This window comes from Callorhinus ursinus, unplaced genomic scaffold (assembly GCF_003265705.2).
Source record: "Callorhinus ursinus isolate GAN/ISIS: 27379988/994484 unplaced genomic scaffold, GSC_fseal_2.0 scaffold21, whole genome shotgun sequence".
NCBI lineage: Eukaryota > Metazoa > Chordata > Mammalia > Carnivora > Otariidae > Callorhinus > Callorhinus ursinus.
In genome coordinates, this window is record NW_027397083.1 from 2,684,982 (window position 1) to 2,746,985 (window position 62,004).

The 62,004-nt window shown below is 38.1% G+C and overlaps 2 protein-coding genes and 2 pseudogenes across 2 annotated transcripts; all 4 read left to right on the forward strand.

Annotated features, from left to right (window-relative positions):
- The first annotated feature begins 17,453 nt into the window (after nt 1-17,453).
- On the forward strand, nt 17,454-18,032 carry LOC112829726 (olfactory receptor-like protein OLF1). The gene has a single exon (XM_025879443.2). It carries the CDS (start codon nt 17,454-17,456, stop codon nt 18,030-18,032), a length of 579 nt encoding a protein of 192 aa, XP_025735228.2.
- A 4,028-nt stretch (nt 18,033-22,060) lies between these two features.
- LOC112828959 (olfactory receptor 5W2-like) lies at nt 22,061-22,870 on the forward strand. The gene has a single exon (XM_025878196.2). It carries the CDS (start codon nt 22,061-22,063, stop codon nt 22,868-22,870), a length of 810 nt encoding a protein of 269 aa, XP_025733981.2.
- A 12,475-nt stretch (nt 22,871-35,345) lies between these two features.
- Nucleotides 35,346-36,277, forward strand: LOC112828957 (olfactory receptor-like protein OLF2; annotated as a pseudogene).
- An 8,757-nt stretch (nt 36,278-45,034) lies between these two features.
- LOC112829727 (olfactory receptor-like protein OLF2) lies at nt 45,035-54,588 on the forward strand (annotated as a pseudogene).
- The last annotated feature ends 7,416 nt before the right edge of the window (nt 54,589-62,004 follow it).

Consider the following 62,004-nt stretch of genomic DNA (forward strand, 5'->3'; position numbering starts at 1 on the left):
GTTAAATTGTTCAATAAGTTGCTCATTATAGAAATATTTTCCAATTAATTTAGTTCTTTTCTATAGATTCCAATTCCTCGGTGAATTATTCCACTCTTTAGTCATTTTTCCAATTAATTTTTTTAAACCTACTTTTACAATTATTTTAAAGTCCTTACTTGCCAGCTCCAAAAAGTGGTTCAATCTTCATTTGCTTTTAGCCCTTTCCCCCTTCTTTATTGCTCATAAGTCTTGCCCACCCTCTGTGTAGTAATATGTTTACTTATTTCATGCCATATAGTGACTACAAAGAAAAATGTTCCAGATGATTTCACCTACCAAAGACAGTTCAATCATTCCTCCGATGAAGTTAAGGCTGATAATCTCAATTCAATCTGAAATTGATCTGAGTTGAATCTTCCTTACAGTTTTGGCAAGATGGAGTGTACCTCCAGTTCACCCCTATTTCTAAGGAATGACATTCCAGGCTTTCACTTAAGAACTTGGACTCTGTTTGTCTCTTCAGCAAGAAGAGAATGAAAGAATTTCCTGCGTTTCAGAGGTTTCTGGTTTGCATTTACTCCCACCCCGACCAACTTTAGAATTTTGGAAAAACGCCATGAAAGGAAGATCACTATGTGTTTGAGGCCACACAAATGTCCAGTTTTGCACTATTCCCGTGTGTGCAATTACCAAAAGTTCGGCAAGTTTTTCTGAGTCCAGCGGAAGCCCTGTTCCAGGGACCATACCTCCTATTCTCAGATTAGATTCTCAGGGAAATGTGGTTTCTGATTGTGAGGTCAAATGAGAAATCCCTCTAAGGTTTTACACTTTTTTTAAATTCTCAGAACCCAAACTCATAGCAGGTCTTTGTATCCTAAACATTAAGAAATTGGGAGAAATTCCATTTTGTTTTTTGAAAAGTTTTAGTGCTCTTTGTCATTATATGCTGAAGTTTTGAATTTAGAAAAATGTCTTGAATAGAAAATCTACTGTTTGTTTGAGTTTCCTCACATCTTCAGTTTTGATATTCCAGCACTATGTAACTGTCAAAAGTTCTAGAAAAGCCTATATTCTCAGTTTCTTGCCCATACTCATACTTGATAAATTCCTACAGGGACATCTGTAAATTTTCAGCTCACCTCTAAATAGGTATAACTTTTCTTGAAGGTTCTCTAGTCCATAATGATGTTTATATATATGATGCAAAAGGTGGATTTCCTCATATATCACCAAAGTAAACAGTTGATAAGACAAAGATGAGTTTACTACTTGCCTTAATAAGGGAGAACACCACCTCACAGAGCTTTCACAGTTTCAATGGAGAAGGGGGAAGCAAGGAAAGAATGGTTTAAGGTAGATCTTTCAAAGCAAGATTTTGATAGGATTGGCTAGAGATCAAGAGACAATGGTTCAAAATCTTGCCATTTGCAACGACGTGGTTGGAGCTGGAGGGTATTATGCTGAGCGAAATAAGTCAATCAGAAAAAGACATGTATCATATGATCTCACTGATATGAGGAATCTCAGGAAACAAACTTGAGTGTTGCTGGAGTGGTGGGGGGTGGGAGGGTTGGGGTGGCTGGGTGATAAACACTGGGGAGGGTATGTGTTATGGTGAGCGCTGTGAATTGTGCAAGACTGTCGAATCACAGACCTGTACCTCTGAAACAAATAATATGATATATGTTAAAAAAAAAAAGAGATAGTAGGAAGGGAAAAGAGAGGGGGGGGGAATCGGAGGGGGAGAGGAACCATGAGAGACTATGGACCCTGAGAAACAAACTGAGGGTTCTAGAGGGGAGGAGGGTGGGGGAATGGGTTAGCCTGGTGATGGGTATTAAAGAGGGCACATATTGAATGGAGCACTGGGTGTTATACACAAACAATGAATCATGGAATGCTACATCAAAAACTAGTGATGTAATGTATGGTGATTAACATAACATAATAAAATAAAATTAAAAAAAGAGAGAGACAATGGTTCAGATTGGTGGAAACAAAGAAAGGGTTTTGTGGCAAGAAATCCAAAAATTTGAGCAGTAAACTGTTGATGTTTTCCATTAAAGAGTTTATGGGTTGCGGAAATTTTTGTAATGAGCAATCAAAATATTTGCCTGGGCAAAAACTCTTGAATAACTTTAGTCATGCTATTAAAAACAGAGGAATAGCTAAGTCATCTTAATGTAGATGTTAAGGTATGGTTTATGGGGCACCTGGGTGGCTCAGATGGTTAGCGTCAGCCTTCAGCTCAGGTCACGATCCCAAGGTCCTGGGCTGGAGCCCCATGTCAGGCTCCCAGCTTGGCGGGGAGTCAGCTTCTCCCTCTGCCTCTCTCCCCTGCTCATGCTCTCTCTCTGTCTGTCTGTCTCTCTCTCAAAGGAATAAATAAAATCTTTTAAAAAAAAGGTATGGTTTTAGTTCTTCATTTCCAGGTTAAGTATGATGATAGACAATGTCTATTCTATATGTTACTTTTAATTTACCTTTTTTTTCCCCCAAGAATTTATCAGTGGGAACAAAAAACTACCATGAGTGATCACATCCTACCTCAAATGGAAGGCTGTTTTTTTTTAATTTTTAATGGAAATAACAGATTATTGAGTTATGTAAATACTATATCTCTTTCTTCTCTCAATAATTCCTACATGGGTGATATCTGATCAGTGGCTTATGAAGTCCTGTGAAATTTCCTGATATCAGATAACATAAAATCAGAAGTAGCAAAGTAATATCACCTGCAGTGCCTTCTTTGTAAACTAAAATCTAAAACTAAGAGCCAATATCATCCTTGCTATATACCAGCCGATCTGCTGTTACAAAGTTAAGTTTCATCTGTATCTATTTGCCTAACAACTGTGTTTTTCTAGAACCCTTGAATAATGAGTACAGTTAGCTTATCTTTATAAGAAAGGTTCCCTTCATCCCACCTTGCCTTCTGGCTCTCCTGAATACTATGGCAGTGACATTTAGAATCATCATAAAGAATGGTGCAAAATCCCAGGAATTATGCAGAGATTCCAAACGTTTTGCTACGGAGGAATGCTACTGCTACATTTTACAACAATCTTAAAGGTTTGGACATCTGCCTATGGGTTCAAATAGATCACTCGATTGATGTTGGGTTATCACTCTCGTCTTTGAAGAGTAGGATAGGGAAAGGGAATGGGTATTTTTTTAACTTTTAATGGATGAAATTCTAAATAATTGCATTTCAAAATGTAAATTTGTATAGAAAATTAGTTTCATTAAAATTATTTATTAAATTTTAAAACATTTTTAAATTTTTTTCATTACCATCATTATTACTGTAACTTTTTAATTTATTTTTTATTTTTTACAGCAAATCTTTCTAAAGATTTTATTTATTTATTTGACAGAGAGAGAGAGAGTGCTAGCAGGAGGATCAGCAGGCAGAGGGAGAGGGAGAAGCAGGGCTTCTGTGGGGGTCGATCCCAAGACCCTGAGATCATGACCTGAGCCGAAGACAGATGCTTAACCGACTGAGCTACCCAGGCACTCTTACAGTAATTTTTTTTTAATTGTTAAATTCTCAATATGGCCATGTTATGCAAAAATGATTTTCATTTTTGCTTAAATTCTTAACTTACAGTTCATCAACCCTGTCACTAAACAAAATAATTTCAATACGTTTGCAGATAGATGGGAGGGTCACCCCACAAATAAAGAAGAAAACTAAATTCAGATCTTGGTCTACTATAATGGGGAATTTTTCAATGGTTAGAACATCCACAGTGAACTGAAGTTGTGAAAGTCTTCTCCTTAAAAACAATTGAACTGAAGTTGTCTGGCATTTTTCAGTCCTGAATTAGGTTTTTACACTGGATATTAGTTTTAACAGGATTCCCTCTAAGATTCTGCAAATATGAGTCATTGATAAACCCATTTTATGCCGTGAAAAAAAATTTGGAGCTTATAATATAATTAGTGGAGTTCCACTAATTACCACTAGCCCTTAAATATCATTGTTGTAGTACAATGGTCAGATACTGTGTATGTAAAACTAATTAGTTGATGAGAGCTTGTACTTACAAACTGGGATGGTTCTGCCATCACTTTGATGGTGTCTGGCAAAAGATACTCCTCAGTATGTCCTTCCATCTTCTCAGAAAGCACCTGCTGGAATCAAGTACTACAGAAACCTCTACTGTGCTCAGCTTTTGAGGACATGAGAAAAAATTAACAATTTTCGGTACTGATAATAATAAATAACAATTTTTGAGCTTCCATGGAGTTTTGGGGGAAAAAAAAGCTGATATATTTTCAAATATTTGAACTATTTCCAAAGAGCCTCCACAATAAAGAGTGTCCTTTGGGATTCCAGGTGCCATTACAAAGAACCCCAATATTACTAAGAATGAAAATTGCCTACTCAAGTTAATACTACCAGAATTTCTATTATAATTACCAATGTTTTGTTTTGTTTTGTTTTAGAAAAATAATTCACAATAGCAATAGCCTGTTAATTATTCTCTAGGTGCCCCTTGGAAATGAGCATGTTTGGAATCCTTCATTTATTAGGTCCTCAATGACATGAGAAAGCATGTAAAAGTCCTTGGTTCTGCTGATGAAATGATTTGTGCAGGTTATTGAAAAACAGCTCCTTCCTTTGTAAGTGGCTTCTGTGGTTTCTAGATTGGCTTTAATTGTACAAAAACAGGCTTTTGTGGATTTGAGAGCAAGAACCACTGAATTGTGTCTAAATGGTTCAGAATCACATTCATCAGTTAGTATTGTACTCACAGTGTAATCTAACTTGGGTCATTCTTTCTTATGTAACTTCTACTGCGGTCTAACATACTTTTGATTTAAATAAGCTTTTTTGTTACAGATAAGAGAACTGAAGCATGACGGGCTACCTGAGAGCTTGAATTAATTTATTTTCTATATTGTTTTTTTATAGATTTGGGAAGAATTTATTGAATTATAGTTTTTTTATTTTTCTTTAAATTTTAGTTAACATACAGGGCAATATTGGTTTCAGGGGTAGAATTTAGTGATTCATCACTTACATACAACACCCAGTGCTCATCACAAGCGCCCTCCTTAGTGCCCATCCCTATTTACCCATGCCTCTGCTCACCTCCCCACCTCCAGCAACGCTGTTTGTTCTCTATCCTTAAGAATCTCTTATGGTAAAAGGAATGAGATCTTGCCATTTGCAACGACGTGGATGGAACTGGAGGGTGTTATGCTGAGTGAAATAAGTCAATCAGAGAAAGACATGTATCATATGACCTCACTGATATGAGGAATTCTTAATCTCAGGAAACAAACTGAGGGTTGCTGGAGTGGTGGGGGGTGGGAGGGATGGGGTGGCTGGGTGATAGACATTGGGGAGGGTATGTGCTACGGTGAGCGCTGTGAATTGTGCAAGACTGTTGAATCACAGATCTGTATCTCTGAAACAAATAATGCAATATATGTTAAGAAAAAAAGAAGGAGAAGAAGATAGCAGGAGGGGAAGAATGAAGGGGAGTAAGTCGGAGGGGGAGATGAACCATGAGAGACGATGGACTCTGAAAAACAAACTGAGGGTTCTAGAGGGGAGGGGGGTGGGGGGATGGGTTGACCTGGTGATGGGTATTAAAGAGGGCACATTCTGCGTGGAGCACTGGGTGTTATGAACAAACAATGAATCATGGAACACTACATCAAAAAAAAAGTCTCTTATGGTTTGCTTCCCTCTCTCTCTCTTTCTCTTTTTTCTTTGTCCCCCTTCCCATATGTTCATCTGTTTATTTTTTTTCTTTTTTGTCTCTTGTCTTTTTTTCTTTTCTCTTTTTTCCCTTTCCCGTATGTTCATTTGTTTTGTTTCTTAAACTCCACATATGAGTAAAATCATATGGTATTTGTCTTTCTCTGACTGACTTATTTTACTTAGTATAATACTCTTTAGCTCTACCCATGTCTTTCCAAATGGCAAGATTTTATTCTTTCTGATGGCTGAGTAATAGCCATATATATATATATATGGATATATATCCTCTTCTTTATCCATTCATCAGTTGATGGACATTTGGGCTCTCTCCAAAGTTTGGTTATTGTTGATAATGTTGCTATAAACATCAGGGTTCGTGTACCCCTTGAAATCTGTATTTTTGTGTCCTTTGGGAAATACCTAGTAGTGCGATTGCTGGATTGTAGAATAGTTCTAATTTTAACTTTTTGAGGAAATTCCATACAGTTTTCCAGTTTGCATTCCCACCCACAATTGAATCATTGTATTTTGATTCAGTCTTTTTGTTCATTACTATTTGAAGCAAGAATCTAAGATAAACTATCTTCTCGGCTACCTTGACTTTCACTCGTCTCTCATTTCTCTGAATGGAAAAGATGACCAATCAGAAATTCTCAAGAACACATGCCCTGCTTTTTCTGTCAACATGTGAGCATTTTTTTTTTAATTCTCCCAAGGTATTCTATTTTAATTTTTTTTAAGTTCTTTATTTTAATTCCAGTATAGTTAACATAGAGTGTTATATTAGGTACAGGGATACAATATAGGGATTCAACAGTTCTATACAATACCCAGTGCTCATCGTGACAGGTGCACTCTGGGTCCCCATCAGCTGCTCCCCCCATCCTCCACCATCCTCCCCTCTGTTAACCATCAGTTTGTTCTCTTTAGTTAAGAGTCTGTCTTTTACTTTGTGTCCTCCTCTTTTTTTTTTTTTTTTTCTCCATTGCTCATTTGTTCTGTTTCTTAAATTCCACATATGGATGAAATCATATGGTATTTGTCGTTGTCTGACTGGCACATGTGCCTTGCTGTTATACACTGTAGCCCCATTCATGTCTTTGCAGAAGGCAAGATTTCATTCTTTCTAATGGCTGAGTAATATTCCATTGATTATATATACTACATCTTCTTTATCCATTGATGGACAGGTGGGCAGCTTCTCTAATTTGGCTTTTGGAAGTAATGCTGCAATAAACATAGAGATGCATGCGCACCTTTGAACTGTTGTTTTTGTATTTGGTGGGTAAATACCCAGTAGCAGGATTACTGGGTTGTAGGGTAGTTCTACTTTTAACTTATTGAGAAACTTCAAAAGCTATTTTCCACATTGACGGTACCAGTGTGCTTCCCCACCAACCGTGCAAGAGGATTCATTTTCCTCCACATCTTCACTAACACTTTTGTTCCTTGTGTTTTCAATTTTAGCTTTTCACAGGCATGAGGTGATATCTCACTGTGGTTTTGATCCGCATTTCCCTGATGATAAGTGGTGTCAAGCATCTTTTCTTGTGTCGTTGGCCATCTGGATATCTGCTTTGGAGAAATGGCTGTTTAGGTCTTCTGCCCATTTTTTGTAATTGGATTATTTTTTTTAATGGTTTTACTTGTATTAGTTCCTTATATATTTTTGACACTCTTTTTTTTGCATGTTTTTTGCATTTTATTAGGTTATGTTAATCACCATACATCATTAGTTTTTAATGTGGTGTTCCATGATTCATTGTTTGCGTATAACACCCAGTACTCCATTCGATATGTGCCCTCTTTAATACCCATCATCAGGCTAACCCATCCCCCTAACGCCCTCCCCTCTAAAACCCTCAGTTTGATTCTCAGAGTCCATCGTCTCTCATGGTTCATCTCCCCCTCCGATTCCCTCCCTTCATTCTTCCCTTCCTACTATCTTCTTCTTCTTCTTCTTCTTCTTCTTCTTCTTCTTCTTCTTCTTCTTCCTCTTCTTCTTCTTCTTCTTTTAATGTATAATGTATTATTTGTTTCAGAGGTACAGGTCTGTGATTCAACAGTCTTACACAATTCACAGCTTTCACCATATTACATACCCTCCCCAATGTCTATCACCCAGCCACCCCATCCTTCCCAACCCCCACCACTCCAGCAACCCTCAGTTTGTTTCCTGAGATTAAGAATTCTTCATATCAGTGAGGTCATATGATACATGTCTTTCTCTGATTGACTTATTTCGCTCAGCATAATACCCTCCAGTTCCATCCACGTCTGTTGCAAATGGCAAGATTTCATTCCTTTTGATGGCTGCATAATATTCCATTGTATAATATTCCACTCCTTCTTTATCCATTCATCTGTCGATGGGCATCTTGGCTCTTTCCATAGTTTGGCTATTGTGGACATTGCTGCTGTAAACATCAGGGTGCACATACCCCTTCGGGTCCCTACATTTGTATCTTTGGGGTAAATACCCAGTAGTGCATTTGCTGGATAGTATGGTAGCTCTATTTTCAACTTTTTGAGGAACATCCATACAATATTCCAGAGTGGTTGCACCAGCTTGCATTCCCACCAACAGTATACGAGGGTTCCCCTTTCTCCGCATCCCCGCCAATATCTGTCGTTTCCTGACTTGTTAATTTTAGCCATTCTGAAGGGTGTGAGGTGGTATCTCATTGAGGTTTTGATTTGGATTTCCCTGATGCCAAGCGATGTTGAGCACTTTTTCCTGTGTCTGTTGGCCATTTGGATGTCTTCTTTGGAAAAATGTCTGCTCATATCTTCTGCCCATTTCTTGACTGGATCATTTGTTCTTTGGGTGTTGAGTTTGATAAGTTGTTTATAGATTTTGGATACTAGCCCTTTATCTGATATGTCACTTGCAAATATCTTCTCCCATTCTGTTGGTTGTCTTTTGGTTTTGTGGACTGTTTCTTTTGCTGTGCAAAAACTTTTTATCTTGATGAAATCCCAGTAGTTCATTTTTGCCCTTGTTTCCCTTGCCTTGGCGATGTTTCTAGGAAGAAGTTGCTGCGGCTGAGGTCGAAGAGGTTGCTGCCTGTGTTCTTCTTTAGGATGCTGATGGACTCCTGTCTCACATTTAGGTCTTTCAACCATTTGGAGTCTATTTTTGTGTGTGGTGTAAGGAAATGGTCCAGTTTCGTGCATGTGGCTGCCCAATTTTCCCAACACCATTTGTTGAAGAGACGGTCTTTTTTCCATTGGACATTCTTTCCTGCTTTGTCAAAGATTAGTTGACCATAGAGTTGAGGGTCCATTTCTGGGCTCTCGATTCTGTTCCATTGATCTATGTGTCTGTTTTGGTGCCAGTATCATACTGTCTTGATGATTGTGGCTTTGTAATAGAGCTTGAAGTCCAGAATTGTGATGCCGCCAGTTTTGCTTTTCTTTTTCAACATTCCTCTGGCTATTCGGGGTCTTTTCTGGTTCCATACATATTTTAGGATTATTTGTTCCATTTCTTTGAGAAAAGTTGATGGTATTTTGATAAGAATTGCATTAAATGTGTAGATTGCTCTAGGTAGCATTGCCATCTTCACAATATTTGATCTTCCAATCCATGAGCATGGAACATTTATCCATTTCTTTGTGTCTTCCTCAATTTTTTTCATGAGTATTTTATAGTTTTCTGAGTACAGATTCTTTGCCTCTTTTATTAGATTTATTCCTAGGTATCTTAGGGTTTTGGGTGCAATTGTAAATGGGATTGACTCCTTAATTTCTCTTTCTTCTGTCTTGTTGGTGTATAGAAATGCAACTGATTTCTGTGCATTGATTTTATATCCTGCCACTTTACTGAATTCCTGTATGAGCTCTAGCAGTTTTGGGGTGGAGTCTTTTGGGTTTTCCACAAAAAGTATCATATCTTCTGCAAAGAATGAGAGTTTGACTTCTTTGCTGATTTGGAGCCTTTTGTTTCTTTTTGTTGTCTGATTGCTGTGGCTAGGATTTCTAGTACTATGTTGAATAGCAGTGGTGATAGTGGACATCCCTGCCGTGTTCCTGACTTTGGGGGGAAAGCTGTCAGTTTTACCCCATTGAGAATAATATTCGCTGTAGGTTTTTCATAGATGGATTTATGATATTGAGGTATATACCCTCTATCCCTATACTCTGAAGAGTTTTGATCAAGAAAGGATGTTGTACTTTGTCAAATGCTTTTTCTGCATCTATTGAGAGGATCATATGGTTCTTATTCTTTTATTAATATATTGTATCACATTGATTGATTTGCAGATGTTGAACCAATCTTGCAGCCCACGAATAAATCCCACTTGGTCGTGGTGAATAATCCTTTTAATGTACTGTTGGATCCTATTGGCTAGTATTTTGGTGAGAATTTTTGCATCCATGTTCATCAGGGATATTGGTTTGTAATTCTCCTTTTTGAGGGGGTCTTTGTCTGGTTTGGGGATCAAGGTAATGGTGGCTTCATAAAACGAGTTTGGAAGTTTTCCTTCCATTTCTATTTTTTTTAGAACAGTTTCAGAAGAATAGGTATTAATTCTTCTTGAAATGTTTGGTAGAATTCCCCTGGGAAGCCATCTGGCCCTGGGCTCTTGTTTGTTGGGAGATTTTTGATGACTGCTTCAATTTCCTTAGTGGTAATAGGTCTGTTCAGGTTTTCTATTTCTTCCTGGTTCAATTTTGGTAGTTGATACATCTCTAGGAATGCATCCATTTCTTCCAGATTATCTAATTTGCTGGCATATAGTTGCTCATAATATGTTCTTATAATTGTTTGTATTTCTTTGGTGTTGGTTGTGATCTCTCCTCTTTCATTCATGATTTTATTTATTTGGGACATTTCTCTTTTCTTTTTGATAAGTCTGGCCAGGGGGTTATCAATCATTACTTCTTTCAAAGAACCAGGTCCTAGTTTCGTTGATCTGTTCTACTGTTCTTTTGGTTTCTAGTTCATTGATTTCTACTCTGATCTTTATTATTTCTCTTCTCCTGCTGGGTTTAGGCTTTATTTGCTGTTCTTTCTCCAGCTCCTTTAGGTGTAGGGTTAGGTTGTGTATTTGAGACCTTTCTTGTTTCTTGAGAAAGCCTTGTATTGCTATATACTTTCCTCTTAGGACTGCCTTTGCTGCATCCCAAAGATTTTGAACAGTTGTGTTTTCATTTTCATTTGTTTCCATGAATTTTTTAAATTCTTCTTTAATTTCCTGGTTGACCCATTCATTCTTTAGTAGGATGCTCTTTAGCCTCCATGTATTTGAGTTCTTTCCGACTTTCCTCTTGTGATTGAGTTCTAGTTTCAAAACACTGTGGTCCGAAAATAGGCAGGACATGATCCCAATCTTTTGTTACCGGTTGAGACCTGATTTGTGACCTAGGATGTGATCTATTCTGGAGAATGTTCCGTGGGCACTAGAGGAGAATGTGTATTCTGTTGCTTTGGGATGGAATGTTCTGAATATATCTGTGAAGTCCCTTGGTCCAGTGTGTCATTTAAAGTCTTCATTTCCTTCTTCATCTTTTGCTTAGATGATCTGTCCATTTCAGTCAGGTGGGTGTTAACATCCCCTACTATCATTGTATTGTCAATGTGTTTCTTTGCTTTTGTTATTAATTGGCTTATATATTTGGCTGCTCCCATGTTAGGGGCATAAATATTTACAATTGTTAGATCTCCTTGTTGGATAGACCCTTTTAGTAGGATATAGTGTCCTTCCTCTTCTCTTATTATAGTCTTTGGTTTAAAATCTAATTTGTCTGATATAAGCATTGCCACCCAGCATTTTTTAGTGTCCATTAACATGGTAAATGGTTTTCCACCCCCTCACTTTCAATCTGGGGGTGTCTTTGGGTCTAAAATGAGTCTCTTGCAGACAGCATATGGATGGGTCTTGTTTTTTTATCCAATCTGATGGCCTGTGTCTTTTAATTGGGGACATTTAGCCCATTTACATTCAGGGTAACTCTCGAAAGATTTGTATTTAGTGCCATTGTATTGCCTGTAAGTTGACTGTTACTGTGTATTGTCTGTGTTCCTTTCTGGTCTATGTTACTTTTAGGCTCTCTCTTTGCTTAGAGGACCCCTTTCAATATTTCTTGGAGGGCTGGTTTCGTGTTTGCAAATTCCTTTAGTTTTTGTTTGTTCTGGAAGCTTTTTATCTCTCCTTCAATTTTCAATGAGAGCCTAGCTGGATATAGTATTCTTGGCTGCATATTTTTCTCATTTAGTGCTCTGAATATATCATGCCAGTCTTTTCTGCCCTGCCAGGTCCTGTGTAGAAGTCTGTTGCCAATCTAATATTTCTACCATTGTAGGTTACATATCTCTTCTCCCGAGCTGCTTTCAGGATTTTGTCTTTTTCTCTGAGACTCGTAAGTTTTACTATTAGATGTCAGGGTGTTGACCTATTTTTATTGATTTTGAGGGGGGTTCTGTGTGCTTCCTGGATTTTGATGCCTGTTTCCTTCCCCAAATTAGGGAAGTTCTCTGCTATAATTTTCTCCAGTATGTCTTCTGCACCTCTCTCTTTTTCTTTTTCTTCTGGAATCCCAATTATACTAATATTGTTTCATCTTATGGTATCACTTATCTCTTAAATTCTGCTCTCATGATCCAGTAGTTGTTTATCTCTCTTTTTCTCAGCTTCTTTATTTTCCATCATTTGGTCTTCTATATTGCTAATTCTCTCTTCTGCCTTATTTATCCTAGCAGTTAGAGCTTCCATTTTTGATTGCACCTCATTAATAGCCTTTTTGATTTTGACTTGGTTAGATTTTAGTTCTTTTCTTTCTCCAGAAAGGGTTTCTCTAATATCTTCCATGCTATTTTCAAGCCCAGCTAGTATCTTTATAATCGTCATTCTGAACTCTAGTTCTGACATCTTACTAAGGTCCATATTGAGTAGGTCCTTGGCAGTCGGTACTGCATCTTGTTCTTTTTTTTGAGGTGATTTTTTCTGTCTTGTCATTTTGTCCAGAGGAGAATAGAGGAATGAGAGATCAAAATGCTAATAGGGTAACAATGATCCCCCCAAAATATACACTAAACAAATTGGAATAGACCTGAAATTGGGGGAAAGGAAAAGGAAAGAAAGAAAAAAGAAAAAAAAGAAGATAAAAAAAGGAATATGATCAAATATGATCAGGCCTGTGAATAGATCAGTACCACACATTAGATTTTGGGCGTATTTTGGTCTGTTAGAAGAAACTGCCTCCTGAAATTTTAAAGAAAGAAAAGCTTATATATGTACAAAAATAAGGGTAAATATAATAAAGGGATGGAATATGACTGTAAAGATGAAAATTATAAAAATTTTATAAAAGGAATTGATAAGAAGTTCGTTGAAAAAAGAAAGAAGAGGAATTAAAAAAAAGGGGGGGAGGAGAATGTGATTAGGCAGGAAACTAGAACAAAGCCATACACTAGAGATTTAGGGTATATTTTGTTCTGTTAGAAGAAACTATCTCCTAAAAATTTAAATGAGAACAACTTATATATATACCAAAAATAACGTTAACTACTATGGAGGGATAGAATATGACTCTAAAAATGAAAAATAAAATGATTTTTAAAATAAGGATTGGTAAGATGTTGGTTGAAAAAGGGAAAAAGAAAAAGAAAAAGAAATGAAAAAAAAAGAAAATTAAAAAAATTTACTTTGAGGGTGCCTGAGTGGCTCAGTTGGTTGAGCGACTGCCTTCGTCTCAGGTCATGGTCCTGGAGTCCCCGGATCGAGTCCCGCATCAGACTCCCTGCTCAGCAGGGAGTCTGCTTCTCCCTCGGACCCTCCCCCCTCTCATGCTCTCTCTCTATCTCTCAAATAAATAAATAAAATCCTAAAAAAACTTAAAAAAAATTAACTTTGAAAGACTAAAGAATCATGGTAAAAAGCCATGAATTCTATGTGCTGTATTCCCCTAGTGCTGGAGTTCTGTGGTTCTCCTTGATCGGTAAAGGATCTTGGCTGGCTGTTCTTGCTGATCTTCTGGGGGAACGGCCTGTTGCTGCAGTTCCCAAATGTCTTTGCCGGAGGCGGAATTGTCCCGCCCTTGCCTGGTCTGGGCTAAGTAATCTGGTTGGGTTTGCTCTCAGGAGCTTTTGTTCCCTGCAAGCTCTCGGTACAGCTTTGGAGGACGAGAGTGAAATGGCGGCCTCCCAATCTCTGCCCCGGAGGAGCTGAGAACTCGGGGCCCCGCTCCTCAGTGCGCCCCAGAGAAAAGCAGTCACTCCCGTCTCCCCGGTCTCCGGGCGCACTCCGTGCCCACCCGGCCTGTGACCGAGCGTTTCTATCTCTGGCACCCGACCCTGTGTGGAGTCTCCAAACCCAGCAGATCCCTGCGGTGCGCTCCCGCGCCGCTCTCCCCGGGGGAGGAAGGGGGGTCTCCCCGGATCTGCTGCTTGTTGGGTCCCTGCTGGAGGAGCAGTGGCCCGACTGGGCCGCGGATCACAGTTTATGGCCACCCCGAGCTGAGAGCCCACGCCTCGGCTCCGTCTCTGCAGCCGGCTTCCCCGCTCCGATACTCGGGAGCTCTGTCGCACTCAGGCTCCCCTGGTCTTTCTGTGACCCCGAGGGTCCTGAGACCACACTGTCCCGCGAGGGTTCCACCCCCCGCTTAGTCACTGGAGCGACGTCCCTCAGCGGAGCCGACTTCTAAAATTTCCGATTTTGTGCTCCGCGGCTCTATCACTTGCCAGAAGTGGCCGACGGAGGCCCCCTCCCCCGCCGTCTATCCTCCCGAATATCGCCTCGGATGCACTTCTCCGCACGTCCTACCTTCCAGAAAGTGGTCGCTTTTCTGTTCAGAGAGTTGCTGCTATTCTTTTCTTCAATCTCCTATTGAGTTCCTAACATGTAAGCATTTCTCCCCCCTTTCAGCAACTCAGCCTGTCTCGTGGTGGTCACCCCCTTAATGTTCAAACCACCTTCATGGTCACTCTCATGAGCTTTGGCTTGGACACACCTGGACTTGGATTATGCCCATCAATGAGTAGCTTAATGACATGACATATTACTCTCAATATTCTTATCCAAAATATGAAATTAGTAATAAGAGTGCAGCTTTATAGAGAGCCAATCTTTGGAATCAGGAGCTTGGGTTTCGATCTTTTTCTATCACATCTTACCTCTCAAACTCTTGGTGCCTTAGTTTCTTCATCTGTAAAAGAAAGAGGACAGTGAGGAAAACTGCATTGTAATTTTGTTAGTTTGTGTGTGTGTGAGACAAATTATATACAATGTGTTTAGAATATTGCATTGCATGTAGTAATCATTGTATAAGTGACAGCCATGATTAATAAAGCCTTGCTGCCTAGCACTGCTCATAAGCTAAGGATGGAAGAGAACAAGGGAGTAATTGAAACTAATCTTTGCTATTTACATACCATGTGTCAGTTTCTCTAAAGTGTGACCACATAGAAGGATAGATAAATAAATGATAGATGATAGATGGATAGATAGAGATAGATGATGGCTAGATAGAGACAGACATAATTTTTTCTAACCCATGAAGCAACTGTCTGAGATACCTGTCATTTTTACAGTACAAAGATATATACATTAAATTGCACAAGGTCACACATCTCACATGTGGCCAGGATGAGATTCTAACCAAATTCTTACTAACTCTAAAGTAAAATCTTATCTTTTCCAAATATCTTGATGACTTTGGAAACAGACAAAGAATGAATGAACCACTATCTTATTGTAGTCCTGCATCTCGTTCACCCTCTGAAGAAATAGCATGACAATATATTAATCCTTCTGGTTCCCTTAGGCTTCTCTGTGCCTGTGCCTTAGGGTGTTTGAATGATTATATGACACAAACAAATGAAGTTCATACCACTGTCACTGAAAGAATAGGTTTTACATAAATGAGAGAACAACCCAAAACAATTTTGTTCCTTTCCTGTCAATATTACCATGGATCACTGAATACTTTCCTTGTTTGTTTTATGTATTTCCAAGTACATCTTTTAAGGTTAAGAGAAAGGTTTTTGTATTCAAGCTCAAGCTCCATTTTTTTTCTACTCCTGGAAAAATTCTGAGATCCCTAAAGCGAGCACTGACAGAATTTTTAGACTCAACACCCTGAATTATACTAGCATAAAAATAAATGGGAGCTATTTTTGTTTGCACAGAACATATAATCAGTGAGGAGGCCACACACAGTAATATTTTTGAATTAGAAGCCAACTTATTACTAAATTTTTTACCCACTTTTTTCAGTCAGTCAACTAATATTCATCAGGCACTCACTAGAAGCCAAGAATTTTAATAAATGCCAAAGATAGAGAAATGATTAATTTAATCATTTTGGTTTAGTCTCTCTTTTTTTTTTTTTGAAGATTTTATTTTTTTCATTTGAGAAAGAGAGAGAGACAGAGACAGACAGAACACAAGCAGGGAAAGAGGCAGAGGGGGAGGGAGAAGCAGACTCCCTGCTGAGCTGGGACACCCATGTGGGGCTTGATCCCAGGACCCTGGGATCATGACCTAAGCCGAAGGCAGACGCTTAACCATCTGAGCCACCCAGGTGCCCCATTTTGGCTTATTATCTTGATAGGATTTGTGGAGTCACCCTAAACACTTTCCTATCAAAAATATACTCATAGCTGATTTTAATGGCATTTGTTTTCACTTCATTAATATCACCTTTACTTCATATTAACAAAATAACCAGCACTGCTCTGCCTAGAGTATAGCATACTACTATCTATTAAATCCTGGAAAGAAAAAGCAAATTGCTCTACAGTTATCATTCCAAGGCAGATTCTAAAGTCAATTTATGTTTTTGGGCGCCTGGGTGGCTCAGTTGGTTAAGCGACTGCCTTCGGCTCAGGTCATGATCCTGGAGTCCCGGGATCGAGTCCCGCGTCGGGCTCCCTGCTCAGCGGGGAGTCTGCTTCTCCCTCTGACCCTCCCCCCCTCATGCTCTCTCTCTCTATCTCATTCTCTCTCTCAAATAAATAAATAAAATCTTAAAAAAATAAAATCAATTTATGTTTAATAGTGTTTTTTTCTTCTCTTCATATCATTATTAGTCCATCTATGAATCCATCACTTTAATCCCTTGAACCAGCTATTGTGCTATATCTGGGTACAAAAAAGTAAGCAAAATCAGATCCCTACATGCAGCAACCAACCAACCAATGGAAGGCAGAGTCATTCATCAAATAAGATAAAACTATTGAACATGGGATCTGATGGTTACTAAATTCTGAAATACATCTCTCAGGGTTTATATTTGACAGGAAGTTTGGGCTTGGAGTGTTTATTTGCTTGTTTGTTTGTTCACTGCAACAGTAAAATAACCATGTAATTATATCTGTTTTTCTCTTTCCCTCAATGTACCATTTTAGGATGTTAGAATTCTCATAGAAAGAAAACAACATGGAATATGGAATTGATGGATGGAAACTAGAGTTTGGTGACTGAGTTTATTCTTTTAGGGTTTCCGACCCATCCTGAACTGCAGATTGTCCTGTTCCTTACGTTTCTGACATTGTATGGTATGATTTTAACAGGGAACATTGGGCTGATGCTGTTAATCAGGATCGATCCTCACCGTCACACCCCTATGTATTTTTTCCTTAGCAACCTCTCATTTGCAGACCTCTGTTACTCCTCAGTCGTTGTTCCCAAAATGCTGTTCAATTTCCTCAGAAATTGAAAACAAAGCTATCTCCTGTTATGGCTGTGCCCTACAGTTTTATTTTTTCTGCACTTTTGCAGATACAGAATCTTTTATTTTGGCTGCCATGGCATATGATTGTTATGTCGCCATCTGTAACCCTTTACTCTTTACAGCTGTGATGTCTCGGAGCATCTGTACATGGTTGATTGTCTTGTCCTACATTGGAGGTAACATGAGTTCCCTGGTTTACACATCCTTTGCCTTTATTCTGAAGTACTATGATAAAAATGTCATTAATCATTTTTTCTGTGACCTCCCTCCCCCCTTGAGCTATCCTGCACAGACACATCCGTTAATGAGTGGCTTCTCTCCACTTACAGCAGCTCAGTGGAAATTACCTGTTTCACTGTCATCATCATCTCCTACTTTTTTCATCCTTCGTTCAGTTTCTTCTTCCAGTGGGAAGAAGAAAACCTTCTCCACATGTGCTTCTCACCTGACTTCTGTGGCCATCTATCAAGGAACACTTCTCTTCATTTACTCACCGCCCAGCTACCTGTATTCTCCCAACACTGATAAAATTATCTCCGGGTTCTACACCATTATCATCCCAGTGCTGAATCTGTTGATTTATAGTTTGAGAAATAAAGATGTAAAAGATGTTACTAAGAGAGCTATAAGGTTAAAGGTGGATTCTTTATGAACTATAATGTTCTGCGATTCATCTAAATCCCCAGTTACAAACTGTAATTGGGAACATGCAACATGCCTACCAGCAGACACACAAGGGATATTATAAAGCACCTGGTTTTCATACAGCCAAATTTGAGTCATAACCCCGTGACATAAGACAGCATTTAAAAGTTTCAAAATTGCTGCTAAATAATAGACTACCATTCAATGATTACTCACTTGGAGTCAATGCTAAAAGGTGTTTTATCAGATTGTCTTAAGGATATAATAAATAAGTCAGAAAAGTGTGTGTGTGTGTGCATGTGTCTGTTCATGTGAAATATATCTCAGTTACATGGTAGATTAGTGGATGAGGGAGGAGGCCAGATTCCCTTGGTTCTTATGCCAGCTCCGTATCTGGCTAGAGAGTGGCATTTTGAACAAGTGACTTCATTTTTCTATGCCTCAATTAACTTATCTGTAAAATGGGGAGAATATAGTACACATGTCATCAATTGTTGGATGATTAACTGAACACATGCTGTGAATAGTACCTGTACCACTTTAAGCCCTTGATAGATGTTAATTATATATATATATATTTATAATAGTTCACATTAATTAAAATGTATATTTTACAGTGAGATGGTAAGAGGCAGGGATGTCATGGGAGCAATAATACAAAATCAAATCCATTTTCTTAAGTTCAGTTCAGTAATATGATGCTAACCTTCTATACCCAATCTACTCCAAAGGAATTTGGAAACTTGTTCTAAATAGCACCTTGAAGAATATAGGTTAATTGCAAGGCAAATTATTTGATTTGTTTCCCTGTCTATCTTTTATATTTTATACACCGAAGTATTATTAGATGGAACATCTTTCTCTGGCATCTCAGAAACAAAATCAGCTCTCCAATATATCACCTGTATCTCCACGCAGAGATCAACCCACATGCCCTGATGGGACATCTGAAGACTGAAATTAGAGGCATGTATCAGCAAAATGTATTTCAGTAACTGATATTTTATACTGTACATTGTTTTTTGTTATTATATTATTTTTGTCTCTATGATAATAAATATTTACAAGCTTTGACCCGGAAATATCAAAGTTTAAAAAGTATGTTTAAATCCATGTAATCTTTGTTGCAAAAATCCCCGCAAGATACAGCCCAAATCATTGTCAGTTTTAAATTCCCCTAGGAATCTTTGGATTTCAGACCAACAAGGCTTCTCCTGAGCATTTCTGTTGTTTCATTCGCTAAGAAGAGAGCGCAGTCACTCACAACTACACACCCACCAATATACTCTAATATTAAATTTATATTTACTTAGCCAAGATTTGCTTGGCCAAGATTATAGAGACTCACACAGAGCCATACAGATGAGTATCTATCAACAGCTTTTCATGTTCGCTAAGCTCTTAACATATGCAAGCATCTTTTGGTGAGAGGGTTCACAGTGCAATATTACATACCCAGCTGCCTACGAAAATCTTAGTTTTGCAACACCATTGCCTTTTCATGCTCAATAATTATATCACTAAATATTACACCACTTAGGAGAAAATATAGCTGTTTCCAAGTGAAGGAATAACTAAAAATACAGGGTATCAGAATTGTTTCAAGGTCAGAAGGGCTGTTGTTATTTGTTGAGCTTTCTAGATGGCCCACACTGCTTCTCCCACTGGGAGCATCCTATATTTCATCCCCGGGTTAAGGGGGGCGGTGGTTTCCAGACACCTGCTAAATTTCCAAGACTGCGTGGTAGCCAGCAAGGCCTGAATTTGTACTTTAGGTCCAACACAGTCAGAACTTTCTGAGGCCACCCACTTAGCTAGGCCTTCCTCTGCGGTTTTTGCTGAAGCCTGTGTGGCCCCCGTATTCCTGAAGCTGCTGAATCATCATTTAGGTAATAAAAGCAGAACCACTATAAACATTATGGAAATAGGAGGTTTATGCCTGAACTTCATGCAAATTTCTTTTTACTAATTCTAACCTGAAACCACACTGGAAAGATTTGGGAAATGCAGATCCCAGCCATAACCACACTGGCAGCAGGATCCCAAATAATCCATCCCTTTTCAACATGCTCTTCAGAGACACATCTCGTAATCACAATCAACTTTCAAATAAAACAGCAAAAGGATGCTTATTTTTAACAGATGCATGCATACAACTGACAGAAAAAGGGGCTACACAAAGTTTTATATGCCATTTTATCCTTATGGGGTGGTCTAGGGTCCTTCTAGCTAAGTCACACGCCTTTGATATCCTATAACTTACAAAAAAATTTAAGATAGAAGTTTAAACCTCCTTCCCATATTTTGTGTTAAGAGGCAGGGGGATGGGAGAGGTGGAAATATTGGTTAATATATTTATATCAAAACAAGGAAAATCACGACCATAGCTCCTACAGTCTTGCTCTCACTACTGGCCACATGATCATAGCTGGCACATAGAATTTCCTTTCCTCCACAACCTCTTCCATAGTCCCTTTCATTTCAATGAGCATCCCAGTTGCCTTGTCTTCTTGTCTTGTGAAGTGGCCCAAACCTTTATCCCTCAAGTATAGGCATCATTATTAGTTCTTTCTATCTGGGACTGTTACAGTTTTCTGTCAACTTTTTAATCCTAGATATGGAATACTAAAAGGTGCTCCTAGAGGCTCTCTAGGAACAAGTCCATTGTCCACTCCCTATTCTCATGTACAACAGAGACAGATGTACATGTAAACACATGACACACATACATAAACACACACACAAGGAAGAGAAGCTTGTATCTCTCAGAAGCATTTATAGTTCCTCATCTTATTTCCTTTTTTTTTCTTAAGAGAGAGAGAAAGCAGGGTTGGTGGGGACAGAGGGAGAGGGAGAGAGAGAATCTCAAGCAGACTCCGTGCTTAACGTGGGAGCCCTACTAGGGGCTCAACCTCATGACCCTGAGATAATGACCTGAGCCAAAATCAAGAATCAGATGCTTACCCAACTGCGCCACCCAGGCTCCCCATCTTATTTCCATTTTTTCATATACAGGTCCATTCAAAATCCAAAGAGATGCAAATGTATGTGTTAAATTCTGTTGTTTTTACCTTTTTTTTTTTTTTAGAACTTTTCTTTGGTTAAAGACTCCTCCTTCGGCACCAAACCACTCCACAAATAGGTCATGAGTACTGTGGCAAAGCAATAATACATTTCTAGAGAAAGGTGAATAATGCTTACTTCATGTCTCAGCAAACAATAAAGACAACTCAGACCAGGATCATTAACATAATTATTTTCATTATTATTAATGTGGGACATGATCATTGTTTCTAAAACGAATACAAAAAATCTTTTAACCTAATCGTGTTTTTTGAAGATATAATATACTCTTTTTTGTGTGTTCATGGAATATTTTCAAGCATACAAAATTGCTTAGTCCTACATTTTACAGCCCGGTTTCTCTAACGTTGGTGTTTCTCCCATATAATTTTTTTTAAAGATTTATTTATTTATTTATTTATTTATTTATTTATTTGACAGAGAGAGAGATAGCAAGAGCAGGAACACAAGCACGGGGAGTGGGAGAGGGAGAAGCAGGCTTCCCGCAAAGCAGGGAGCCCGATGCGGGGCTCGATCCCAGGACCCTGGGATCATGACCTGAGCCGAAGGCAGCCTCTTAACAACTGAGCCACCCAGGAACCCCCTTCCATATAATTTTTGAAGATGTAATGAGATATCAATTCATCCAAATATCTTCCTTGATACAAGGGAGGAAATGCTTGGAGAAATTAAAGAGCTTGTAGAAAGTCTCATACCTTATAAATGTCATCTAGATTTAGATCAGAGTTCCTCAACCTACCTACCATAAATATTTTTTATTACTGTCACATTATATAGTAATGTGTCTTTAAAGAGTGACTATTGACCAAGTAATTTTATGAGTTTACAAGACAATTGCAGAAAGAAATTGTGTTCTGCTTTATAGATATTGTGTGGTTGTCAGAAGAGTTGTATGTGCATCTATCATTTTCTTGATCATTTTCTCAAAAGTTTAGACAAGAATATAGAAGAATGGATGAAGGAAATTGCACATCCTTGGCAGAATTCATTTTCTTGGGCATTACCAATAACCCTGGGATGAAAGTGACCTTATTTACAATGTTTCTTGTTGTTTATCTCATTAATCTTGTTGCAGATCTTGGAATGATCATTTTAATTAGAATGGATTCCCAGCTTCACACACCTATGTACTTCTTCCTCAGCCCCCTCTCCTTCTGTGACCTCTGCTATTCTACAGCAGTTGGGCCCAAAATGTTGGTAGACCTTTTAGCCAAAAACAAATCAATCCCCTTCTTTGGCTGTGCTCTTCAATTTTTGATCTTCTGTATATTTGCTGATTCCAAGTGTCTACTTCTGGCAGTGATGGCCTTTGATCGGTACAAAGCCATTGGCAACCCCTTACTCTACACAGCCAACATGTCCAACAGAGTGTGCTCCCTGCTCATGGCTGGAGTTGACATGCTGGGAACGGCAGATGCTTTGATACACGCGACTTTAACATTCCACTTATGTTTCTGTGGATTGAATGAGATCAATCATTTCTTCTGTGATTTACCCCCACTCTACCTCCTTTCCTGCTCAGATACAGAGATCAATGAGTTGGCATTATTCATCTTTTTTGGATTCATTGAACTGAGTATCATTTCTGGAGTTCTCATCTCTTATTGTTATATAACCCTATCAGTCATGAAGATCCACTCTGCTGAAGGGAGGTTCAAAGCTTTCTCCACCTGCACCTCCCACTTAACTGCTGTTGCAATTTTCCAGGGAACCATGCTCTTCATGTATTTCCGGCCGAGTGCTTCCTACTCTCTTGATTAAGATAAAATGACCTCATTGTTTTATACCCTTGTGATTCCCACATTAAACCCACTGATTTATAGCCTACAGAGCAAAGATGTGAAAGAGGACTTGAAAAAACTGAAAATTAAAAAGTGGTTTTAAGTATTTGTATCACATACACAGGCATTGTGGTTGTTGTTTTTGTAAAATTATATTGCATAACACAAGAGAAACAAAGTTGTCTCAAAAACTTTAATTTAACAAAATGAGTTCGTTTTAAAGCCCTATCACTATAATTTCGCATTTCCCTAAATATATCATACTTTATTATGTGTCTACATTTTATATATAGTATTCCCACTTTGTGGAAAGCTTTCCTGACCTTTCTAATTTTGTCAGATATTTATTTGTTCATTCTTTCTTTCAAACATCAATTTATTACACTTAGATGTATTGTGTGTTTACTAAGCGAACTTGAGTATGTAACTGCTTTATATCTTATGGTACATCTAGTAGTGTTCATCCTAATGAATCTTATAATTTATTCAAAGTAATCAACATTACTTACTTAAGCACCAAGTAATTCGCAAGTCTCAAACTCATTATGAAGTAAAAACATGGGGCTTTTATCCAAAGAAAACGTCTAAATCTAGAGTAAAAGAAAGGCTTCATTGGCTAGAGATACTGAGTCTCAGATCTCAAAAAATGCAAGTTGGGAGAAGTAAAGATAATAGGCAGACTATCTGACAATTAGAGACATCTTGAAGTGGACAAGTGGTGACATTTTAGAAGTAAAGAAGTGTGGTTGCCAAAACATGGATGGACCTTGAGGACGGAAGTTATGCTAAGTGAAATAAGTCAGACAGAGAAAGACAAATACTGTATGATCTCACTTGTACGTGGAATCTAAACAAGTTGAACTCATAAAAAGCAAGAGTGGAATGGTGATTACCAGGGGCTTGGGGAGCGGGGGAAATGGGAAGATGTTGGTCAAATAATACAACCATCCTGTTATAAGATGAGTAAGTTTGGGGGAATGTACTGTACAACATGGTGACTTTAGTTAGCAATACTGTATTGTGTAACTGAAATTTGCTAAGAATTTGCTCTTAAATGTCCTCAACACTACAAAAAATTGGTAACTAAGTAAGGTAATGAATTTGTTTATTAACCTTATCAGCAGTGATGATTTCACAAATTATACATATATCAAAACACGCATTGTACACCTTAAAAAGGCCCAATGCCATATGTAAATTTTATCCTAAGAATGCTGGGGGAAAAAAGAAGAAAATAAGTCAAATGGTTAGGTTATAAAGAGTAGTGGAAGGGGCTTTGGTAGAATATTTCATTGTCCTATAATTATCAAAAATCGATTCCTCTATCATCGCTCCAGGGAAATTTCCTTCTCTCCTGGTCCCTTCTCAGTCCTGGATAAATGTCCATTTTTGTAATGCACAGTAAAACCTCTCCTTTAAACACTGTTTTAATATCATTCTGTTTATTAAATCACTGCTTCTAATATGAGACTGGAAGCATTCTTGATCAAGGATTGAACATTTCATCCCCATTATCCAAAACACCTGCATACACCCCAGGACACAAAATGGAAAAGCAAATAAATAATAAATTAAAAACACCAGATAATATTTTTGAGTATTTATTATAAGTTAGTAACACAATTATATGATTGTAAGTCATGGGGCCAGAATATATATATTATATATTATATTATGTTATATATATTATAACTTTTAAGAAAGTACATAAAGTCATAAAATGGTTGTGGATACTAAAGTAATGGATCAATAAAGACCTACATATTAATTACACAAGAAGTAAAGAGCATTCGTCTGTGTATGTTCTTGATATTGGTCTATTTCATCTTTCTCTGCTCTAGTTTCTAATGGTTAAAGCAAAAGGCAGCTTGTTGAAATAACATGGAAATATCCTTATGTTTAAAAAACTGTATCAGACCCAAGGACACTCTTAATTATCTATTAAAATTGTAGAAGCTAAAAGCCATTGAATTTCTTAGATTTTGTAGCTGCTATTTTTAAATATTTTGTGCAGAAACACTTCAGAGTGGATGAAACAGCTCCTCTGCTTTTTAAGGGGACGTTTGTGGAAGACTGGTCAGTCTTCCACTAGGTATCATGCTGGGGGAAAAAAACAAAACAAAACTGCAAAGAAATGTATTCTTTTTAATAAAGGCTTTAAAGATTTCCATCTGCACCATATTTTCTCAATGAACACATACACTTTTGAAATTGTTACTTATGAGCAGCGGAATGGAAGAAAAAATTGTTTTAAATACACAAGTCCAAGAAAAATAGAGTGTGGGTGGGTTGTTGTTTAAACTTAGAGGATTTCAATATGTAATCTGATTAACCAGCCTTGTTCCCTTATGACAACCATATTTTACAGCCTCTAAAGATTGATTTGATCTACATGTTGACTGCTTTATCAGATCTAGGGGGTTTGAACAGAGAAATAGAAATGGAATTCCAAAAATAGAATTGACTGATTTCAATTAATTGTGGGCTTCCTCTCCCTAAATTTAAAGCCAGGTAATATAAATTTCAGAAGGCCAAGTGCTTGTAAATATGACCCATTTGAGGGGACAGTTATGCAAATTCAGAATTTCATAGACACTTCAAGAATGGATATCCAACTTTCTTGGTATTCAAAGAGTAAAAATGAATACTTAAATGTAGTATATTATGACTCACCTACAGAATTGCAAAATATGTAAACAATTGAAATGCTGAGTATTGATGAGGATTTGGAGCAACCATGGCTCTTACACACTGAGAGTAGAGGGGAGAACTGGCATTTTACTTTGTAAAGCTCTATGCTTGTCCATGCTGAACACAGAAATGTCTTATGACATAAAATTCTATTCCCAGATTTATACTGAAGTGAAATGAGTGACTATGTTTGCCCAAAGACATGTACAAAAACATTCATCATTGCGTTATCATAGTATTAAACTGAAAACAACTAGGATATCTCCATATATAGTTAGAAGTCTATTTCTTGGTTTGTCTCTCTTTCTCTCTCTCTTTTTTCCTTTGCTCTTTTGTTTTGTTTCTTAAATTCCACCTATATTGAGATTATATATATATATATATATCCCAACATGATGTAATATTATACATAAATACATTAGTCAGCCATCTAAAAGAATAAAATCTTGCCATTTGCAATGACGTGGATGGAGCTAGATAGTGGGTTTTTTTTAATATTTTCTTTATTTATTTGAGAGGGAGAATGAGAGAGAGAGAGCACATGAGAAGGGGGAGGGTCAGAGGGAGAAGCAGACTCCCTGCTGAGCAGGGAGCCCGATGCAGGACTCGATCCCGGGACTCCAGGATCATGACCTGAGCTGAAGGCAGTCGCTTAACCAACTGAGCCACCCAGGCGCCCCTATAGTGTTTTGTTAAGTGTAACAAGTCAGTCAGAGAAAGTCAAATACCATATGGTTTCACTTATGTGTGGAATTTAAGAAACAAAACAGATGAACATAGGAGAAAGAAAAAAAAAAGAGAGGAAGGCAAACTATAAAAGAGATTATTAACTACAGAGAACAAACTGAGGGCTGCTAGAGGGGAGGTGAGTGGGGGATGGGCTAAATGGGTGATGGGTATTAAGGAGAGCACTTGTGATGAGCACTGGATGTTATATGGAAGTGATGAAACGCTTAATGCTACTCCTGAAACTAATATTGCACTATATGTTAACTAACTAGAATTTATATAAAAATTAGAAACATTAAGAAATAAAGTAACCACCATCTTATGAAATTAAAAAAAAACTTGCAAATTAACCTACCACACTAGACATCACTTTGCGGTGGTTCTAGGGATGATTTCTGAAGATGCTAGTAGTGTTCCTTTTTTGCCTCGTTCTGAGTGAAGGGAATCTTTGTTTCTGAAAATATTTGCAGTACACTTTCTCAAATAAAAATTTTCTAGAAATATCTATATCTATACCTATCTATTTATATATATCATATATATATATGATACTCTAAATATATTTTCCAAAAACAAAATATATTTTCTATCAGATTGTAAGCAACCACAGGGTTTTTCTTAAATCTTGTGTTCTTTGCACACAATAAGTGATGTTCATAATATATCCATAAAATTGATGTAATGCACATATGTCATAGAATACCTCTGTGTACCTTCTTCATGTTATTAAAAATTCTGACTTGCTTAGAGAACAATGCCTTTATCCACCTACGGGCACTTCTAGTGTTTCCTCCAGCGGCAGGGAAAGTTAGTGTATTTTGGTACCAGCATCATGCCAGGAACCCTTTGTCATGCTACTCAATGTTTCAGGGACAGATAACTATATTCTGAAAAGTGTGATCTTCTGGGTGGATGCTTGCCTACAGAGTATTGCTTTAGTATCACCAGGGTTGTCCAGAAACCTGTAGTTAGAGATATTTTTTTCTCAGGTGCTTGTAACTCATGTATAGAATTTCTCCTAAAAACATTCTTTTTTTCAATTATTTATAACTCTATTCTTAATGAAAACTGAGATCCATCGGGAATTAACTTAGGTTATCTAATGTGTAGTCACACAACCTCAGGTGTAAATCATGGGAAGGAGTATTCTGAAGGGAAGTTAGTTTACATGATCTTGAGGAGAAGCCCTGTTTGAGAGGCTAAAGTTAGGTCCTGGTTGAACAAAATGGAACCTGAGGGATTTTCAGGTCCCTCTGGGCAAGGGAGTGCCTGAGGGAACAATTAATTTGAAAGGAATCAGAAGAAAGGACCAAGGACAATTCCACATCCTCCAAATATGTACTAAAGAAGTAAACAATGGTAGAAAATGTCTTGGGAAACACAAATGCATCAGTTTCTTGAGTTTAACTCTTGGGCAATTAGTAACAATTGGTTACACGGTTTTACCTTGCATCCACAATATCTCCCACGCAATATTTTTGGTATCTTAGTATTGGGACCATCACACTTTCCAAATTTAAAAGTGTACTAATTTTGTTGAGGATTGTTCTAGCTTTATAGAAAGCAAGGAACAAAAACAACATACTAATAAAAGAGAGAGAGAGAGGAAAAAAAACAAAACAAAACAAACGAAGCAATCCTGTGCCCCTGCTAACTCTCAGGTGAAGTTTCTGAATAAATAGGAGAGTACCCGGAGGACTCAAGAACAGAAACTCGTATATGCCTAACACAGCTTACTTTCTTCCTTCCTTAGCTTATGCATTTACTGGTTTAGTAGCAATTAAATTAACTATATTAAGACTCAGAAAATATAGTGGGTGTGCATAATTATTACACATTATCTGGAAATATCTATCAACAGTAGCAATCTGTGGTGTCAGGTGTATTGCCCTGATTAGCATATTGTAAAATGTCACTCAGGATATGACCAGTCCAGAGAGCATCCCCTGGGGTTGCCATGGTGCACAGCCTCAGGGCCACCAATTTTCTTATTTTCTATTTATGCAATGCAGCCCCCTCCACATTATATTCTCTTCATACCAATGTCAGTGATGTTCTAGAGGTCAGTTGTAATATAGAGCACAGAGCACGTCTCCATCTGGTGACCCTCTATGCTTCCCGCGGTCATGAACCGCTCAGGCTGAAATCCCGCTGCATCACAGAGCACACTTAGAGGAACTCTTAGTGGTTTAGACCCTGAAAATCTGTCATCACTGTTTTTTTTTACTTTTCAGATGAGACTTTAAGGTAAACACACGTTAGTCTTCCATGAGATTAAGATTTTATTTATTTATTTGAGAGAGAGAATGAGAGAGAGAGAGAGCACAAGGGTGGGGGGAGGTCAGAGGGAGAAGCAGACTCCCTGCTAAGCAGAGAGCCCGATGTGGGACTCGATCCCGGCACTCCAGGATCATGACCTGAGCCGAAGGCAGATACTTAACCAATTGAGCCACCTAGGCGCCCTAAGAATTATTTTTTTAAGATTTTATTTATTTATTTGTTTGAGAGAGAATGAGGGAGAGAGAGAAACAGCATGAGAGAGAGGGGAGAGGGTCAGAGGGAGAAGTAGTCTCCCCATCTAGCCAGGAGCCTGATGTGGGACTCGATCCCAGGACTCTGGGATCACGACCTGAGCCAACTGAGCCGCCCAGGCGCCCATTAGTCTTCCATGAGATTAACCGAGAGAATTATTTCCTAGACGGATTTATTTCATGATGCTGTCATTAGGAATCTATTGAGAACAAGAGGTTTGCAGCCGGAAAACCCTAGTATCTGTGAGACTTCAGATACCACTGTCTGTATCTGTCGGAGGAGATTGTTAATAACCAGTTGGAATACAGGAGATAACGTAGTAAATATGTGATATTTTATAGTAATGAAAGAAATAATTTATGAAAACTCCTAGCATTTGAAAGCAACTCCCCAAAATGGTCTCTTTTCTCCCGTAAGTCCATTTCTAAGAATTTCCATAAAGAAATACAGCAAAGAAGAATTATATATGCACACTCTCACTCATTTCAAGTTATTTATGATATAAAGAATTGTATATTATAGGGAAGGGGAACTTTCCCTTTCTTCCCTTCCAGGTTCTCTGGCCGTTCTAATAATTAAATTAGCATAAAACAGATTAACAGGAGAAAACAAAATTAATTTCGTATGCTCGGGTACACATAGAAATATGAGACTCAGTGACCAAAGCAGGCAGCTTTTATACATTCTATACAAAGAAACAATACAAAGCAGTTTGGGCTTTGGGTAGTAAACTAGTAAAGAAGTAACACGGGTTATTTACATATCCTTTTTGAACCTGAATTTCTCTGGCGATAAAGATGTCTTTCTCCTTTCTGGTACAGGGGAGGGCACTTTTCACATGGGAAATTTAGGTTCCTGCTTTCAGGAGGAAAAAGGTGGGTCAGTGTGTCCTTCTTACATCTAAGAAAAACATCACTAGTTCAGTTGTAGATATTTACTTTTTTTGTGGTTTCATATTTAATTTTTTTTAGTTAATTTCTTTCTTCATAAAAATAAAAATGTTCAGTTCACATAAACAAAGTTGTCCCATTTATTGTGGAGAAAATCTTAATTAACTACATATTTTTACCACATAGTGAATTAGGATAGACTTCAGAGATGTAAGTCCTAAGTGTCATTGAACAAAAATGGATACTCTCTTCTTATTCAGTTTCAGAAAGAAATAACACATTATCAGTCATTTTTATTCAGGTTGACTCTTCTCCAGTTAAACGCAGATCCATATTATTTTTATAATAAAGACATGAACTCAAAATAAGGGTTTTATGGTGATACCATATTTAATGCATGTTTACAAATTTTAAAAGCAATCACTGTCTGTTAAATATGGCCAAAAAAGATATTTGATTTGAATTCAGATGTATATATATGTAGATGGATTGATATAGATAGATATAGAAATATCTAGTGTGTGAAAGAGAAAGAGAAATGAAGAAAAACACTATCCCTGCCCATTTTTAAACAGAATAGAAAGAATATTCTAACAATTATATCTATAAACCATGTACGAAGTGCATTTTTGCTATTTATTGATTTCATCTATCTCTGTTCTAGTTTCTAATAATCAAAGCGCTGCATCAGCCTGTTGAGACAACATATATATGGCATATATTTGAAGGACCATGTAAGGCTCAAAGACACTCTTAATTAACCATTACCATTGTAGAAGTTAAAAGCCAATGGACTCTGGGAAACAAACTGAGGGTTCCAGAGGGGAAGGGGTAGGGGATGGGTTAGCCTGGTGATGGGTATTAAGGAGGGCACGTTCTGCATGGAGCACTGGGTGTTATACGCAAACGATGAATCATGGAACACTACATCAAAAACTGATGATGTAATGTATGGTGATTAACATAACATAACAATAATTTTTAAAAAAGCCAATGAATGTCTTAGATTTTTTAGCTTCTATTGCAAAATGCCTTTGCGTGAAAACATTTCAGAATGGAAGTAAAGCCCAAGAAGAGTCTCTGGTTTTCAAAGGAGCACTTGTTGAATGTTCTGACTTTTCACAAAGTACCATGCTGGAAAAAAGCCTATGGAGAATTTTATTATTATTATTATTTTTTAATAAAAGGCTGTAAGGGTTTCCACCTGTATGACATTTTTCCAATTAACACATACTCTTTTGGAGTTATTACTTACCCGTAGCAGCTAGGTAGAAAACACTGTTCGAAATGCATTGTCCAAAAAGTATGGGGTTTCAGTGGATTACTACCAATTAAGAGCGTGTAAACCTGTAATATGATTAACTTATCTCTCTGCCTTATGACAACTAGGTATTACAGCATCTAAAAACTGATCTATGTGTTAGCTGTTTCATCAGATCTAGTGGTTTTAAACTGAAGAATAGGACATTTTAAGCCCTATAAGTAGAATTACAAAAGGAGAATTGACTGATTCAATTAGTCGTGGGCCTCCTCTCTCTGAATTTGTGTAATTGAATAACATCATGGAAAATATCTTTTAGGGAATCGTGACTCACATAGAAGCTGGGGCAGATGGCCTGTAATGAATGTCTAGGTGTTTCACATAAGTAGGGGACACCGTATCAAAAGGTTTTGTATACTCTTACCTGTCACTTCAATCCTCACCACTCCCTTCCCCTCTCAGTCACTCTGCAGCGTATCCTTCTCACCTACCCCCAGGGACTCATGGCAAACAGCTGTCTCCAAGGGCAGTATTATCAGGGCCAAGGGGAAGTCTTCAAATAGGGTAACAAAGGAGGCTCCAGCACCTCTCTTCCCATGGACACACCAAATGAATACCTACAATTCCTTCTGAAAGAGATCAAGAAACTAGCTGAGTGGCTTCCACACATCAGGCAAGTTAGCAAAAACTGGTACAAATGTAGTCGTTGTAAAAACGAAGTGGTATGACACAAACTTTTAAAAAGTGGGAGAAACCTGTACAATCTTACATGTCAGTATCTCAGTAAAACTAGGAAATGATAGCCTCATGGAAATACATAAATGAAAACACACACACATACACAAACATGTAATTTTTTAAAAATGAGATAATCTTACAGACTTTTGAATTTTACTTTCTTAGTGGATAATCTTTCCCTTCATTACTTTATTTCACACATTCATCTCCAGTATGCTACATCTTTTTCTCCTAATGTACACTTCAAAAATCCCATGACCTATGATAACAGCTTGTTCTTTATATTTTCTTATTTTTCACCATGCTCATTCATTAGTAAATATATGATCATCACTTGCTTTTCAGAAAATAGTGTATATATGATTCATTGCATGTTAAATTTCCCAATTAACTTTAGTCTTTTGCAAATCCTTCTGCACCAATATAAAGGACTCCAATATATTCCTTTTAATGATTTATAACGATCCATATCATGGAACTATCTTAATCCATTAATTTGTTCCCCTATTCATGATCATCTCTTTGTTTCTAGTTTTGATTATTATTAACTTTGTTAAAATAATATGTTAGTAAAAAAGTATATGCCTCTTGAAAACTAGTCCCAGAAAGATAATTATTTTTTCCATACTGTATTCATCAAAGCAGTCAAAGGCTAACCCAATTTAATGGGGGACGGGGGAAGACATCATGTGTCCATGGGAGAAATGTCAGAGAATTTGAAACCATCTTTAATTAGACACAACTACCATCAGTCAGTAGTAGAATCTTCAAAAATCTCATTTTCCCATTATTTTGTTATTAGCTTTTCATATATTCAAATTAAATACATAAGTATGTGTGAATGAATTTTTCTTATTCCTTGCAAGCACACACAGAACAAAATGCACTGATTGAAAAGAGAGTTGAATTTTACATTACAGAAAGGAAGGGTAGATGAAAGTTTATACCAGTCAGGTCAGTGTGAAGGACTGATTAGCTCTGGTTACTGCTGATGGTCATCAATAGTGACGGGGACCAAGACGATAGGAAAAGGTTCAGGGATCATTGAGCATTACAACACAACTCTTAGAAGGGATTTGGAGAGGACACAAAATTACACTCCAATACTTCTCAACTTTGTAAAAATTGGAATAAATAAAAGCAAACAAAATTTTTAAGAAACGAATAGAACCTTGGTTTTTCTTAAACCCTCTTCCATGCACACATGTAATATACGATCTATGTTAGTTGAAACAGTTTGCAAAATCTCTGCATTTCAACTATTTGTTGATCACCCATGAGCCTATCCACCTAAAATACTTCAGAACAAAGATTCAATTAGACATTACTTGTACCAGAGCTGGTGCTAGGGCTGTAGGGTATAAGGAAATTAGCTTAATGCAGCTATTATTACTAAAGAAATAACAATGTAGACACATAGCTGAATAAAGTGAAGATAATGCAAGGAAAAGTGTGCTATGCACAGTGGATATGATAGTCATAAAATAATTGAAATCCGGTTAGATGATGTGGTTGGAGGAATTGAATCACATGTACTTAATGAAAAAAATGTATTTAATATAACCATTGAAGAAGTGTTCTGTTTCTAAGTGGGAAGGTGAAGGAGTTTGTTTCAGAAATAAAAGAAACAGGTAAAAAATTAGGGTAGGCAATAATTAACAGGAAAATAATCATTTTATTTAATAAACTTATTAATGTAATAAATTAAACAGAATAGATAATAATTAACAGATAAAGTAATTAAGTAGAAGGTCTCTTTGAGTTTCATTAGAAGCCTCATCTGACTGGAGGAAGATGGTATAGACTCAGAACAGCAATGAATCATACTATAAAAATCATTTTATCTTCCTAAAGATCTATTTGGTACAAGTACAAAGAGTTGAAACTCAGACTTTGCTGAAATTGTTGCAATATTCATGAGGGAAAACACAGAACTAGAAATCTAATTAGTCAGATTTGTATAGTATAAAAGTGTGAGGCCAAGGCGTGAGAGACTTCAGCCCCAAATGACGCTGAGTGAAAATAAAATGCAATCTGTCTGTATGGTTCAGCTGCTAGGGGCAAGCACAGAAGGAGTTACCCATCACAGGTAGGTTTCTGAGTCATTAAATTTAAAAAATCAAGAAATAAAATGCTTATATTTGGAAAAACGAGGAATCAAATTTTTAAAAAATTATAAATGTTTTTTTTACTTATTTCCTTTGGTTAATACTCTGCAATTTAATGGCAAAAAAGGAGATATTTCTCATTTAAGCAAGGTTAATCACATCCATTTTGATTAGCAAATAAACAATTTTACTTATTTATATCCTAATCAAAATTAAAAAGAAAAAAGGTGGGTTTTTTTAATATCTACAAAAGGGTATATGCAAAGTTAATATTTTTTTCTATTTTTATCTGTAATAGTTGAGGTATCAAAACACAAATGCTAATTTGTGTACATTCAACCCCATATGAACCACATATTGTTTTTATTCAAATCGAAAACAAAGTCAGATCACCCATATTCCAGTTTTCACCTTTCAACAGGAAGACAGGGGCATGTATACACACACACACACACACACACACACACACACACACACACACACACACCTATAAAAGATACATTATTCTTGTTCCCATCTCTGTTTTTTTAAAAGTTTTTATTTATTTATTTATTTGAGAGAGTGAGAAAAGAGTGCACAAGAGGGGAGGTAGAATCAGAGGGAGAAGCAGACTCTCAGCTGAGCAGGGAGCCTGATGTGGGACTCTATCCTGGGACGCCAGGATCATGACCCGAGCCAAAGGCAGTCATCCAACCAACTGAGCCACCCAGGTGTCTAACAGCCACCCAGGTGCCCACCCATCTCTATTTTTAATAAACAAGTCAGGTTTAAAATACAAAGAGATGGAAAAGTATGTGTTAAATACTGTAGTTTCCACTTATTTTTAGTATTCTTTTTTTTACTGATCAAGAGAAATATCCTTTAGCACCAGGTCACTCCTGCATGTAAATAATAAAAACGTGGCAAAATAGTAATATATTACTAGAGAAAAGTTTATTAGAATATATCTAATGTCTAAATAAATACTAAAAACATTGTGGATGGGGATAGTCACAAACATATTGCTCATTATTCTTAAATCAGAGGTACGTTCATTGTTTCTGAATTTAATACAGAGGCTTAAAAAATCATGATACTTAAAGAACTGAGAAAATGTAATCATTTGTGTTCAATTAGCTATTTATTTTTAAAATATAAGAATGCATATTCCAACCTTGTTTTTAATTTAGATATTGCTTTCATATTACATTTGACCTGTAATGAGCTTTCATTCATGATTGCCCACTGGGATAAAGCAATGCAGGTGCACACAGATCATATACCTTATGGATGATATCCACATTTGGAATCAAATTTTCTCTAAGATCTTTCCCAAACATTTTGCTTTTGTCAGCAACATAACAATGAAACTTGTCTGTCTGAAGAATAAGACTATAAAGAATATGATGTACTGAAATACATCCCTTTTAATTTAGAGATGATAGTTTTCTGTGTGTCAAAAAGAGTTAAAACTTTGGGCTACCATTTCTTGATTATTTCTGTAGCATTTTAGATGAATCAAGAAGAATGGTTGGAAAAAATTGCTCTTCTGTGAACGAATTCCTTCTCTTGGGAATTAGCAATGACCCTGGAGTTAAAGTGACTCTATCACATTTCTAATTTTCTATCTCATCATTCTTGTTGCAAACCTCGGGATGATCATTTTAATTAGAATGGATTCCCACCTTCACACACCCATGTATTTCTTCCTCAGCCACCTCTCCTTCAGTGACCTCTGTTATTCTACAGCAGTTGGACCCAAGATGCTGGTAGGCTTCATAGCCAAGAACAAGTCAATTCCCTTCTATGGCTGTGCTCTGCAATGGTTGGTGTTCTGTACCTTTGTAGATTCTGAGTGTCTACTTCTGACAGTGTTGGCCTTTGATCGGTACAAGGCCATTAGTAACCCCTTGCTCTATACAGTCAGCATGTCCAGCAGAGTGTGCTCCTTGCTCATGGCTGGGGTTTACATGGTGGGAATTGTGGATGCTTCAGTAAATATGATACTAACATTCGGTTATGTTTCTGTGGGTCGAATGTGATTAACCGTTTCTTCTGTGACGTCCTACCTCTCCTCTTGTCATCTTGCTCAGATACACAAGTTAATGAGTTAGTGATATTCACCATTTTTGGATTCATTGAACTGATTACTCTTTCAGGGCTTTTTGTGTCTTACTGCTACATCATCCTAGCAGTGATAAAGATCAACTCTGCGGAGGGGAGATTCAAAGCTTTCTCCACCTGCACCTCCCACTTAACTGCTGTTGCAATTTTCCAGGGAACTCTGCTCTTCATGTATTTCCGGCCGAGTTCTTCCTACTCTCTTGATCAAGACAAAATTATTTCATTGTTTTACACCCTTGTGATTCCCATGCTAAACCCTCTGATTTATAGCCTATGGAACAAGGATGTGAAAGAGGCCCTAAAAAAATCTTAAAAATAAAAAGTGGTTTCATTGAAAACATACATGTATGTATATTTTCTCCCATTCTTACACTATAATTCATGGAAATCAAAATTGTGATTTTGATGTGGTGATTCAATGAGTATTTATAACATTACCAGCCATGCCATAACGTGTCATTCCCTAAATACTCTGTGGTTCATTTTATGTCTTGAATTTATATTTGGTACTCCCCATTTGTGGGAAATTTCTAGACTCCTAGTTTGCAAAATTTTTGTTTCCTCAATCTTTCATTTGTTCATGAATTGATTTTCTATGTGTTCTTGAGTATTTTCTAAGTACCTTTACGTACTTCGAATTTCATGGTGAATCTAGCAGTTTATTTACTAATAAATCTTATTGCCTAATGCAAATTACAATTTTAATTAAGTAATACTAAATTACTTATAATAAACTATAATTACCCATAATGTAAAAAAAAAATACTAGACACTATAAACCCAAAGTACATTGTTCAAATATAGTGAAGGAAATTGTTTGAAACAACAAATTTACTTGTTTATGAAAAAATAAAATTGTTTATAAGAGTAAAGCTGGGGACACCTAGGTGGCTCGGTCGGTTGGGCATCCGACACCTGGTTTCATGATCTCAGGGCGGTGAGACTGAGCCCCATGTCAGACTCTGCACTCCGCACAGAGTCTGCTTGAGTTTCTGTCCTCCCTTCGCCTGTCCTCCTACATAAGCTCTCTTTCTCTCTCTCTCAAATAAAAAATAAATAAAATCTTAAAAAAATAAAACAGTAATGCTATTTTGATATAAGAATGAAATATGTTTTTTTCAGGATTTTGTTATCTCATCTGTTTTTACTTATAATAATAACTCAGTAGCTCAACTCCTGAGGAGGCTTATTATAAAAACTACATGAAGAATCAACTTTGGCAGAGGGTCACTTAGGCTATAAATACTGAGACTTGTGAGGACTCCTTGAATGTGTATTATCTGGGTAAGGCTACTATATGCACCTCTATGTTTACTGCAGTGCTATTTACAGTAAACAAGATATGAAAGCAAGCCAGTGTCCATTAATAAACAAATAGATAAAGAAGGTGTGGGATGGATGAAGTGGAATATTATTCAGTCATAAAAAAGAATGAAATCTTGCCATTTGCAGCCATGGACAGACCTAGAGAATCTTATGCTAAGTGATATAAATCAGACAGAGAAAGACAAATACCATATGCTTTTACTTATATGTTGAATCTAAAAAAACCAAATGAATAAATGAGCAAACAAAAAGCAGAAATACAGAAAAGAAACTAGTGTTTCCCAAAGGAATTGTGGGTTGGGGAGGTGGGCAACATTGGTGAAGGGGATTAAGAGGCACAAACTTCCAGTTATAAACTATGTCACAGAGATTAAAAAGTACAGTAAAGAAATATAGTCAATAAAGTTGCAATAACATTATTGGCAACAGATAAGGAACACACTAATGGTGAGTAGTGAGAAATGCATAGAATCACTATGTTGCACATCTGAGCCCAATGTAAATTGCATGTCACCTATACTCAATAATAAAACATTTTATTTTATTTTTTTTTAAAGATTTTATTTATTTTTTGACAGAGAGAGACAACGAGAGAGGGAACACAAGCAGTGGGAGTGGGAGAGGGAGAAGAAGGCTTCCCAGAGAGGAGGAAGCCCAATGCAGGGCTCGATCCCAGGACCCTGGGACCATGACCTGAGCCGAAGGCAGACGCTTAATGACTGAGCCATGCAGCCACCCCAATAATAAAACATTTTAAAAATTAAATTTAATTTAAAAAATTAACTCTCCAACGACCTTGGAGCAATGAGCTCCTTCCTGGTAAAGGAGACCCTTCTACTGGCAGTGGTGATAGCCGAGAGCCAGGTACAAGCCCGTGAAGATCATCCTGCTCATCAACACTGACTCTGTCATTCCCTAGCAATGCCCTCTAGCAATAGGGGACTTTTACTTTTGCACTGGCAGCTGGATGACAGCTCTGGGGTGGCTAAGCTATCTCTCCGGAGTACCAACTCCTATAAAAGTCCACTACAACTAAATTTGGACTTCATTCCTTTCATCTCCCCCTGCCTGGAACAATAGTGCAATTAATCTATCATTGATTGGAATATGTAATTCCTTTATTGTCTTATTAAAAGACATTGCTGTATATGCTGTAGGCTCGTGAAATTCGCACAGTGAACTTGTGCTAAATAAACTGCTAGCAAAGACAAACTCAGACTCTGAGCATTAATTTGCCTCCCCAAACAAAACAGAGGTCAAAAAGTACTTCTTGCAAACGCAGACAGTTAATCTGGGATCTAAAAGGTAAATAGGGATTAGCTGATAGATGCAGGTAGGTAGAGAAAGCATTCTATGCTGATGGATCAGCAGCTAGAGGGTCCTCAGGGGCACAGGACCAAGTCATCTGTGGAATTTAAAGACAACCAGTGTGGATGGATTATAGTGCTGCAATTCACAACTCAGTCACTTCCTCCACAGGCTTTCCTTCCCTCCAGCCCTTGTTAAGCTTGGTTCATACACCACCGTGTGTCAGAGAGCACTGTTGAATTCCTGACTGTTTCCTAAGTCATTCCCCTCAGTGTAGGATAATGAATACTCAGAGTTCAAGGACTGTGCATTTTTATCTCTTTACTCAACACCACCATACCACCTGGGTAAAGGAAGAAAGAGATACCAAAAACAGTTAATTTTTATTAAATTCATGGAGGCAAAATAAATCATCGGGTTCAAGTATGTGCCTTAAATACATTTTTGTATCATATATGTAAGCACATAAAGTAGTTGTGGATGCTAAGTGTAAGGGAATATGAAAGACCTACAAATTACTTGGGAAATAATTTTACCAAGGACCTCTTATCTGGGTGTTTACAAGATATTTGACAACTTGACTCAGCTCTAGTTTGCTGATGATCAAATTGAGACAGGAAAACCAAAGGGACTCCATAAGAGAAAAAGCTGAGGTTTTTTTCCTTTGCTTCTTTTTTCTGGCTTCTATTCTTCTAGCACCTACACTCCACCTCACTCTACACATGCCTGGTACTGCAAATAGCATATGTCCTCCTTGTAAGGGACAAAGATGTGATGATCTCATTGGAGTCTTCCAGCACAGTAGATGAGATATAAGGAATGACTGAGCAGAGCCATCATGTGCCTATTCCAGACCACTGTCACTATCTCAAGACCAAGACCCCTGGCTTCAGGGAATGTGTGACTTATGAAAAACACCCAGACCCCATCCTTCCTCTGACCAGTGCCTATTTCCGAAGAAGACATGTGCACAAGACCATAATCGCCAGTAAAAATCCCAGACCCCAAACAAAGACAAGACTCCCTCGTTCCTTTTCCAAGTCTCCTGGATGCTCCATCTGTATCTCTCTCTATATATATCTTCAATAAAATCTGCTTTTACCTCCTGCTGGCTCAGGTTTGATTTCTATACTGTGTGAAGCCAAGGACACTCTTGGGTGATCCTGCAGGACCAGGACCCCCTTCTGGGCCCTTGGATGCAGCCTGCCTGCATCAAAATCACTGAAGTGTCTTGTTTAGTGAACAGGGATAAAGATATGCATTTCAAGGATGGACATACAAGAATACTGGGCACTTTTGGGATGCCTGGATGGTTCAGTTAAGTGTCTGACTCTTGGTTTCAGCTCGGGTTGTGATCTCATGGGGCATGGGATTGAGCCCCACATCTGGCTCCATGATCAGCACAGAGTCTGCTTGGGATTCTCTCTCTCCCTCACCCTCAGCCCCCACCCACCCACCCACCCCTTCTCTCTCTCAAATGGATAAATAAATCTTTAAAAAAAGAAGGAATACAGGCACTCTTAAATGTTTGTTACAATTGCACAAACTAAAAGTCATTCAATGTCTAAGGCTACCTAGGTGCCACTGTAGAAGGCTTTTGTGGAACTCTTTCAGATGGCCAGTAAAGCCCGTGTAGGACAATGAGACTCCTCGTTGTCCAGGGTGAAATTCTTTCTGAGATTCTCAGACATAGTAGCAGGAGGTCTGGAGGTAGAAAAAAACGAACAAACAAATAAATGGGGGATGTTTCCTTTAGTCACAATATACTCTCAATTAACCAATAGTATTTGGACATTTTTTTAAATTTATTTTTATTTGACAGAGAAAGAGAGCACAAGCAGGGGGAAGTGGGAGAGGAAGAAGCAGGCTTCCCGCTGAACATAGAGCCCAATGTGGGGCTCCATCGCAGGACCCTGGGACCATGACCTGAGCCGAAGGCAGATGCTTAACTACCTGAGCCACCCAGATGCCCCCTATTTGGACATTTTACCTATAAATTAGGTACTCTCACAAAGAACAACATGGCAGGAGCGTAATTTAATCAGACTGAAGCCAAAGCACAGATGGGTGTCAATATTAGAAGCATAAAGACGCCTAGCTTCTAGCACTTTGCTTTTCCTTAAGACAACTGGAATGTATTTAAGCTTAGATTTGATCTGTATCTTGGCTCCTAAAAGCAATTCTTAGTCTAATGTGTGAACTAAAAAGAAGGATGTGAATTGTATTAAATGAGGCATTTTAAGATCAATAAAAGAGTGTCCAAAAATGGAATAGACTGATCTATAAAATTTGCGAAATCCATGTGCCTAAGTTTGTGAGAGCGGAAGATGAGTAACCACTCTGTGGAAACTAGGGAATTCAAGACCAAAATAGGAGGTTGGGTTAATGACTTGCAAAAGTTCATTATAGAAATCTCTCTTGACTTTCCACAGAAATTCAGAGAAAGTTATATCAAAATAATTTATATTAACTTATCTAATCCAATCCTTGCCATTCCTGTTACTGTCTATATCTGTAACTCAATGCTTCTCATAAGTGTACCTGCTACCGGTTGGCGGCCAGTGTAACTGTCCCACTAAGACATTAGCGATGTCTGCATGTAATGAGTCAATAATATAGGTCCATGCTTTCATCTTACTTATTCGTTACTTCCACACAGGCACTGACATCTTTAAACATAGGTATAACCAGAGAATCCAGAATAAGGTATATCCATAATGTTACAAGCAGTTAGTTCTATACTATGGAAAGATGATTAGAAAATTTGCTAACACAGCACTAATCCTCACTACTTTGCTAAGTGTGTGGCTCTTTTTTTTAAAAAAGGCTTATTTATTTAGTTTGAAAGAGAGAGAGAGAGAGAGAGCAGAGGGAGTGGCATAGGGAGTGAATCTCAAGCAGACTCCTCACTGAGAGCAGAGCTGGAGATGGGGATCAATCTCAGGATGCTGAGATCAGGACCCTGAGACCATAACCTGAGCTGAAATCAAGAGTCCCTTGCTTAACAGACTGAACCATTTAAGATCTAGTCTCTCAGCAACTTTGAAGTATCTCATACAGTATTGTAACTATAATCACAATGCTGTGCATTAGATCTTCAGAAGGTAGTCATCTTATAACTGCAAGTCTGTACCCTTTGTCCAACATCTCCCAATTTCCCCACCCAATTCTTGCCCCTGGAAAGCACCATTCTACACTCTACAAGTTTCTGTGAGTTTGGCTTTTTTAGATTAGACGTATAAGTCATACCACATGGGTGTCCATCTTTGCTGTCTGACTCAGCTCACTTAGCATATTGCCCTGCAGTTCATTACACTGTAGTCCGGAAACTATTATGGGCAAGTTCTTTGAGTCTTAAGAACTAATGCTATGAAACTCCAGAGGTTAGTACTGATTACATCTGGATCTCACTTTCTGTTTCTGTATAATGAGGTTGGTGAAGGCAGCTCAGGAAACACGAGGTAATATTGGAAATATGATGATGTATATGGATAAGTTAAATAATATATGAAAACCACACAGAGTTTGGTAAGATCTCCATAATTTTTGTGTCACCAATCTAGTGCTGAGTAAAGAGGTGCTTAAAGGCACGTTTATAGAAGACAGAATAGAGACATTTTATAGGTCAGAATAATGGCAACATAAGATTTAGCTCTCAGTCCCAACGAAGAAGTCCAAATGAGTCAGGGACCAACAGGAGTAACCAGGATACAAGAAGGTGGAGCATTACATTTGTATCTGTATGGGAGGGATGTGGGTAGACACAAAATTCACACTTCAGTATCTCTCAATTCTCAAATAATTTTTGAGAATTTGCCACAAACAATAGCACACAAAACTTATTTTTTAAATAAATAGAAGTTGGCTTTGTTTTAAGAGCATTATTTCCACATATTTTTTAATAAAAGTTCCTCCCATGAGGTGCCTGGGTGCCTCAATCAGTTAAGCGTCTGACTTGGGCTCAGGTCATGATTTTGGCGTCCTGATATGGAGCCCCTTGTGGGGGTCCCTGCTTAATGGGGAGTCTGCTCATCCCTCTCCCTCTGCCACTCCCCCACTTGTGCTCTCTTTCTCTCAAATAAATACATAAAATCTTTAAAAAATAAAGATGAATAAATAAAAGTTCATCCTTGTACATGTGAACTCTGTAAGTAGAAGGGTGGTTTATTATCCTTTGTTGAACATCTACCAGCCTAACAACAGGAAAATATTTAATACCACACATTTACTGAGTCATTACTTATGCGTATCCTATACTAAGGATTGTAGGAGTGTAAAAAGACACAAATATAAATAGGTAAAACAAATAATTTCGTAAAGAATGTACTAGGTATAGATGTTTTACAGTGGAAGGAGAGCAGAATATGCCTCTGAAAGCAGGAAATTAATCTCCCAGATGAAAAGTACACTTCCTGTACCACGTGGTAAAGTGGCATCCTTATGACCAGAGAGAGGGAATTTAGGGCCAAGAAGGCTGTATAAATAAAAATCTTGTTAATGCCTCACTAATTTACTACCCCAAGGACAAACCTCTTTGTCTTGTCAATTCTTCACAAGTTTATCATTTCCTTGTCTAAAAGGCATAAAAGCTGCCTGATTTGGTTACTTCTTTGAGTCTCATATTTTTTATGGGGTTCCCTTATGAATGAAATTAAATTTGTTTTCTGCTGTTAATCTGTCTTATGTCAAATTAATTATTAGGCTACTGAAAGAACCTAGAAAAAGGGAAAAGTTTTACACCTCTACACAGTGAAAAAGCCATTGAAATGTGGGTTGAGAGAAAGGAAACAAACAATGACTAATGAAAAAAGCAGTATGTTAGATTATCATACTTCTAAATGGGAAGTAAAGGGGACTTTTCAGAAATGGAAAAAACAGGGTGAACAATGAAAAGAAACTGAAAATTATTAAGCAGAATGTTGCTGTGCATTGAAAATAATATACTCAGATTCAGTACTGAGTGGGCATGCAGGATTGCCTCCAGAGCAGTGACTGAACAGGTTTAGACATGGTTATTTTTTAAAAATTTGTTTACATATTTTATTTTATTTATTTTATTTTATTATGTTATGTTAATCACCAGAATCATCATTACATCATTAGTTTTTGATGTGGTGTTCCATGATTCATTGTTTGCATATTAACACCCAGGGCTCCATTCAGTAAGTGCCCTCTTTAATGCCCATCACCAGGCTAACTCAATCCCCCACCCCCCTCCCGTCTAGAACCCTCAGTTTGTTTCTCAGCGTCCATAATCGCTCATGGTTCATCTCCCCCTCCGATTTCCCTCCCTTTGTTTTTTTTTATTGAGAAAATTATGTGGAGGTTTCATTGACAAATTCAAAGCAAGGAAGGAGTAGAACAAAGGAGAGCTATTACTTTTAAACATGAACTACTAACTCATTCATAGGCTATTGCAGTTATTCAGAAAGTAGTATAGAAAAAAAAGATGGGTTATAATTATCCCTGCCCCCTAGAGCCTCGTTAAGGGTCATGAGAGCTTTGTCTCAAATACCATCGCTTGTGAGGGGTTGAGGTAAAGCTGATTCTGACATTTCAGCAAATGCCTTAGTGTCATGCCCAGGGGTTCAAATCATATTTTCTAAAGTTAACTCCACGTTTCCCCCCTTTCTGTTTTTAGTAGAAGACTCTGAAGGCTCCAAGTTTAATGCTAGCTGTGAGCATGTTTGAGGCGGCAGCGAGCATGATATTCTCGTGGGAGGCACAGGGACAATAGGAGAAGATTATTTTTATGACTAGAAGAAAACATAAAACAAAAATTATTAGTAAGGCAGATGAAAACCAAGATCATAAGTTGAGGCCTAAAAACCAACTTTTAGGGTTAATTCAATCAGAGATATCACTTAATTGTTTTATACTAGCCTGTTGACTCTCCTCTTTGCATTTGGATATTTGACTTTGTAACCGAAGCTTTACGCTTTCAATGGAGTCCTTCAATGGCGTATTGAAAACTTGAGAAAGATGTTTATGAATCTGTTCCCGAGACCCATTATAAATATTAGGGGTAATATAAAATGTAGAAAACCCAGAATCACATTTTATTTTTTTTATTTTTTATTTTTTTAACGATTTATTTATTTATTTTTTTGACAGAGGGAGACACGGCGAGAGAGGGAATGCAAGCAGGGGGAATGGGAGAGGGAGAAGCAGGCCTCCCGAGAAGCAGGGAGCCTGATGTGGGGCTCAATCCCAGGACCCTGGGACCCTGACCTGAGCTGAAGGCAGACGCTTAACGACTGAGCCATCCAGGTGCCCCAGAATCACATTTTAATTGGGAGCAGGTCCATAGTGTCTGTTGATGTTCTTCTAACCAAACCACTGTGGCTTTGAGGTCCTCTAGCCAGGTTAAAATTCATTTATCCATTTGGATCTGTTCCTCTAGTTCTGTAGTGGTGTTTTGCATATATAGATTGATTTGATGGCCTGTTTTCAGGGAAATGGTCAACGAAGCTGCCATGGTGATGGCTGTGGCTGCAATGGTAGTGATGACCAGGATAGCGGCCAGAAGAATACCTAGCAATCTTGTTATTTTGTGTTCCTCTAGAGCGGTTACTACTCATTCAAGGGGGGAATCCACCTTGCCAGGTTTGGGACAATTTAACTGGCAGCCATAATTGGGCCCTTTGTTTAGCTGCATAAATACAGGTGATGTGATGGTTACTTATATTGTGAGTGGGAAAACACGAGGTAACCCAAGTTTAATTTAAATGAAAGAGAGTGTGTGTCTCATTAAAGGAAGGGGGTCCTGAGGATATCAAAAAGATGTGTGGTTTGGAGGTGCATATGAGGGTATCATCGGTTTTATCTATATATGACCATTTGAATTTCTTAGCTATGAAAGTTGCAGGTCCATGCTGATAAATTTTTTCTATTTGGGGGAGGCCTATTCTCCAGGAGGTCGTTTTAAGGGAGGAATAGGCACCATTGGAATATTTTAGTCTGAGAATGGGCCCTGAAAATTCAGGATTCCAAGAAGGATTAGAGATATTGTAATGGAAGAGGAGGGACCAATTCCATTGGTGTCCTTCCCAGGTTTTATTACTTTTCATGACCATGAGGCCCTGTGGGCTCCAATTTTCTAATTTAGTATTATTATGCAAAGAAATGAGAGTAAAATTATTTGCACGACATAGGTCCCAAAAGAAGCCATCAGAGGCACCCATTTCCAGCCTTTGTCGAGTACATACCAGTATGGGAGCTTTTGCATCCCTTTTCCATTTTTTTAATTCTCCACCAATTCCTACCATGTGGATGAAATTTTGGTATTTAATAATGTTTGTGGGAGCCATTTTGGGGGGTTTTTAGGATACTATTCATATACCATTGTTTATGAAGAGGGACACAGAGTCTAAAATTAGTATTGATGGATTTCAGGGTTGTAATAAAAGCAATGTGGTACTCCCTTTGGGTGAAGGTCCAATTAACTGAAAGTTTATGGATGGGATATTGAGGGGAATCATCAGTGCCAATAGGGGGCCCAGTGCCCTCCTGTAAGAATCAAAGCATTAGAAGACAGGAGAATTTCAGGGTCCTCCCAAGAGACCAAATCAAACATGGGGGGGGGTGTTCATGATATGAGCACAGTGAGTGTAATTGGTGGAAACAATAGGTTTTGCAAGCAGCAAAAGAAAAAGCAGAGGTCCTACCTTAAGGTTAGAGTTAGCAGTTAGCGGGAGAGGAGGAAAAAAAACATGTTTTTAGGAGTCACAGGCATTCCCATGTTCTTGTGTGTTTCCTCTGCTTTAGAAGTTAGGTGTTTCATATCATCCCAAGAGGCTTCATGGGTGGATGGATTTTCATATCTCCTCTTCTTGGGGTTTGGCATTCTGCTCGGTGTTGACAATATCATCTGCTGAAACTTCAGGATGGGGTTCTTCAGTCCTTTGTGCCAGCTCATGATAGGGCTTAATAAAGCATACAGGCATCCAAACAGGTCCCTAAGGAGAGAGCACAGCTGCGTAGCCTCACCCCCTTGTTAGCAAGGGGCCCAGCCACTGAGATCTGTTATTGGGTAATTTATACCAAACTTCGGGTTTGGGAAGTTGTTCATCAGTATGAAAGTGTTTTTCTAGTGACAGTTTAAAGTTTTTATCAAGCTGCAAGTGATTAAGAGTAAATAGAGGTCTTAGTATTTTTGTCTTGGGGGTATGATTTCCTCCCTTATGGTTTTGTGAAAATAATTTGATAAGGCCATTGGTACATTCTGTGATGGCCTGTCTTGTAGGATTGTGTGGAATTCTGGTCACATGGTGAATATCCCACTGAGAAAAGAAATGTCTATGCTTTTGAGATGTGTATACTGGAGCATTATCTGTTTTTATTTGTTTTAGAATTCCCATAATAGTGAAACATTCAGGTAAATGGTTAATATAACATGATTTGTGTTATAGGAGAATGTGCATTCTCCTCATTAGGGTGAGTCCCATACTTCTACAGTAACATGTAACCATTGGGAAGGTCCAAAAGATAGAACGTGTTTAATATCCATCTACCATATTTGATTTGTGGAGAGACCCTGGGGATTGACACCATAAGGCAAATGTGTTGGGGAACATTGTTGACATTCTGCACAAGATCGGATAATGCTTTTAGCTTGAGCAAGAGGAATTTTAAAGGTATGAGCTAGAGATCGAGCACCTTGGTGAAAATAAAAGGAGTGGGAGTCAAGGGCCAAAGAAAAAAGAGAGTTTACAAGAAGTGAGTCAGCATGGGCATTTCCTTCTGTTAATGGGCTAGGTAATGGAGTGTAGCTTCTCATATGTAGTACAAACACTTGTGTATATCAGGTTTGTAGGAGAGATTGTACGGTTAAGACCTTGGTAAGAAGTAAATGATCTATATTGGTTTTCAAGGTTCCCAATGAAATATCAATAAGATGTTGGTGACATATTGAGAGTCAGTAATGAGATTAATAGGTCGTGAGGAAAAGATTGTGAGTACTAAAATAGCAGCTGCAAGTTCAGCCCTTTGGGTAGAAGAGGTAAAAGCAGTATAGGTGTGTTCCATTGTCCAGTTTCCTGCCAGGTGACTACACCTCTGGAGGCCTTTTTTGATCCATCAGTAAAAACGGTGAAGGCTTGAGGTATGGGTTGAAGGGAGATAATATTGGTGGGTAATAAGGGCAGCTGTTGTAAGGTGTTAAGTTGTTTGTCGGAGGGCAGAGAGTAAATGACTTTCCAAAAAAAAATCAGCCAAGGTAATTTGGAATGATTCATTATGGACCCAAAGTTGATCAATTTCATCTTTATTGAGTCCTGGAAAAATACAGGTAAGGTTGTGTCCTGATAGTTGAATGACATGGTTATGGCCATATTTCAGTAAAGTAAGTCTCATATGAAAATAAAATAATAGCCTTGGTTTGGGCTGAGCAGGGGGGAAAAAAGCTGTTCCAAGATAAAGAGTTTAGAGGAAGAAATTTGACAAATAAGAGTAGTGGGAGAATGAGGTGTGTTAAGAATTATTATAGAAAGAGGAAGGTGAGGGTATCTATGGTCCAGGAAGGATTCTGAAAGTCTTTAAGAGACAAAAGTGAGTTGCTCTTGTGTCTCAGGAGTAACTGTTCTCTTTGAGCAGGGGTCATGATCCCCTTTATGTAAGTTAAATAAGGAGGTAAGTTTATACATGGGAATTCGCAGGGATGGGTGTGGCCAGTTAATATGACTTAGAAATTGTTGTAAAGAACTAAGAGTAAGAGGGTGTGGAAAGTTAATAGTTAAGACATTGAGGTGCAGCGTATTGCTACAAGATTAGAAAACCCAAGTATTTCCAAGGGTTATATGTTGTATTTTTTCAGGGGCAATGATTAATCTGAAAGACATAAGAGATTCCGACAGGAATCGTAGGCAATCATGAAGAAAGGAGGTATCATGGTGAGCGAGAAGTATCATCCATATATTGATAGATAAGAATCGAACCAAGATGTCCATCGACAGATGAATGGATAAAGAAGAGGTGGTATATATACACAATGGAATATTCTGCAGCCATCAAAAGGAATGAAATCTTGCCATTTGCAAGGATGTGGATGGAACTAGAGGGTGTTATGCTGAGTGAAATAAGTCAATCAGAGAAAGACATGTATCATATGACCTCACTGATATGAGGAATTCTTAATCTCAGGAAACAAACTGAGGGTTGCTGGAGTGGTGGGGGGGTGGGAGGGATGGGGTGGCTGGGTGATAGACATTGGGAAGGGTATGTGCTATGGTGAGCGCTGTGAATTGTGCAAGACTGTTGAATCACAGACCTGTACCTCTGAAACAAATACTGCAATATATGTTAAGAAAAAAAAAAAGAAGAAGATAGTAGGAGGGGAAGAATGAAGGGGGGTAAATCGGAGGGGGAGACGAACGATGAGAGACGATGGACTCTGAAAAACAAACTGAGGGTTCTAGAGGGGAGGGGGTGGGGGGATGGGTTAGCCTGGTGATGGGTATTAAAGAGGGCACATTCTGCATGGAGCACTAGGTGTTAAGCACAAACAATGAATCATGGAACACTACATCAAAAACTAATGATGTAATGTATGGTGATTAACATAACAATAAAAATTTAAAGTAAAAAAATAAAAAGATTTAAATGAGATGAATAAATAAAATAAATAAATAAATAAATAAATAAATAAATACCCCACCTCCCTCCCACACACACAAAAAGAATCAAGGGAAGTGAGACCAAGTAGGCTCCAAGGCTGTACTTACATAATGTTGACACATGGTGGGGCTGTTCATCATATCTTGGGGGAGGAATTTCCACTGAAATCACCTTTGAAGCCTTTGATTATTAATGGGAGGAATGGAAAAGGCAAATTTTTTCTTTACCATTGGGGTGTAGAGGTATAGTAAAGAAGCATTCTTTACTGGGAATGTAGAATTAAGGAGGGATTGGAAAGTCTTAATTGTAAGGCTCCCATGGGTTGCATTCGGGAATTACTACCTCTAAGATCATGAAGAAATCTCCATTTACCTGATTTTTTTGGAATACAAATATGGGGGTATTCCAAGAACTATTGGAAGGTTCAATATGGCCTAAAGCCAATTGTTTATTTACTAAGTTTTCAATTTGTGGTACTTTCTCCCCTTTTAAGGGCCATTGCTTTACCTACACTGGTGGTCCTTCTTTCCAAGTTATCTTGTGTGGGGGGATTTTAGCAATGGCCATTAGGATAAATTTGTCTGTAATGAAAGTTTCCATTGAAAAAGTAGGTCTCTACCCCAAAGAGACTTTGGGAGATCTAGAATGAAAAGTCAGATGATTTCTTGATGACCTTCGTTATCCTCTCAAACTATGGGGGATTGCACTTTTTAATGGGACATTTTTTCCTCCTATTCCCATAATAATTTGTGTGGTTCTTTTCAGGAGGATATCTTTTGGGCAATCTGGTGATCTTATAACTGTAACATCTGCCATGTTAGATATTTATGAGCTAGTTTAATTTGCATAGTAGGTTTAGACTCTCAAATTGTTAAAGCCCAGAAAACATTCATGATTAGTGTTCCCAAATCTTTTATCTCCTCTTTGTTGCATTGTGGTCGTAGGGACCCAATAGGGAAGAAGTAATAATTGAGCTATTTTAGTTCCTGCAGGGATCTCATGATAACTAGATGTTAACATAATTTTAATTTCCTCAGTATAGTCTGAATCAATCACACCTGGCAGGACAAAATGTCCTTTAAAGAGGTGTTGGATCTGCCCAACAATAGACCAACTTTGCCAGAGGGAATGGGGTCATACGTATTAGTTTCTCCTGTTTTGACTTCACCCACCACGTTTAATAAAATGTCTGTCGTTAAAGTTAGATCGAGCTCAGCATTCCCAGAGTGTCGCTATAAGGTTTAAGACTCAGAGGGGTTGAGAAAGGGATTTGTGGCAGCGTTGGGAATCCATTCTTTGGCATGGATGTTCCAGGCTTGAGTTGGTGGGTTCCTGTTTTAGTTCGTGGCATGGGACCCAGCACCCCTGCTCAAGTTTCCCTTAATCAGGTTGCCTTGTACTTCTAATTTGGATCTACATTGATTAGCCCAATGAAAACCCTTTTGGCAACGGTGGCATTTTTGAGTAGGTTTCTTTTGTTCTTTATTTTGACATTGTTTTTGTAAGTGTCCTTCTTTGCCACACTTGAAACATTTTTGAGGCGTTAAAGCTGAGGCCAATAAAATACCAGTCCCCACTTTTGGACAAGCTTTTATCATTTCTGCTATGTTAGGGTTTTGCCCTCTTAAGGGAGCTAAAACCTTTTGACAGTCTTGGTTGGCATTTTCATAAGGTTCAGTAGCCACTTGATGAATGGTGGCAAAAGATCCTGTTCATCAGGCAAATGACTCCATGACTTAACAGCAGCAGTGGCTATGTGGGGGAATACTGGCGGTCCATATTAATTTGGGTTTGTATATTAAGATAGGGGTCTTCTCCCAGTAACATCTCTATTCCTATAGGGACTCCATTGTTAAGGTTGTCCATGGCAGTATTTTGAGGAGCCTCTTTAAATACTTACAGCCATAGGGAATATTGGACAATGTCAAGGACAGTTTTAACTAAAGTTCTCAAATCCCTGGGGGTCATTTCATATCCTCCTCTTATACCTTCTATAATACCCTTTGTGAAAGTACTAGTAAGCTCATTTTCTCTAATGTTTTATCTTAGCTCTTTAAATATTGCAAAAGGAAGATGATCATGCCAGGGCATTTGGCCTTGAGCTCGAATAATAGGGAAGGCCATATTAAATCCTGCTAGGTCTTACCCCTCTTGTAACATTCGTTCATAATTCTAGGATCTGATTGCGATCCTTCCTAGACACCAGAGAACCCTGTGGACATTCCTCCAACTCTCTCTCTCCTGCTGACCCCAAGTTACCAATTATCTCATTAGAAAGAGTTTGTATGCATGTCTGCACCCGTTTTTGCAACTGCCACCTGAGGATTATGTTCCCAGATCACTTGACTCTGATAGCCAATGGTGTTTCCATTCAGCAATGCCACAGAATTTTAAAATAATTTCAAGTATCTTTTCCAAACATAATAGTGAAACTAGAAATCAAAAAGAAGAAAAAAACTGGAAAAGTCACAAATATGTAGAGATTAAACAACATGTTCTTGAACATACAGTTTAAAGAGGAAACCAGAAAAGACCTCAAAAAATATCTTGAGACAGAAATGAAAACACAACATATCAGAAGTTAGGGAATGCAGCAAAAACAATTCTTAGTGGGAAAATACAGTGATAAATGCTACCATGAAGGAAAACAAAAAACAAAAAACAAAGCTCTTAAATAAACAGCCTAACTTTACACCTCAAGGAACTGGAAAAGAAAAACAAACTAAGCCCAAAGTTAGTACAAGGAAGGAACTAACAAAGATCACAGCTGAAATAAGTGAAAGAGACACTACAAAGAAAATAAATAAGAAAATCAGACTAAGAGATAGTTTTCTGGAAAGATAAGTAAAACAGACACATCTTTAGCAAGAGTTAACAAGACTTTCATTATAACTGAAAGAAGATACATTTCAATCGATAGCACACAAATTAAAGAATCATAAGATGCTACCATGAATAATTATATGCCAACAATTTGGACATTCTAAAAGAAACAAATACTAACCAAGACTGAATCAATCAAAAATAGAAAATCTGAATAGACCAATTGCTTTTCAGGGGATTAAATGAGTAATCTAAAACCTCCTCAAAAAGAAAATTCAGGACCAAATGTCTTCATTGGTGAATTCTAAAACACTTTAAGATGTATGGAGCACTGGGTGTTATACACAAACAATGAATCATGGAACACTACATCAGAAACTAATGATGTAATGTATGGTGATTAACATAACATAATAAAAAAAATAAAAGAGAATGAAGCAAAAAACAAAACAAAACATAGACCGTGGCATTCCCTAAAGCCTCCTCCATGTACAAAGGCATGTATGATCTATATGAGTTGAAATAATTTGCAAAACCTCTTTATTTCCTCTTCTCTCTGTCACCAATTCATCCAATCACTTAAAATATTTACCAACTAATATTAAATTATACAATACTTGTGCCAGACTTGGTGCTAGGGCTGCAAGATATACAGAAATTAACCAAGGCCAGTTATTATTTCTAAGGAGTTTACGGTGTAGTAAAAGATACATATCTGAATGAAAGAAAAATAATTCAAGAACAAGTGTGCTAAGTATATGGATGTTATAGTCATAAATTAATTGAAATCCTGTTGGATAATATGTGGTTTTAAGAATGGCATCAAATGTGATTCATGAAAACAAAGCATTAAATACAACAGTTGAAGAATGGTTATACTTCTAAGTGGGAAGGGGAGAGAGATTGTTTCTGAAGCGAAAGAATCAGAATAAAAATAATTAATAATAAATGATGATTAACAAATAATCATTTATTTAATAAATTTATGAATTTAATAAATAAAAATGAATAATAATTTAGATAAAATAATTAAATAAAGGGTCTACTTAAATTTCATTAGAAGTCTGGAGGAAGATCGTGTAGACACAGGATAGCAATGAATCATATTACCAAAAATCATTTTACCTTCCTAAAGATGATCCATGTGATGCAAGTGCAAAGAATTTAAAATCAGCCTTTGCTAAAATTGTTGCAATAGTCACAGGGGAAAATACAGAGGTAGAAATATAATTAATCACATGTTTGTGTACTACAGAAGTGTGAGGGCAGAGACGTGAGAGACTTCAGTCCCAAATGACACTAAATAAAAACAAAATGCAATCTGTCTATGGTGTTCAGCTACCAGGGACAAGCACAGAAAGACTTGCTCATCACAGGTAGCTTTCCAAGTCACCAAATTTAAAGAATGATGAACAAAAACCTTCCATGTGAAAAAATGAGGAGTCAAATATTTAGAAAATTGTAAATTAATATTTTTTTACTTACTTCCTTTGGGTAATAATCTGTAATCTAGTGGCAAAAAATGTATATTTCTTATAAAGTAGGGTGTTTTGGAATCATCTTCATTAGCAAATGTACAGTTTTATGTAGTTATACCTAAACCATTTCTTGATCATTTCTGTAGCATTTTAGAAGAATCAAGAAAAATGGATGGAAAAAAATTGCTCTTTTGTGAATGAATTCCTTCTCTTGGGAGTTAGCGATGACCCTGGAGTTAAAGTGACTCTATCACATTTCTAATTTTCTATCTCATCATTCTTGTTGCAAACCTCGGGATGATCATTTTAATTAGAATGGATTCCCACCTTCACACACCCATGTATTTCTTCCTCAGCCACCTCTCCTTCAGTGACCTCTGTTATTCTACAGCAGTTGGACCCAAGATGCTGGCAGGCTTCATAGCCAAGAACAAGTCCATTCCCTTCTATGGCTGTGCTCTGCAATGGTTGGTGTTCTGTACCTTTGTAGATTCTGAGTGTCTACTTCTGACAGTGTTGGCCTTTGATCGGTACAAGGCCATTAGTAACCCCTTGCTCTATACAGTCAGCATGTCCAGCAGAGTGTGCTCCTTGCTCATGGCTGGGGTTTACATGGTGGGAATTGTGGATGCTTCAGTAAATATGATACTAACATTCGGTTATGTTTCTGTGGGTCGAATGTGATTAACCATTTTTTCTGTGACGTTCCACCTCTCCTCTTGTTTTCCTCAGATACACAAGTTAATGAGTTAGTGATATTCACCATTTTTGGCTTCATTGAACTGATTACTCTTTCAGGGCTTTTTGTGTCTTACTGCTACATCATCCTAGCAGTGATAAAGATCAACTCTGCGGAAGGGAGGTTCAAAGCTTTCTCCACCTGCACCTCCCACTGAACTGCTGTTGTGATTTTCCAGGGAACTCTGCTCTTTATGTATTTCTGGCCAAGTTCTTCCTACTCTCTTGATCAAGACAAAATGACCTCATTGTTTTACACCCTTGTGATTCCTATGCTAAACCCTCTGATTTATAGCCTACGGAATAACGATGTGAAAGAGGCCCTGAAAATACTTAAAAATAAAAAGTGGTTTCATTGAAAACTTATATGTGCATAATTTTCTCCCAATCTTACACTATAATTTATAAAAATTAAAATTGTTTTTACTAATGTGGTGTGATCCAAGAAATATTTATAATATGTTTCAGCCATACCCAAATGTGTTATTCCCCAAGTGCTCCGTGGTTCATTTTATGTCTTGACTTTGTACTGGTACTCTTTAATTGAAAATTTCTGGACTCCTAGTTTGCCTAATATTTGTTTCCTCAATCTTTCATTTATGAATGAAATGAATTTTCTAAATGTTATTGAGACTTTTCTCAGTACCTCTTCCACTTTGCATTTCATAGCGAATCCAGTAGTTTTACGCTAATGAATCTCATCATCTAATGGAAGTGACAAATATTAATTAATCATTCAAATTATTTATAATAAACTGATATTAGGCCATAAAATAAAAAGACTGAGGCCTCTAAAACCATGCATAATGTTCAAATATAGTGAAGAACATTGAAAAGTGCTTCTGGTAATAGAGATAATCTGGCATCTAACAGGTAAGTAGGGATCAGCTGAGGATACATGTAGGTAGAGAAAGCATTCTATGCTGATGGATCAGCAACAAGACCATATCATTTCTATGGAATTTAAAGACAACCAGTGTGGCTGGATTATAGTGCTACAATTCACAGCCCATCACTTCCTCTATTGGTCTTCCTTCCCTCCAGCACTTGTTTTTTTTAATTTAATTTAATTTTATTATGTTATGTTAATCACCATACATTACATCATTAGTTTTGATGTAGTGTTCCATGATTCATTGTTTGCGTATAACACCCAGTGCTCCATTCAATACGTGCCCTCTTTAATACCCATCACCAGGCTAACCCATCCCCCCATCATCCTCCCCTCTAAAACCCTCAGTTTGTTTCTCAGAGTCCATAGTCTCTCGTGGTTCATCTCCCCCTCTTATTGCCCCCCCTTCATTTTTCCCATATGTCTCCATTTTAAATAAGTCATGCTTAATATTTGGAAAACTTTCCACTCTTCATCTTAGTGTGCTAATTTTGCATTAGTTGTTTATTTTATGCATTAATTTAATTATTCTAAGAACTATGAGTTTTTAGTATACACCTTTTGCACTATAGGTGTCTTGCGTTTCATGGTGATTCCAGTAGTTTATATTCCAATGAATTCCATAATGTATTAAAAATAAGTAAAATTAATTAAGTAGTCTTACAACTATTCATGAGAAACTCTAAATCTCTCTGAAGTGAAAAGGCAAGAAACTCTAAGTTCAAGCAAAATGTCTACCTGTAGAATGCGGAGAAGAAAAGCTTCCTTGAAATTCTGTTTCAGATCTAAATGGTGAAGAGGGACACAATGGGGATGGGAGGAAAAAAGGAATCCATATGGAGAAGCTGGAATTACAGATCCTGAGGTGGATAAGACAATGTCTTCTTAGAGGTGATGTAGTTGTAAGGGAGCAAAACTTTCCCTTCTTCCCTTCCTGGTTCTTTGGCTGATCTAATAATTAAATTAATATAAGCTAGATTAACAGAAGAAAAACAAATTCAACTTCTTATGTACAGGATCTCAAAAAAATATGAAACTCAAATAAGTGGCCAAATAAGGTATCTGTTATATTTTTTAGACAAAGAAGCAATACATTTGTGAAGAATTGACATGACAGAGAAGTATGGTCTCAGGACCAAACTTTACTTCTAAGTAAAGAAGTAACAGAGTTTGTTTATACAGCATTCGTAGCCTTCAACTCCCTCTTTGGGGACGAGGAGGTCTCTCTTTCTCCTGGTGCAGGAAGAGTACCCTTCACATAGGAAATTTATTTCCTGCCTTCAGAAAAACAAAGGCGGCTCAGAGTGTCTTTCTTGCACCCGCTATTCCTTAAGTAAATTTGATTTTAAATAATCAATGGCCCAGATGCCTGAGTGGGCCTGCTTGTTAAACATCCAACCTTTGCTTTCCACTCAGGTCATGATATCAGGTTCAGGGGATCAAGCCCCAAGACAGCTCCATGCTCAGTAGGGAGTCTGCTTCTCTCCCTCTCCCTCTGCCCATACCCCCCCCACTCCCTTTGTGCACGCACACACTCTCTCTCTAAGATAAACAAATACATCTTTTTAAAAGACTTTATTTATTTATTTGACAGAAAGAGACACAGCAAAAGAGGGAACACAAGCAGGGAGAGTGGGAGAGGGAGAAGCAGGCTTCCCGCTGAGCAGGGAGCCGATGCGGGGCTTGATCCCAGGACCCTGGGATTATGACTTGAGCCGAAGGCAGACGCTTAATGACTGAGCCACCCAGGCATCCCTAAATAAATAAATCTTAAAAGAATAAAATAAAATAATCAATAGCCAAAGTGGTATATTTTGGGGTGGTGTATTCTGCTCCCCTTCAACATCCAACAAGAGAAGGATAAAAGTGCAAAGTGGAGGGTCCTGGCAAAGTACATCCTTATGTTGAAATTCAACTCAGTCACTTTCACTTGTCTCTTCTTTCCTTCTTTTGCCTTCTCAGTCTTGGTTAAATGCTCATCTCTGTGGTTTATAAATAATACTCTCCTCAAGGCATCACTGTACCTATGGCTCAGTTGATTTGACCATTGTCTCCAATATAAGACCATGAACATTCTTTATTGGAGGTTGAGTATCGATTCTTATCAATCATTCTTATCAGTTCCTTTATCTAGTCTGGAACACAAAATGGAAAAACAAATAATAAAAACCACACACTTGATAACATTTTTGAATGTTCATTAGATATTTGTCAAAACATAATTAAATGAGGGTATAATGTATGTCTTGCGTGTGTATGTGTGTATATATATATATAATTTAATAGCTTTTAAGAAAATGCATAAAAATGATTGTGGCTACTAAAGTAATAGACCTATAAAGATACTTATATTAATAACATGGGAAGTAAAAAAAAAATTGCTATGTTGCTTCTCATAAGAAAGATTAGCAATAAAATATGGTACAAGTAGAGACTCTTAAAACATTTTTCCCCAAAAACACCTTCCCCATAGATTTTTTTTTCACCGCCATATTTTTCCCACAATCTGTCATAGTTTCCCACAAATACCACCTGCAAAAGCAGAGGAAACTTTTGAGGTTTGCTTCTGAAATTCCTGCTCAAGTTTTCTGATGTCAACCACTGGAAGCCGGCTTGTTGAGAAAGCATGGATATGGCTGTGTGTTTGCAAGATCACGGAAGACTCAATGACATTCTTTTTTTTTTTAAGATTTTATTTATTTATTTGAGATAGAGCTAGAATGAGAGAGAGCACAAGCAGGGGGAGCAGCAGGCAGGGGGAGAAGCAGGTTCTCCACCGAGCAGGGAGCCTGATGAGGGCTCAATCCCAGGACCCCGGGATCACAATCCGAGCTGAAGGCTGATGCTCAACTGACTGAGCCACCCAGGTGCCCCGACTCAATGACATTCTTAAGTATCTATTAGATTGTACCCCTTAAGTAATTATAATTGTCCTTGGTGAAATAATTTCAGAAGGAATTCCAGAAGCAAACCTCAAAAGTCTCCTCTGCTTTTGCGGGTGGTATTTGTGGGAAACTATGACAGATTGTGGGAAAAATATGGCGGTGAAAAAAAAATCTATGGGGAAGGTGTTTTGGGGGAAAAATGTTTTAAGAGTCTCTACTTGTACCATATTTTCTTGCTAATCTTTCTTATGAGAAGCAACATAGCAAAAGCCATTTTTTGAAATGTATTAAAGTCTAAACAAAGCAGAGTCTCAGTGGATCAGAGGCTTCTAATTCAGAAGTTGTAAATATGCCATCATCCTTCCATATGACATAGGACAGTAATATCATGTAAAGACTGATTTGATCTGCATATTGGCCTCTTCAATCACATCTAATGAGTCTGAACTGATGAGAAGGAAATCATAAACCAATTAAATGAGATATCTTAAGCTCAATGAATGTATGTCTAAAAATGGAAGAAACCAATTTAATTAATTGTAGGCTTCATCTCCCTGAATTATGTAATTAGAGAGTAAAAAATCACTCACTGGGAATGTTGACTAGTAGACTCATGACTTAAATAGGAACTTGGGGCAGATGGCCTGAACTAACCCTTCCATATGGGATGCTACAGAAATAGGAAAAATATTAAAAGACTTTGGTGTATTCTAGCTCATTTACTTCCTTCCTCACCAGTTGCCTTCCACTCTCTGTGTAGCTACATCACAAGGTTCTCACATAGCCACCAGGGACTGATGAGAGAATCATTATCCAGTATTATATTACAAATGACTATTGATATAATAGGCATGTTTCTGTATCTGGACTCCTTTCCTTCAGCCTTGCACTGGAATCCCTAAGGATAAAAATGACATAGTGATGGTAGATTTGGGCATTTGTACAACACAGTGAGCAGGTAGATGCATACTAGTGGTAGGCTGTCCAGCACCATGTGTTAGAATACAACAGTGGTAAAGCTCAATAACCCAGTAAGTGGGTGCTCCTGTGTGAAAGCCAGAGGCAGCAACTTTAAACCTCTTTGGACATTCCTTTCCAGAAATATGCTGTGAACCTGACATCAAATACAACTCGAAATCACTGTGGTGTTTAACAACTCGCTCTTCCTCACTAGACCTCAACCCTCACTCTGGAAAGAGGATTTCTCTCATTTCTAGTTGCCATAATCCATCTCCCTATACCTGTTATTCTTCTGCTGTGTAAAACTATCTGCAGTATTGGAAATATTTTTAAAAAAGGTAAGTAAATAAACCAAACAAGTGGCTTTCTCTTCATACAAAAGAATGGTATTATGTCTCAAGGCTGATTTGACATGAATGGCAATGATATTGGCTAGAAAGTAAGAGCAGTAGAAGGCTGAGTCCTTGTAAACACAGCTTCTTTCCTGACCTCCTATTCTGCATTCAGGATCAAATAGACACTTCACAGAAATGATGATACACCATTATTAGTATTCAGGTAGATAAAAATTAAAACCTCAGTGTTGTACCTTGACCCACCTAAAGAATGGCCAAAATGAAAATGATTCACGATCTTAATTAACATCAAGTACTTGTGTGGATATGAAACAATAATAGCTCTCACACATCGACAACAGAGATCAGAACTGATGCGCAAACTTGGAAAACTGTGTGGCAGGATCTACTACAGTTGTCCCCAATATTCTATCCCTACCTCTACATCCGATACAAATGAGTGACTATGGACATCCCAAGCTTGTACAAAAATGTAGCATTATTTAGAAATTGACAATAACATAAGGTATGTTTGTTCATTGGGATACCACACAGTGAAGAGAGTGAATAAACGATCACCAGGTGCAACAACATAAGGGAATCATATACATAACAATGAGTGTGAAGACATACAAGGTTACCAACCAAATGATTTCACTTCAGTATATGAAAAAAATACTAAACTATCATATTGGACATCAATTGGTATTAAGTCTCATAGTCTCTGAATGCTGTTATGTTCGTGGTTTGGTCTAGGTTATGTGTGCAGGGATGTTTTTCTTTCTGAAAAGTCACTAGCTATTTTTTAAATAATACACATACACACAACTTCAAAATTCATTCTAAAATTAAGATATTTACTACCAGATTATAGACAGCTGCAGAATTTCATATTAATTTTTAAAATCTCTAGCAGTTTATATGTTTTCAAGATATTTCTGTAAAATTAATAAAGCATGCAACTTCTAGAAAATATTTCATTAAATAATTGTCCTATATGTTACTAAACATGAGTTGCTTGCTTATAGAATAGAGATGTTAGCAACCTATAACTCCTGATTTTCTTGTTTCCTTGTGATAAGAAGACTTAGTGAACTTGGTACCAGTATCATGCACAAAACTTATTCTTAACAGCCCATGACTCAGGGCCAGAAAACTACTATCCAAAGGAAGGTTTTTTGTTGTTGTTGTTGTTGGTTTGTTTTTGAGAGAGAGAGAGAGCACGCGAGAGAGGTGGGAGGCAAAGGGAGAGGGAGAGAAAGAATCTTAAGAAGGCTCCATGCCCAGCACAGGGCTCTAAGCGGGGCTTGATCTTACGACCCCAAGACCATGACCTGAGCCAAAATCAAGAGTCCGATGTTCAGCTGACTGAGCCACCCAGGTGCCCCTGAATGAAGGAGCTTAAAAGTAGACATTTCTTATGTAGTGATATATTTAGGGGCACCAGTGACACCAAGGGAGTTCTTTAGTTAGAGACTTTTTCCCAATTGCCTGTCTCTGACTTCTTAAATTTGACCTTTTGTTTTTCCCCTCATAATTAAAGAAAGCCACTCTCTACTAACAAACAAATTCCTTAGGGAAGAGTCAGAGGTGGGCGGAGCAAGATGGTGCAGTGGTAGGAGACCTGGATTTCCTCCGGTCTCAGGAATTCAGCTGGATAAGGATCAAGCCAGTCTGAACACCTACGAACTCAACAGGAGATCGAAGAGGAGAGTAGCAACAACTATCTGAACAGAAATGCAACCACTTTCTGGAAGGCAGGACGTGCGGAGAAGTGAATCCGAGGCGATATTCGGGAGGATAGACGGCGGGGGAGGGGGCCTCCGTTGGCCGCTTCTGGCAAGTGATAGAGCCGCGGAGCACAAAATCGAAACTTTTAGAAGTTGGCTCTGCTGAGGGGCGTCACTCCAGTGGCTAAGCGGGGGGTGGAACCCTCGCGGGACAGTGCGGTCTCAGGACCCTCGGGGTCACAGAAAGACCGGGGGTGCCTGAGTGTGGCAGAGCTCCCAGGTATCGGAGCGGGGAAGCCGGCTGCAGAGACGGAGCCGAGGCGCGGGCTCTCAGCTCGGGGTGGCCATAAACTGTGATCCGCGGCCCAGTCGGGCCACTGCTCCTCCAGCAGGGACCCAACAAGCGGCAGATCTGGGGAGACTCCCCTTCCTCCCCCGGGAGGAGCTGCGCGAGAGCGCACCGCAGGGATCTGCTGGGTTTGGAGACTCCACACGGGGTCGGGTGCCAGACATAGAAACGCTGGATCACAGGCCGGGTGAGCACGGAGTGCGGCCAGAGACCGGAGACACGGGAGTGACTGCTTTTCTCTGGGGGCGCACTGAGGAGCGGGGCCCCAAGTTCTCAGCTCCTCCTGGTGGAGATTGGGAGGCCACCATTTTCACCCTGGTCCTCCAAAGCTGTACTGAGAACTTGCAGGGAACAAAAGCTCCTGAGAGCAAACCCGAGCAGCTTGCTTAGCCCGGACTCACAAGGGCGGGGCAATTCCGCCTCCGGCAAAGACATTTGGGAACCACGGCAACAGGCCCTCCCCCAGAAGATCAGCACGAACAGCCAGCAAGCCAAGACCAAGTTTACCGATCAAGGAGAACGGGAGAACTCCAGCGCTAGGGGAATACTGCACAGAGAATTCATGGCTTTTTTACCATGATTCATTAGTCTTTCAAAGTTAATTTTCTTAACTGTTTTTTTTTT

Coding starts and splice junctions, on each gene's coding strand:
- LOC112829726 (XM_025879443.2), top strand. CDS start 17,454: ATGGCATATGATTGTTATGTCGCCATCTGTAACCCTTTACTCTTTACA.
- LOC112828959 (XM_025878196.2), top strand. CDS start 22,061: ATGGATGAAGGAAATTGCACATCCTTGGCAGAATTCATTTTCTTGGGC.